This window comes from Ctenocephalides felis, unplaced genomic scaffold (genome assembly GCF_003426905.1).
Source record: "Ctenocephalides felis isolate EL2017-DRISC unplaced genomic scaffold, ASM342690v1 CF-g0.4_SCAFFOLD_00845, whole genome shotgun sequence".
Lineage (NCBI taxonomy): Eukaryota > Metazoa > Arthropoda > Insecta > Siphonaptera > Pulicidae > Ctenocephalides > Ctenocephalides felis.
The window spans coordinates 94,196,835-94,257,529 of NW_020536999.1; the positions used below are offsets into that span (position 1 = coordinate 94,196,835).

General features: G+C 29.0%; 2 protein-coding genes across 2 annotated transcripts; one reads left to right on the forward strand and one right to left on the reverse strand.

Annotated features, from left to right (window-relative positions):
• The first annotated feature begins 18,416 nt into the window (after window positions 1-18,416).
• On the forward strand, window positions 18,417-30,018 carry LOC113363113 (probable inactive tRNA-specific adenosine deaminase-like protein 3). The gene is made up of 5 exons (XM_026605595.1): window positions 18,417-18,527; window positions 19,533-19,660; window positions 22,198-22,974; window positions 26,000-26,158; window positions 29,783-30,018. The coding sequence occupies exons 2-5, from the start codon at window positions 19,609-19,611 to the stop codon at window positions 30,016-30,018; spliced, it is 1,224 nt and encodes a 407-aa protein (XP_026461380.1). The 5' UTR covers window positions 18,417-18,527; window positions 19,533-19,608.
• An 11,640-nt stretch (window positions 30,019-41,658) lies between these two features.
• On the reverse strand, window positions 41,659-43,381 carry LOC113363114 (ankyrin-1-like). Its single transcript, XM_026605596.1, has 2 exons — window positions 42,913-43,381; window positions 41,659-42,662 (listed from the first exon to the last, which is right to left on the reverse strand). Exons 1-2 carry the CDS (start codon window positions 43,379-43,381, stop codon window positions 41,659-41,661), a joined length of 1,473 nt encoding a protein of 490 aa, XP_026461381.1.
• Between the last annotated feature and the right edge of the window lie 17,314 nt (window positions 43,382-60,695).

A 60,695-nucleotide genomic window follows, 5' to 3' on the forward strand; every position in this document is an offset into this window, starting at 1 on the left:
AACATTTTTGATATATATTTTCAAGTCAGAATCGACATCGCTGCTACCCGATGTAAGGTTGTCCAGAGCGGGGTTTGATATATATATATATAATATATAATATATATATTTATATATATACATAATCGTTTATTGAAGGGTGCGAAAATGTTTTTGGCAGGAAATTGCTTGTGCGAAAAAGACAGATATGGACACTTCTCATTTATGTGTGTGTGTGCGTGTGTCTATATATACCATCTGTGTGTATGTATATAATGTACATGTGTGTGTGAAAAGGGCGCCAAAAGGCATTCTTATAGCAATTTCCTCTTTAGAGGAAAATTCCATAATAGTAGATAGAGGGAAAAAGACAAACGATTCAAATTATTACATATGTATGTATGTATGTAGTATATAAGGTGTGTACATATTTATGCACATGTGCATATACTTTTATCACTTACACACTATTATGCATAAACACAATTCATTAACACGTGCACGCACTTACACACATTTTATACATAATCGTACCCAATGATACACAATTATCTACAGTTATGCACACTAACATACTTTTACACACATTCATATTCATTTATACATACTTAAGCACATTTACACAAAATTTGTACATACACAAACACACTCATACACAAATTTACGGGTACATTTATATTTACCTAAACGCACTAAAAGTGTGCATGAAAATGTGCACAGAAAGTGTACAAAATGTGTAAAGGTGCGAAAAATAAGAACGCGTAAATGTGTATCAGTATATATAAGATAGTGTAAGAGTGTAAAAATGTGTTTATAAATGTGTGAATATGTATAAACGTGTATGTGTCTATAACTCTAGTAGTACACTTATATTATATAGACACATGCTCTTTAATAAATATTTACACATTTATAAACACATTTTTCCAACCTTTACACTCTCTTATATACACTAATACACATTTACACATTTATACAAATGTATGTACACTTACACATTATATACACATTTTTTGCATTATTTGCTTTTTCATTCACACTTACACACAATTTTATTTAAACACACTTACAGTCATTTATACATAATTGAACACATTCTTCACCGATATAAGCTTACGTAAACACATTTCTACACTATTTTTCACATTTAGATACTCTTATGAACACTTAAACACATTTATACACTATTTTTCACATTTAGACACTCTTATGCACACTTAAACACGTTTATTTGCACTTATACACTTATCCGCACTTACAACACACTTACAGTATCTCACAGTAAGTGTGTTGTAAACACACAATTGAACATATGTATATATAATCTTTACAAATATAAGCATACTTTTATATACTATTTTTCACATCTATTCATATTTATACACACTTTAGCACACTAATGCAATTTAAACACGCTTATTCGTACTTATACACATTTATGCACACTTATATACATTTATGCACACTTATAGACTCTTATACACACTTATATACATGTATATACATTTATAACCCCTACACACTTTTATACACATTTTAAAAAGACTTACACGCACTTACACACACTTATACACATTTATACACACTTCTGCACACTTATACACACTTCACAGACACTTTTGCACACACTTCTGCACACACTTTCAGACACTTTCACACACTTTTACACACTTTTACACACTTCTACATGCTCATACACACTTCTACCCACTTCTACACACTCCTACACACTTATACACGCTCATACACAACTTGTAAACTTATACACACTTCAACACATTTTAAACACACTTATACACACTTCTACACATGTATACACACGTATACACATGTATACACACGTATACACATGTATACACACGTATACACATGTATGCACACGTATACACATGTATACACACTTTTACACATGTATACACACTTTTACACAAATATACATACTTACACACAATCGTACACACTCATATACACTTTTACATTTCTACACACTTATAAACACATCTACACGTTTTATACACATTTTATACACATTTATACGCATTTATGCATACTTAAACACATTTATTTACTTATATACATTGTATACCACTTCAATTAAACTATTTCTCATAGGCCTATAATATTTTAAGGTGTTTGTTTTTACTATCAGTTCTATCACCATGCAAAGTTTCATTAATATCCTAGGAGAGTAAATCTGAGGTTCTCTTTGTAAGTCTGGAATACGTAAAAGTATTTGAAAAATCACACATTCTTGTTTTAATTTTGATGCCAAACGATTCAGATTGACTTGGAACGTCAAGAAACATAAAATTTTTGCTTACAATATGTTAAAAAAACTATACTGACAAGCAAACCCGATTAACGGAATATCATTGCAAAAATTAACAAGATTTTGAGAAACAATAGATTTAATTCCCAAATCCCTGACGATGACACAAGGATTGAAATCGAAACGTGTTCTACACGAAAATAAACCTTCGGATTACAATCGAAATTAAAAAATCAATTTTTTTAACACCCAAAAGGCAATAATCTGTAATATTTTCAATCCTGAAGATGACCAAAAGGATTTTGTACGTAACGTCGCGCGCAAAAATTAAAAAATCAATTTTTAAACCCAAGTTGACTTAAGATTAAACAAACAACAAAATTAAATAAAAATTACAAATAAAATTGGCAAACAAAAATTATCCCTGAAGATTACCAGAGGCTTAAAATCGAAACGTTTGCGGAGTAGATTCTTTTTACTTGGAATTGACTTTTTTTAATTGTTTGTTTTTAAAAAGTGTAAATTTTAAATTTTTGCTAACCAGATTAAGGCGGGAGTTAATTTTTTAATCCTGACAGGATTAGTGCAGGTTCAGGTATAAAAATATAGGATTGGCTAAATGGGATTTGGCGGATTTTTTTGACTTTTCTTGCGGATTTAGAAGTAAGTGCGTAATCCGGATCGAAACGTGTGTGGTGTGAGAGATTTAAAGGGGAGATTTTGTACGTCCTGAAAGAGTTTATAAGTGTGTTGAATTGTGTAGAAATGTAAAATTGTGTATGAGTGTGTATGATTGTGTATAAGTGTGTATAAATGTGTATAAAACGTGTAGAGGTGTTTATAAGTGTATGGAAGTATGTAGAAATGTAAAAGTGTGTATAAAAGTGTATAATTGTGTATAAAATGTGTATAAAACGTGTAGAGGTGTTTATAAGTGTGTGGAAGTGTGTAGAAATGTAAAAGTGTGTATAAATGTGTATAATTGTGTATAAGTGTGTATAAAATATGTATAAAACGTGTAGAGGTGTTTATAAGTGTGCAGAAGTGTGTAAAAATGTAAAAGTGTGTATGAGTGTGTACGATTGTGTATAAGTGTTTTTAAAATAATGTGTATAATTGTGTATAAGTGTGTATAAAATATGTATAAAACGTGTAGAGGTGTTTATAAGTGTGCAGAAGTGTGTAAAAATGTAAAAGTGTGTATAAGTGTGTACGATTGTGTATAAGTGTTCTTAAAATAATGTGTTTAAGTGTTTATAAATGTACATAAGTGTGTATAAGTGTGTATATAAATGAGTATAAGTACGAATAAGCGTGTTCAAATGTGCATAAGTGTGCTTAAGTGTGCATAAATGTGTATAAATGTGAAAAAATTAATTCAAGTTTTGAAGAATAGATTCCCAGAAGAGTAAATATAAATTTTTCCTGGTTAGATATTTTGTCTGGGTATATCGGACTTGAAGAAAATTTTACCAACTAAAACCGCTCAGCTTTTTGCTTGCCCTTTGTTACCATGGAGACCGTTGTTAAGACTCACTTCATGGGGGAGGATCTAGAATGCGATTTTTCTGTCTACTCATTATTATTTTTTACTTCGTTTCTGTATTAAGTTTGTCCTTTTGTCGACGTTTTTTTACAAAAAAACGGCTGAACTGATTTCATTAGTTCAATTGCCAGAAACTTGATGAGGGCTCGCTTGGATCAGTTTTGCGAGACGATCAGCCGAGCCGTTTCTTTATAATCACAAAAAATGTGCAAAATCTATAGTACACAAATATTCCTGTACCAATTTAAAAATTTTAATTTGTTTTGAAAATCAGTTTGTTGGTCAGTACAGTTTTATTTCCGACGTTTCGATTGGCGACCCTTTGGTAATAACCAGTGATTTTTTTCTATTTTTTTTTTTGACATATCTATCTGTTATCCTCGTCGTCACTATAACCGGATTGAAGTCGTTTTAGTGTCAAAAATCATTTATAATCTCGATAAGAATCAACATTCGAACAAATTCGAAGAATTAATTCAACACAGTAGTAACAAACGCTCATCGATCGCGGCGCATCGTTCGGATTCTTTTCGGAAAAAAACAAAAAAAAAAACTATAATCAGAAATAAATACAAGGAGCTTATTAAAATGTGACTTTTGGGAAAACAGGGCCGCACTTGGGAAGAAGATCCACACTTTATTTGAGAGGTGTAATTGAAAATTGACACAACTTACACAGTTGTAGTAAAATTAAAAAAGTAGTAAATTTAAAATTTATTTTTATAATAAAATTAATATATGTGATATTTATTTGATGAATATGACATAGAAACGCCTGTTATCCAATAAAACTGTCTAAAAAAAATTACTGCCCTAATATTGTGTCGCTGAAGATAGCACAAGTACAGTGTCTCGGTATGTGCTTGGTTATTTACAGTTTTTTGTTAATATTTCCAAAATTAGCCATTTTTAAGCAAAATTGCATTTTATCAACTTCAAAGATTATAAAATTTTGCATCAATATCATCAAAAAAATAAACTTTGCTATCATAGTTTAAGAGATATATACTTTTAAAGTTGAAACTTGTACGCATTTTGATGTCAGCATTAACTGCAAGTATTTAATGCATTTTATGTACAGTTTCAAACAAAACAATTATTTTATATCATTTTTTATCCTGAATACGTCCCTGTATATACATATATATACATAACACGAATTCGTTTAAAATAAAATAAAAAAATCGTAAATGTTTTTCAAACCGTTTTTTATCGACAAATCCGATCTTTTTTAACGATTTAACTTTTGTTGACTAATTAATTATATAGATATTTTATTTAATGATTTTCTGAGTTGAAACTCTTTATATATATATATATATATATATATGTGTGTGTGTATGCATACATAAAACCCCGTTAAGACGATTTTTTGTATTAAAAGCGCATCTTATGCAAGAAAGTATATTATTCGAGATAGGGACACTACTGTTTCAAAATAAAGGGGCCCTCATAAAGTGACGTATTATGCGAGAAGTCGTATTAAGAATGATTGTATTAACGGAGTTTTGATGTATATATATATAAAGGTTTTGTACCAGAATAAATTATAAAAAATTGGAAAATGCTTTGAATTTGTTGGAAAATATTAAATTTCTATCGCACTAACATTTTCCAATTGACTAATTTTTCCCAAACGTTTCGATTCTAAATTTAACTATTATAAAGATTTATTTGAAAGTTAGTAAGGTTGCTATAATTTTGTGAAATATAGTTTATAGTAATAAAAATAAGTTGTTGAGAATATATTTAATCTAATAGTAATTTTAAGAGAACCTATAAATTTGAGTAAATGATGCACTTTTTAATTATTCAAAGAAAACCTATAAAGTTTAGAGAAAAATTGTATAAAGCAAACTTGTAGCTAAGGAAATTTTATACAAATTTGTTTGTTTCCATTATTAGTCTTATCTTAATCTTAAGTTTAAGTGAATACACTATTGCTCTCAAATTTTAGGAGGTAGGTGACAAACCGGCATTGTGTTCACTGTGAAATTGTGCAAAAAAAGTAAAAAAGAAGTTATTTGTTCCCTAAAATTCAATTGGAAACTATCAAATCAATCACGTGTAATGTGCAAATTTTTATTCAATCTCAATAGCAGGCAATTTTTTCTTCGTCTTTTAATCACCAAACAAAATGTTACATAAAATGAAACCATCTGGTGGTGAAACGGAGTTTGCCCAGTTTGCTAGTTCTTTATAAAAAAAGACTATTGAGTGCAGCAAAAAATTGTCTAGGGCTAAATTATAGGTAATAAAATTCTACACAAATTTGTTAAGAACTTCATTACCTAAATATATTTTTTTACTAGTTACAAGTCTATGAGTTTTAGTAAATGAAGCAAAAGCTTACAGACTTGATGCAGTTGCAACACTTCTTGATCATTTCTAAAACAAACTATAAAGTCTAGATAAAAGTTGTATTAAGTAAAGTTATAGCTAATAAAATTCTATACAAATTTGTTGAGAACTCTATTAATGTAATATTATTATTACAAGTTACAAACCCATCAGTTTTAGTAATTCAAGCAAAAGCTTCCAAACTTGATGTGCTTGCAACACTTCTTGATCATTTCTAAAACAAACTACAAAGTTTAGATAAAAGTTGTATTAAGTAAAGTTATTGTTAATAAAATTCTACAGTTGGGAACATCATTAATCTAACTTAATTGGTTTGGGAGATAAAGGCATTTAAAGTTTAAACTTGTACGCATTTCGAAATGCGTATAGGTTACTATCAACTCATGCCTTTATGCGGCTGTACATGCTTGTTCTGTTATTTTTTCATGTCATTATAGATTCTATACTAGTATATAAACGTATATATATATATATATATATATATATATATAAATGAGCTACCGTTTTCTGACTAATTAAGTAATGTTCCAAAACCGATTTTAAAACCGGTTCAAAGAGAATAATAATAACGAGAAAAGATTTTCGAAACAGATACAACGATCACATTCGAAGATTTGTTTTACACAACGAATCGATTTTTTTCTGGCATTTGAACGTTTCGGATAATTGGTTGTTTGATCTTTCAGTTCGTGGAATTAAAAAACAATACTGTCCAGAGAAAAATTTTGTAAATTGGTTTGGAAACTAGCTGTAAGTGGAATTCTGTCTTAAGGCAATTAAGGCATCGTGCCTTAAGGCAAATTGCTGAAACTTCCCGTACCAAAAATTATTATTTTTTTAAAAACGATTGACATTTTTAAAAAAAATTTACTTCGAAAAAATAAGATTTTTGAGAAACTATAAATTAAACAAAAAATTACTTTTTTTTGAAAAAAAATTTTTTTCAAAAAAAAAACTAATTTTTTTTTTCTCATTTTTTTGGAAAAAATAATGTTTTCTTTATTTTGGCATATTTTGGAAGATCTTTTTTCAAAGCAATCGTACTGCTTTAACTGCATAGAGACAAAATGTCAAAACGCGTAAGCGCCGCGTCGCCGTTTAACGAATAAATATTGGTACGGAACCCATAGGAATGCAAACAAAATTTATACTTATTGTTAAAATCTCTATAAAATATCTGATAATTTGATGTGCATATGTCTAATGATCATTTTTGACCGCCAAATGGCATTTTTTTTTACTTTTTTCGTTAGATCTCCGAAACCGCTAGACCTGCCCTCATGAAAATTTGATCAATTCTTCATCTTATCAATACAAGTCAAATGTTTTTTGAATTATTAAAATCGGACGCTCCGTTCTCTTAAAAACTGAGTTACCGTTTTCGGCACTTTTTGCCCCGTATCTTTGGAACGGCTGGACCTGCCTTCGCTAAAAACTAATCAGCACGTCTCCATATCAATACGAATCGAATGCTTTTTGATTTATTCAAATCGGTTGATCCGTGTTTCCGAAATCGTCGACGAAAATTTGTATCCGCACATACATACACACACGCTCATACATACATACATACACACACACACACACACACACACACATACATCCATTTTTTCTAAGGTATGCCAAAATGTTAAGAAACCGCTGAAACGTAAAGATATATAAAAATTTTCATTTTCGATTTTTTTGCGATTACTATAACTTACCCTACGGAAAGTTAATAATTATTGATGATATAATCGTCAGAAAATTTAGAATCAATAAATTCTTACTAAATTCTCACGCCTGAAATAGAGCATTTTTATAAACTATGCTAAAATCTAACGTAATTGTAAACTACATTAAATAAAATTATAGCTGATAGCATTTACTATAAGTGTTTTCTTTGGTTTTATTTATTGGCTTCTAAATTACAACTAGCCACTTACAGTCTAATATAAATCATTACTACTCTAAATAATATAAAATGTATACTTATAATCTTTTCTACACATTGTTCTATAACTTAATTTTACATAAATGTTTTATATACAAAAATTGTACCAAATTAGTAGCATAAAAACTGTTACTATTAATTGTTGATGCATTTTATATATCTAAAATTTGAAAAGAAAAATTATATGGGTAACTTTTGTAGAATTTCATAGATTAAAAATTTTGCTTCAGGTAGATTTTTAGTTTTAGTAAAAATGAATGAAAACTGACATAAGTTTATTGGAGCAACCTAACGTTTTAATAATTTATTTATTATATATATTCAAATGCACATGTATATGTTTGTGTGTCTATATACCTATATGTATATATCTATATATTTTTTTACAAAACCCGTCTCGGATTCTCTCGGTCCGAGCTAATTGGTCCAATAAATATAACATCGAAAACTCGCCTTATTACGCTGTGACACTTGATAAAGATTTTGAAATAAATTCTGTAAAAAAAATCAAATAAAACCAAAAAAAATCGTATATATCGATGAAGTCGACCGACGACGGCTCGACTACCAGTTTCCAATAAGATCTTCTTATCTGACAAAGAAACAGGCGCGGAATCGCGGGGTAAAAAGGTAACTTGTACGCACTTTTGAAGTAGGGGGCAGTCCCCAAGTGGCGGACACCTAAGGTTATTTATAAATAAATCAAAAAATATTCACAAAATGTTTATTAAATTATGACTTATGTTAGATAATAAAGTTAGAAATCAAACTAAATTAACAAAAAACGCAACATTGGCTAAAAAATAATTTTTACTATCAATCAGACTTTGGTAACAAGAAATATGGTTTTACAAAGTGGCACCTAGTACCGGACATTTTGAAATTACCAGCATTGAACACATAGGTAGCCATCCCCACACTCTGTAGTGTCTGCACATGTGTGTTTGACAAATATTCTTAGATATAGCAAAAAAAATCACTATTTATCCACCCTTTTGGCTGGGCAACACCGACGCTCTCAGCTGGAGCATTCATCATAAGATTTTCATTCTTTGACTAAGAAATACGAAAAATGGGGGTATATAGTGACTGTTAGGACTCATACAGAACAAAATTAAATAATCAAAATAAATTACGTCAACTCTCACAAGAAATATCAATATGTTTACTGTCCGGCACTAAGGGACGGCTTAGTGTCTGGTGCTAAGAGACAGACATTTTCGTTCATTTGATGGCACCTACTAAAATTGGTTAAAATATCTAATGATATTCTACCATTTTACGGATGACAATCAAGTATTACTTTTATTTTTAAAGATAAATGCATAAATACACTAGAATTACTTCCATTGATATTTAGGTGTCGCCGTGATTTTGCGCCTAAAACAGGAAAGGGTTGCTCTCGCCGTGACCGTGTGCGTCACAGACGAGGCTTGGCGCGTGATCCTGTACCTGTGTACTTCCAGTGCCCCTTTCACTGGTATTTTGAAATGACAAGATTTATACTTTGCTTAAATAATACGTGTTAAATAGAGTGTCCGGTGCTTGCTGCCGTCCGGCGTTACGGGACTTTCCCCTAGTTTTGGAATTTGTACAAAATTGAAAGTACTATTACTCATATTACAAGAAATTTTACAAGAATTTTTTTCTAACTAAAATCACAAACAAAATTGTTAAATCTTTACTATCTGAGCATGGTATATTTTGCTAGTTTTTTAACTATTGCGTCTAAACTATAACATTTAGTTATGAACCATCTTTACACAATTTGCTCAAAATTAAATTTTCGATGACTTTTTTAAATACCACAATTTTATACGACTGCAAATTCTTAACAAAAAAATAAAGTTTCAGTGAATATTTATTTTTTTACTTTTGTAATTCGGTCCTGCTTTTTTAAAGAATGGTATGTTGTCTTGCAGCTTGTTAGCTACTGTATATTCTCAACACTGATTACTTTTATATATATATTCAAATTATATATATATATATATATATATATATATATATATATAAACTAAATATATATATATTATATATATATAAACATATACAGGTGCATTTTAATTGAAATCACCTTTATTGAGCGATCTTTATTGGCGAATTTCTTGATAAAATTTATTATAAACATTAATAAATATATATACATATATTTATGCATATACATATGTCTATTTATATAAATGTGTATATAAATATATCATTTCCCAAAACATGTGTTTTTTAACTCAACCATAATATATAAGCTCATTCATTTACTTTTTTCTATTTTTTTTTTTTGAAGACTTCTAAGTGATATATTTTTAAACCGACTAGGCGCCTCTTAAAACGCATTTAGTATGTAATAAACGTTTTAAAAAACGCTTTTAAACATATAAAACACTTTTAAAAAAAAATAAAAAAATAGCTGACAAGTGTTTTGGTTTATTTCGAGTGGGTTCCGTACCGTGATAACGATAATGGATAGGATAAAGAGCAAGGGTGTTTTGAAGGTGTTGTTTTTTTATGAAATGATGAATATTTTTCGAAATGTTTGATGTTTTTGAGTTTTTTTTGGGTTTGTTTTAAATATTAGACATTTGGACGTTATTTTGTCTAGGATACTATATATGTGGTGCATTTGGAGTCGAAGTTATACAGAACTAAAAAGTGATTATATTTTTGTCTGTTTTTGGGTGTCATTTTAGTACAAAATGGTTTGTATTTTCTTAAACAATAAATTGATACTTAAAATCAGAAAACTAATTTGTAGTTAATTTTGTAAAATTAATTTAGTGTTCCACAAACAAAAATAGTTTTAGTGTACCTATATAAAAATAATTTTTGAGTCTCTTAAAATAATAAATAGATTGGCAAAATTAAAAAAATAAATTGTAGCTAAGATTCCAGACTCAATTTCATTTTAATATATAATATTTTTTTTTTGAATTACTTAAAATCTTGTATACGTCTATACTTGTATGATCTTAGGACACTTTTGCATCTAATCTACAATCTTATCACAAGTGCGTCTTTTTGATAACACATACGTGAAGTTAGATTTTATAAGTGAAACTCCTACTAGCCCAAGAAAAGCATAGCTATTTGACAGTTTGTTACTACCAGTTCATACGAATATAGGCCCGTAACATACCAATTTTAAACGAGAATTTGCAATTATGCAAAATCTTCTGAGGAACTCATGCTTTTTGGCATAACTATGTTGTGAAAACTCATAAAGCAAGAATGTTGATGTTTAAGAAATAAATATATCTAAAAGTCTTAATTTTATTTTTTATTTCATATTTTTCAAATCGGTTATTTCATTTGTGAGATATTCACCTTTTGGCAAATTTTGGTATTGAATGAGGGAATTGCACGTTTGTAACTTTTTGTATATCGCTTACTCCAAAACTAACAAATCTAGAACTGTATAATCTTAAAACAAAATAAAGCTAAAACTGTAATTTTTTTAGCTACATCAAATTTTCTTAAATATCTTCATCCATTCAAGAGATACACCTTCTTCAATCTCAGCCAAGTTCCTTATAAGGTAACTACACGTTCGTTAGTTGTATTTTTCTCATATCGTTTACTCCCAAATTGGAACTGCTAGGACTATACTATCTTCAGGCAAAACTAAGATAAAACCATAAGTTTTCATCTTAGATCAATATTTCCTAAATATCTTCATCCATTCAGGAGATGCAACATCTTCAATCTCAGCTGAGTTCTTTATAAGGTAACTACATGTTCGTTAGTTTTTTCTTTCATATCGTTTACTTCCAAATTAGTGCAGCTAGGACTATATTATCTCTAGACAAAACTAAGATACAAATATAGGTTTTCAATTACATCAATATTTTCTAAATATATTTATCCATTCAGGAGATACACTATCTTCAATCTCAGCCAAGTTCTTTATAAGGTAATTACACGTTCGTAAGTTTTTTTTTGCTCATATCATTTATTCCCAAATTGGTACAGATAAAGCTGTATTATCTGCAGATAAAACTATAAGTTTTCATAGTGCATCAGAAGTTTCCAAATATCTATCTCCATTCAGAAGATGCATTATCTTCAATCTCAGTTAAGTTCTTTAGAAGGTAAATACACGTTTGTTAGTTTTTTTTTGCATATCGTTTACTTCTAAATTGGTACAGCTAAGACTATATTATCTTTAGGCAAAACTAAGATAAAACCCCTTATTTTTATTTGGCATCCAAATTTTTCGAATATTTCCTTACTTCCCTGCAGAAGACACACTACCCTCAATCCCAGCCGAGTTCTTTATAAGGTAATTACACGTTCGTAAGTTTTTTTCTCATATTGTTTACTCCGAAATTAATACAGATAAAACTGTATTATCTTCAGAAAAAAACTAAGATAAAACTATGAGTTTTCATTTGGCATCACAATTTCCGAAATATCTTCATCCATTCAGGAGATGCACCATCTTCAATCACAGCCAAGTTTTTTATTAGGTAACTACACGTTCGACAGATTTTTCTTTGCATATTGTTAACTTCCAAATTTGTACAGATAAAACTATATTATCTTCAGACAAAACTAAGATAAAACTAAAAGTGTTTATCGTGCATCAAAATTCTCTAAATATCTTCATCCATTCAGGAGTCCACCATCTTCAATCTCAGCCAAGTTTTTTATAAGGTAACTACACGTTCGTTAATTATTTTTTATATCATTTACTCCTAAATTGGAATAGCTAGTACTATATTATCTTTAGGCAAAACAAAGCTATAACTCTATATTTTCATCTTGTATCAAAATTTCCTAAATATCTTCATCCATTCAGGAGATGCACTGTCTTCAATCTGAGAGGAGTTTTTTATAAGGTAACAAAACGTTTGTTAGATTTTTTTGCATATCGGTTACTTCCAAATTAGTACACCTAGGACTATATTATTTACAGTCAAAACAAAGTTTGAACTCTATATATTCATTTTGCATCAGAATTTTCTAAACATCTTTACCCATTCACAAGATACACAATCTTCAACCTCAGCAGAGTTCTGTATAAGGTAAATACACGTTTGTTAGTTAGTTTTTCGTTTGCATATTGTTTACTTGCAAATTAGTACAGATAAAACAATATTATCTCTAGATAAAACAAAGCTAAAACTCTATATTTTCATTTTCCATTAGAATTTTCCAAATATCTTCATCGATTCAGGAGTTGCACCATCTTCAATCCCAGCCAAGTTCTTTACGATCATCATCGTGTTGATTTTAATGGCCTATCAGAGCCTTCAGAGAAATACGAAATGGCAAAATGGAAATAAATAAATAAATAAATAAAACGAATAATGACTTGTAATGATCCTTCTTAACTTCTTCTTAACACAAGATGAAAAAATCGAAAGAGCTGAAGAAGTATTGGAAAATCCTTTGCGAAATTTATTGCTGACAAGATTTTATTTTCGAACACAGGGATAAAAGAATATATATATATATATATATATATATATATATATATATATATATATATATATATATATATATATATTGTAGAGTTTCGAACAAGAATCCAAAAATAATACAAAATAAAAACAAGAAAAGTTTTTAAAAAAACAATTTCTTTATTTAATTATTTGTTTATTGTCGACGTTTCGGAACTAGGTACGTTCCATCTTCAGGACATCTGTCAAGAAACATGATCTTGATGAGATTTTAGCAAACAATATGTTTAGGAAAAGAAAATAGATTTTTCTTAAATAATGAATTAAATTGTAAAAAATATAATAATGTACAGAAATATGATAATATTTCTTCTCTTTCTCTTAAAAAAGACAAATTTTTTAGTAATTTTGATTTACAAAATCTAATTATTCGGCGGAAAATTAACTCACAAAATCATTTTTGTTAAAAAAGCTTGTTTAGTGAAAAAGTGCTAACAAATATTCAAACATACAGGTAATTAATTCAACTTTGTCATTAACCTTTTCTTAAAAAATTTCCATAACTTTCAAAAAAAATTTCTATTATGTTTAATATCCTGTTCTGATAATCCACTCATTTATTTTTATCATTTTTATTTTGAACATATTATCATATTTCTGTACATTATTATATTTTTTACAATTTAATTCATTATTTAAGAAAAATCTATTTTCTTTTCCTAAACATATTGTTTGCTAAAATCTCATCAAGATCATGTTTCTTGACAGATGTCCTGAAGATGGAACGTACCTAGTTCCGAAACGTCGACAATAAACAAATAATTAAATAAAGAAATTGTTTTTTTTAAAAACTTTTCTTGTTTTTATTTTGTATTATTTTTGGATTCTTGTTCGAAACTCTACAAAATATACACAAATCCAAGACTCTACCATTCAATATATATATATATATATATATATACACTAGGGTGATCTTTAATATGGACATTTGCGAATTTTCTTGCTCCCAAGGGCTCAAATGGTTCCAAATTGATAAAAAACAATTCTCTGAAAGTTTCAGCTTTTAATATTAACTTTTAGATAATGCGCAATTCGATCAAACTTTGTATGGAAATAGCATGGAAAAAATTTTGAAAATTAAAGAAAAATTTTTTAGGTATAACTTAGCGACAAATGAATTAAAAGTGAAAATTCGTGACATTTTTTATTGAAAATTCGACCCTCTGCACATTTTTTGAAAATTTTTTTATGCTATTTCCATCAATTTGGAATCATTTGAGCCCTTGGGAGCAAGGAAATTCGAAAATGTCCATATTAAGGACCACCCTAATATATACTCGTACATATACATATACATAGACTACTCAATTCATCCATTTCAGTTTTGTCTTCTCATAATAAGATCACATTGATGTGTATAAATGTATCCATTTCAGTCTCGTTTTCCTTTTATCACTTTTGGTTTCTAAGGAAAAAAGCTGGTTGGTATTGATGTATAATTATTGACCCCTACCGTCAAAGGATCAGGGGTTCCAAAAAATAAACGTTTCGAACTTTATTTGGATGCCCGAGAACAATTTTATCAATTTCCTAAGGTGCTAAATTTGCATCTATATTAACAAAGAGTCAGTACTTTGCGGCGCGAGTTAACGGCATGAAATCTTATGTTTCAACGCATATATATATATATATATATATATATATATATGGAAATTGTAATAAATACTTAATAGCTAGGTGTAAGTGGCTTATTGCCTTAAGGCAAGTTGCATAAAAGTTAAGTAAAAAGACATGATTAATAAAAAATGATATTCAGATATTTAAATAAAAAATGTAAGCTTCATGGATTTTCTTTTACTAATCAAAGCTACTACAAATTCAAATATCGTATATATGTATATATATATATATATATATATATATATTTAATTCGAACCTGTCCTGGTGTTATTTAGTATTAAAAGCACCTTTAGGAACCTCCAGGCACCTTTAAGCACCTTTAAAGTTTTCGACTTCGTCACTTAATTAAATCTGTCAGGTTGAAATTTTATTGACTTGAGTTATTGCCAAATAAATTTATTTAAATATATAAGTATATATATATATATGTATATATATATTTATACGTACACATAAAGCTTTTCTATAAATTAATTTCTAAATTACCATATTAAACCAGGATTATCCTAACTTAAACCTGGATGTCCAAAACATGACCCAGTATTATATTTTTCTTCGAAAAGCTCCAGTTTTTGATGTTGAAAGTTTTTAACAAAATCACCCACCTCAGATCCACTTGACCAGCGGTTTCCAACCTGTGGGGCGCGTACATATCTTTCCAGAATACTATTCTCGAAAATAGCACAACATTTTTAAAATGACAATAAAAAATAAACAAAAAATAATTAGTTTTTATGAACTTCCCGTAAGGTAAGTTATAGTAATCGCAAAAAAATCGAGAATGAAAATTTTTATATGTCTTTAAGTTTTAAAGGTTTCTGAACATTTGGGCATACCTTAGAAAAAGTGGATGAATGTGTATGTGTGTGCGGATACAAATTTTCGTCGACGGTTTCGGGAACACGGATCAACCGATTTGAATAATTCAAAAAACATTCGATTCGCATTGATAAGGAGACCTGCTGATTAGTTTTTGGCAAAGGCAGGTCTAGCTGTTCCAAAGATACGGGGCAAAAAGTCCAAAAAACGGTAACATAGTTTTTAAGAGAACGGAGCGTCCGATTTTGATAATTCAAAAAACATTTTACTTATATTGACAAGATGAAAAACTGATTAAATTTTTATGAAGGCAGGTTTAGCGGATCTAGTGAAAAAAGTAAAAAAATGCCATTTGGCGGTCAAAAATGATCATTAGACACATGCACATCAAATTATCAGATATTTTATAGAGATTTTAACAATAAGTATAAATTTTGTTTACATTCCTATGGGTTCCGTACCAATGCTTATCCGTTAGGCAGGTCCAGCGGTTATGGACTCTCAATAAAAATGTAAAAAAATTCGTTTTTTCATATTTATTGGACATATGTAGATCAAATAATCAGATATTTTATAGAGTACAAAGATTTTTAGTTACGGTACGGGAAGTTCCAGCAATTTCGCTTAAAGCACGATGCCATGCACCCCACTAGTTTTTATATAAATATTGCATATTAATTTGTAGTCTGATAATATCAGTTGAGTATTTATAATTATAATTAAGAGGAGCGCAACAATTTGTTTCATTAGAGCAGGGAAGCACGGTGCAAAAAAGGTTGAAAACCACTGATATAATTAGTGATGTTATATTTTGAATTTTGGCGCCGATAAATTTGAATTCAAAACCTTGTTCTCAACACTTGCGCTATCTAACAAGAATTCTAGGAACCTTTTCAACATTTGGTTCGAGTTTTAGATAAAAAAGGTTTATATACTAATAACACGTGTTACAAATTTATGACAGTTCTCCATTTTAATTTTAATTTAAAGTTTTGCTAATAATTATTTTATTTATTAACAATATGTGGTTTTAAACGTTTAAATAATTGTGTGCAGGTTTTATAAATATTCTGCATGTAATTATAAATATTAATAGTAAGTTTAAATTGGTTTATTGCAATTATTTATTAAATAATATAATATTTTGTGTAACCTAACCTACAAATTGTTTGCACCTTTATAATTATTATAATATTAATACTTGTTTAAATAATTAGATATATATATATATATATATATATATATATATATATTAATGTATGTTATATTTAAAATATTGAAAAAGTTCAATTGTAACTTTTTGTATGGTTAGGTTAGGTTAGTCCATCTAACCTACTAATTGTTTGCACAATTTAGAATAAGTTCATAATCTATCGTTATTTGATTAAATTTATATATAAATATGTTTATATATATATATATATATATATATAATATTAAATGTTTAATATGAACAATACAACACTCAGATTTTTAACACACACTTTATTTGGTAATTACAGACGTTTCGAGACCATGGTATGCCTCATTTTCAGTGTAATTTCAAAAACAGTTACTTATATACTACACATTCTTTAATATTTTATTTAAATTACATTTAATTTTTGAAAATACAAAAAACACCAACTATCACTTACAGAGCTTGACACAGTACTAAAACATGTGAATAGATACAGAAATATTTTAAACAAATCTTAAGTATCGAGATGAAGAGACACGATGGGTATTATTATAATATAAACAAATGGAGTGCGCAATTGCTTACTAAAATCAACAAATGTGAAAACAGATTAATTTATTGAAGAGAATAAGATAAATGAAAAAAAATATTTTACATGACTCTTATATAAACATCATTAATAATTTATAATTTTTTTCATTTTCTTATTGTCTTCAATAAATTAATATATTTTCACATTTGTTGATTTTAGTATGTGATTGTGCACTCCATTTGTTTACATTATAATAATACCCGTCTCTTCGATACTTAAAATTTGTTTAAAATGTTTCTGTATCTATTCACATGTTTTAGTACTGTGTCAAGCTCTGTAAGAGATAGTTGGTGTTTTTTGTATTTTCAAAAATTAGATATAATTGAAATAAAGTATTAAAGAATGTGTAAATATATAAGTAACTGTTTTGAAATTACACTGAAGTTGAGGCATACCATGGTCTCGAAATGTCTGTAATGTCTGTAATAAAGTGTGTGTTAAAAATCTGAGTGTTGTATTGTTCACATATATATATATATATATATATATATATATATATATATATATATATATATATTTATTTATTTATTTATTACACTGTTGTCTATATTATTCTTATTTCTTTAGGTTTATCAAGATTCCCTCAATGCATTTACTTCAACAATTTAGTTCCTGAAAGTATATCGATGAAAATGTTTAATACAAATTGATTACCTAAGATTGAGAAAAAAAAATTATAAATAAATAATGACTTCTGTACAATCTCATGAGCTTGTTGGGGAAACAAGTTGTTTTTTAGTAAACTTTTAGTCAGACAGATAGATAGATGGTGAGTTTAGGTGCTTTTATCAATATTTGTGTTACTCTAATTTTTTTACAATAATAGTAGTAAGTTGTAATCTGCCTGGCAAAGCACCTCAAATCAATGATTCCTTTTCCTTGTCATGCCATAGCACAAAAGTTTGCACTAATATTAAAATAATTAACTCTCAACATAAGCTTCATTCTGCTTAGCTATTACATGGTTCTTTGCAAAAATACTTAAGCTTTCTCTGCATTTCTGTGAAACAAAATCCACATTCTTTCTCCTATTTACATAAAAGGAAAGAATTGAATTAAAATACTTCTTAAGGAAAACCTATAATGCTAACCTATGCATACTTAGTCAGATTAGAATTAAAAATGTGTTAAATAGTTCTGTCTTCAGTTCTGTGTTAAATAGCTTCAGGAAACATTCTTTTAAAATAGTTCAATCTGTCTTTACGGAGATGAAAACATCTTGCAAATTATAGTCTTCCAACAACCATCAAGAGTCTTGTAACCATCTTTTAAAAATTAATTAGTCATTTTATGACCGTTGATATGCATCTGAATCACTCATATAATTTATGAATTATGAGGATGTAAGTACTAATGTACAAATTAAAGTATAAATTTTACAACATTCGGTGGCAATTATTGTGAAAACTTTTAATTTAATTATAAATATATATGCAGTTAGTATTTGTATAAATAAATATGATTCATAAGCCCATAAACTTTCATAAAATAAAATAATCTAAATTAATCAGGGCATTAAAATTCTATTTTTTACCATTGGATTTTAGTTTAATTATTTGCATTGAATGATGTTCTTATAATATTTGATAGTTTCTTGATTATATTTTATTATTATTCCTATTGCCATCTGCATTAAATAAATAAATAAGTTATCATCATTTTTTTTCTGAAATGTATAAATTTTCTTTATTTTTCTAAGATATTATTTATTTATATATATATATATATATATATATATATATATATATCATTCATTTGTGGTTTTTAATTTCAGATTCCTTTGATGCTTTAGCTATCGATGTATTTAGTTTCTAATCATTTCATCAAAAGTCGGTAGAATTATTGTAAGGATGTCATACAAGCATAAACAAATAATGAGTACCGAGGATATTAAACAAGAAGGTAATTATATTAATAATATAATAATATAATATTAATTAATAATAACTAATTAATAATTAGTATTCTTTTTGGAAGACAATATCGAATATAAGAAATTGCTGTTTATAACTTTTCAATTTTAGTATTGGTTATCCTAGTAATTATATTGAAGTAAAATATACAAAAACTATAGTATTGTAAAACAATCCTAGTTGCACCAAGGATTTTCTTTTTCAATTTACAAAACTACTAAGTATGTTGTGCATGGAAGAAATTTTTAATATCAGATAGTATTAGAAAATTTTTAATATATTTGTTCAAACACTTCTTGGTTTTAGTATTTGTTGTCAAAGTAGGTATATAACAGCATAAGATACTAAAATCACAGCATTATTGTGTGAATATTTCAATCAAAATAAAATATTTCAATTTAACATGAGATCGTCATCCACATACACAAATAGACAATTTTTCTAATTTGCTGTTATAATTTTATTGCACGCCTAAAATTTTTGATATTTGTTAGAACACTTATTGATTATTGTAATAGACATATTACAGTATATTACATTGAATTTGCAATATTCTAGAATGCAAAGAAATATATTTAATAATATTTTAAAACCTTGCTCCTACAACTTTGAGTCTGCATATAAATAAGTGATATGATGCTACTTTTTTGTACAATTTTACATATCTCACATATTTATGATATTGATTTTAGTATTTGTTGTTATAATATACATATTGAATTATAACATACTCCAATTTCAACATTGATGAACAAACCTTGTGTACTGAGGGTAATATCTATTTAATCTTTTAATATATGAAAATTGAGGTACTTTTTAAGACAATTTTAAATATCCCTTGACTTCCTTGGAAAACTATCGAGTTTTAGTATTTGTTGTTAGACTAAATGTATTGAAGTGCAATATATCTATAGATAAATCAATTTATAAATTGCAGCATTTCACCACAAATTTTCACATTTCTATCATATACTTTTTGTCACTAACTTTGTAATCAAGCATAATTGTCACTAACTTTATAATCAAGCAAAATAATAATCTTTGTTCAGAAAATTGTTAATATCTAATAATTTTATTAGATCACTTATCGATTTTAATATTTGTTGTTCTTATAGACATATTTAAGTATAACATATCTAAATTACAATATTCTACATTTACTTCTTGTATTTAAAAAAAAAACACTATCTTTAAGCACAAGCAAAAAACTAGTATTATGTTGTTTATTTAGAAAATATTAATATCTCAGTTTTTTAGAGAAAATTTATCGATCTTAGTATTTGTTATTTTTACTATTTAATATACACCTAAGTCTGTTTTTACACGGAGATTGGTTCCAGAAGAATCCGTGTAAAAAAAAAAAACGTGTTAAAAAAGACATTGATCTTATACAAAAATGGGTGATTTGTTCCTAATCTCTAAAACCTATTAAAATTGGTGAAAAACAAGAATTTTTAAGAACAAGAATTAAATTAGTGCTATTCACTTTTGCTTTAACCAGTAAAAATTATTTGTACACGCTAAAGGGGAATTCACTTAAATCTTTAAGCTAGTGTTCGCAAACTATCGATACTATCGATGGTTTCAGACTTTTTTCTTTCATAAATACTTTTTTGTGATATTAACATACTTCGCAAAAATTTAATTTGACAAAAAAAATTTAGGTACATAAAATTTCAAATCGTGCTAAATGGTATAAATTCGTGTAAAAAAATTAAAAATATTCAATTTTCAAACCGTGTTATATCAAAACCGTGTACAAAAAGACCGTGTAAAAACAGACTTAGGTGTACATATTAAAATACATATCCAAATTGCAACATTCTACAAAATATGTTTACATTTAAATTGAATATTCTAATTTTATTTACAATTTTAATATATAATTTGTTGCAAAACTGATCTTTATCCAGAAACTTATGAATATCTCAAATTTTTGTTAGAACACTTATCAATTTTAGTATTTGTTGTTATAATAGTCTTGTTGAATTAAAACATATTTTCATTTCAGTATTCTATTATAAATCTTTATATTTAAAGAAGAGAATCCAAAAGATTTTCAATGCTGCTGATTTGATATTAATATTATTTGATGTTCTTAACCAGAAAATTGTCGATATCTTGAATTTTTGTAAGAAAACTCATCAATTTTAATATTTGTTGTTATAATAGACATATTAAAATATAACATATTCAAATTACAACATTCTAAAACAACTCTTAGTAATTTTATAAAATATTTTATTTGGACATGAGATTAACATTATTCTTCTATATCTTTGAATGGATGTTCTTCCTTCAGAAAATTATTAATATTTTTATATTTCTCCAAACAAAAAATATCAATTTTAATATTTGTTATTAAAATAGACATTTTAAAGTATAACATATACAAATTAAAATATTCAACAACAATGCTTTGTATTTTAAAAAAATCTTCACACCATCACTAATTTTATATGCTATTTAATTTTTGATTTCCATACAAATTGACTACCCCTTGCCAATACATATTTTTTCTTCTAGTGATGGAGCCTCCTGACAAAAAACCAAAACTTTCCCTGACCCTGGCAGTATCCTCAATCCTGGCTGACGAATACACAAACTCACCAGCTCTTGTAGAAGTTTTAATTGGCCGAATAAATGACAAAAAACAAATATCTCGTTATATAAAAGACTTAAATGAAAAGCTTCCTTTGACATCTCTGCAGCATCTCAAAAGATGTCACAAACAGAAGATAGTTATCCAGAAATGTTCTGAGATGAATGATGTGCCAGTGTTGAAGTATTTGAAGGATTTGGGAATTGATGTTAAGGACTTGGATGGTGTTTTTGAGAAAAGAAGAGTTCCTGCATCCAGTGTCAAGCTGAAATGGCAGTTTGATGAAATGAATCAAGTCTGGCCTTTAAATTTTCATCCTGATAAAACCATGGAACAAATGTACAACAACCAAATGTTTACTGACCAAGAGTTGCAAAGACACCAGGAGTATCTGCAACTGGCTTTGAGGCTAAGCCAGGAAAACATTACCAAAATCCTGCAAGACAAATATATCACCACCAGTCCTCAATCCAAGGCAGCACCAAGTATATTCCAGAAGTACCAGAAAAATCCAGAAACTTGCCAGGAGACTTTTACCAATCGTGGTGCACTTGCAGTTGATCCTGCCATCGATTCCATTGTTGCTGTTGGATATGATTTGAGGCAATTGCATCCTGCACAGCATTGTTGTCTGGTTCTGGTTGATAATGTTGCCAAGGGACAGAATGGAGGTGCTTGGAGTGGTGGGATGTTTGAAACAGGTGAATAGATGATAATTGATTTATTTTCATTCTTGTTTAATATTTTATTGAAAAACCCCTACATGTTATAAAAACGCCAACTAAATTTTATGAAGTAAAACATCTTTAGACTTGTGTGCTAAAATATTACTTAACACATTTCAATATTTTTTCTTTCAATAAAATTTAACATTATAATATTTATTCCAATAAAAATTTGGTAATTTTTTGATCATATGTATTTATTTACATAATAATTTTTCTATGCCTCAAAAGCAACAAAATATACAACTAACAATTGTATTATAATTTGAAGGAAAACTTCATTAGACTTAAATTCAAAATAAACTAAGTGCAAGTGGCATTTTGTCCTAAAGGTTTTATATTTACTTAATTTATTAATATATGTTGTCTTTACAACCACAAGTTAATTTGTCAAGATCAATTTAAATATCTCTAAATTTTGTAAAAAATACTTATCAATTTTAGTTTTTGTTATCATAGTAGACAAAATAAAGTATAACATGTTAAATTTGCAGCATCCTAAAAGCATCAAAACAATTTTAATATTTTTTTTAAACCTTCATGTTTTCAATGTCTCATACTACGATTTGATGCACTTTTACCACAAAATTGTAAATATATTGTATTTTTATCAGAAAAATTATCAGTTTTAGTATTTGTTATTATAGTACACATATTGAAGTATGATATACAAAAATTGCAACATTCTAGAGCTAAAAATGGTGAAAATATAATATTTTTTAAAAACTTTGTATCTTTACTTCCATAATTGAAGGTTTAAAAAAATATTAAAATTGTTTCGATGCTTTTAGAAAGCTGCAAATTTAACATGTTATACTTCAATATGTTTACTAGGACAACAAATACTAAAATTGATAAGTTCTTCACAAATATTACAGATATTTAAAATGTTAACAAAGATATCCTAAATATCCTAGATAGAAAATAGATATCATCTCTTCTTACACTAGATTTGTAGTACTTTTGCCACAAAATTGTAAATATATTGAATATTTCATAGAAAAGTTATCAGTTTTAGTATTTGTTATTATTATAATACACATATTGAAGTATAATATAAAAATTGCAACATTCCAGAGCTAAAATTGGTAAAAATATAATATTTTTTGGAAACTTTGTTCCTTTAGTTTGATAAATTTATTTTCATCTCGGATTTTTAGGTAAATTTAGTTAAAAATTTAAATATTTAAAATATTTGTGAGAAAACTCATCATGTTTAGTATTTGTAACTATAGTTACTGTATATAGTAAACATATTCAAATATAACATATTCAAGTATAACATATTCAAATTACAGTACATTTTGTTATAATATTAAATATCTGAAATATTTTTGAGAAAACTTATCAATTTTAGTATTGGTAATTATAGCAGACATACTAAAGTATAACATACTTAAATTACAGTATCATATGACATATAATTGGCATCTTCATTCTTTACTTTGATATATCTATTTTCTAACTATGATCTTTAATAAAATTTTGCTATAATTGTAAATATCTGTAATATTTGTGAGAAAACTCATCATGTTTAGAATTTGCAACAACAGTAGACATGTTTAAATATAGCATACTTTAATTATAGTATTCTGGAGCAAGTAGAACTATTATAATACTTTTTTGAAACATTGTAACTCTACATTTGTAAATATATTTTACATCTAGGATGTTTAGGTACTTTTTGGTTATAATACTAAATATCTGAAATATTTTTGAGAATACTTATCAAATTTAGTATTGGTAACTATAGCAGACATACTAAAGTATAACATACTTAAATTACAGTATCATATGACATATAATTGGCATCTTCATCCTTTCCTTTGATATATTTATTTTCTAACTAGGATCTAATAAAATTTTGTTAAAATTTTAAATATTTGAAATATTTGTGAGAAAACTCATTGTGTTTAGTATTTGTAACTATAGTAGACATATTTAAGTATAACATATTAAAATTACAGTATTCTGGAGCAAGTACAACTATTTTAATATTTTTTTAAAATGTTGTCTTATTTTGAATAATTAATACTATATCTAGCATCTTTGTAGGCAAAGTTTGTTATAATACTAAATATCTGAAATATTTTTGAGAAAACTTATCAATTTTAGTATTGGTAACTATAGCAGACATACTAAAGAATAATATACTTAAAAAATTACAGTATCATATGATAAATAATTGGCATCTTCATCCTCTCCTTTGATATATCTATTTTATAACTAGGATCCTTAATAAAGTTTTGTTAAAATTTTAAATATTTGAAATATTTGTAAAAAAAAAACTCATCATAGTATTTGTAATAACAGTAGACATATTCAAGTATAACATATTCAAATTACATTATTCTGAAACTAGTAGAACTATTATAATACTTTTTTAAAGCATTGTAACTTTACATTTGTAAATCTATTTTATATTTAAGATTTTTAGGTACTTTTTGGTTATAATACTAAATATCTGAAATATTTTTGAGAATACTTATCAAATTTAGTATTGGTAACTATAGCAGACATACTAAAGTATAACATACTTAAATTACAGTATCATATGATATATTTATTTATTTATTTATTCAATGCCCAAGGCAATATAATTGGCATTTTTAACTATTCTTCTTTGTAATCTAATGAATAATGAATTTTCAATTCAATTTCAACAAATCAATTTAAATGCAGTAAGTTTTACATTGAATTGGGATTTCCAATTTGATGACCATCCAGAAATGTGAAAGGCTAAATTGTGTTTAGATTTGGGCATAGATAGTTTTACACACCTTTACACCTTCCAGTCACCTAGTAGTTCACTAGGACTTCCAGTCACTTAGTTATTGTCTATACTAAAATTTTATAAAAATAATTCATATAGCAAAACTATTTTTGCAGCTCAGCCAGTATATATATATATATATATATATATATATATATATATATATAATATATATTTATTTCATTTTAGTATATAATATTTATTTATTTAATTGTTTATTTATTTCAGATCCTACCGCCGATTTAAAGTCTGAATCAATTAAAGAAGACATGGACGATGACCTCAACACAAAAGGAGTGTCTGATTGTTTTAAAAAATTAATATTAACTGATGACTGCCAATTCAAAATTGGTTCTAGGCCTGTTATTGTACCAAACCAAAACTCAGGTAAATATATGCATTAACTAAATGTTACCAGTCCTTTAATTATTGAAGTCAAATTTTAACAAGGTGTTGTAATTGCCTTGAGAGTGTTGTAGATTATTTTGGAAGTATTGTTAATTGTAAGAATTTGTTGTATTTTCTGTCTGAGAGTGTTGTAGATTGTATGAGAGTATTGTGGGTTGACTGGGGGTGTTGTAGATTGTGTGAAAGTGGTGTAGGTTGTCTGAGAATATTGTGGATTACTTGAGAGTATTGTCGATTATCTGAAAGCATTGTAGATTGTTTGAGAGTGTTGTAGAAAACTCAGGTAAATGTATTAATGTTGCATTAACTAAATGTTTCCAGTGCTTATATGATTGAAGTGAAACTTCTAATTTGAATCCATACAAGGTGTTGTAATTGTCTTTGAGAGTGTTGTAGATTGTCTAAGAGTGTTTTGGAGTGATATGTTTGACTTGTAGTTTGTCTGAGAGTGTTGGTGAGTGTTTGAGAGTATTGTAGATTGTTTGAGAGTCTCAGGTAAATACATGCATTAACCAAATGTTACCGGTTTTTTCATTATTGTAGTGAAACTTCTAATGTTAATTTCAACAAGGTGTTGTAAATTCTTGAAAATGTTGTAGATTGTCTAGGAGGGTTTTGGAGTGATATATTTGTCTTGCAGGTTGTCTGAGAATGTCATCGAGTGACTGGGAATGTTGATGGGTGTATGAGGGTATAGTAGATTGTTTGAGAGTGTTGTAGATTACATAAGAGAGTTGTTGTCTGGCTGAGAGTTTTGTAGATTGTGTGAAAGTGTTGTGATTGTACGAGAGTGTCATTGAGTGTTTGAGAGTGTTGATGGGTGTATGAGATAATAGTCAATTATTTGAGAGTGTTGCAGATGGTCTGAGTGTTGCAGATTACCTGAGAGTGTTGTTGTCGGTCTGAATGTGTTGTTGTCAGTCTGAATGTGTTGTAGATTATCTGATGGTGTAGCTGTGTTTCTGAGCGTGTTGTAGATTGTCTAAGGGTATGTTGGGTGTCTGAGTGTGTTGTAAATAGTCTAAGGATATGTTGGGTGTCTGAGAACATTGTAAATTGTGTGAGAGTGTTGTAGATTGTCTACGAGTGTTGTAGATTTACTCAGAGTATTTTTGGGTGTCCGAGAATGTTGTAGATTGTCCTACAGTGTTGTAAATTATCTGATAGTGTCATCGAGTGCCTGATAGTTGAGTGCTTGAAATTGTTATTATAGATTGTCTGAGAGTATTGTGGGTATGTAAGAGTATTGTAAATTATCTGAAAGTGCTGTAGATCATGTCAGAGTATTTTTGGGTGCCTCAGAGTGTTGTAGGTTGTCTGACAGTGTTGTAGATAACCTTATAGTGTTGTTGTTTGTCTGAGTGTGTTTTATATTGTCTGAAATTGTTGTAGGTGGTCTGAGAATGTTGTGGATTATCTAAGAATATTTTCAGAATAACTCAGATTATTGTATATTGTCTGAGAGTTGTAAATTGTTCTAAAGTATCGTAGGTTGTCTGAAAGATTATCTGGCAGTGCTGTTGTGTATCTGAGTGTATCGTAGATTATCTAAGTGTGTTGTAGATGGTCTGAAAGATTGTTATTTCTCATTTTCTAAGAGTATGGTTGTGTGTTTGTGTGAATTGTAGCTTATTTAAGAGTGTTGTAGGTCTGAATGTGTTGTTGTCAGTCTGAATGTGTTGTAGATTATCTGATGGTTGTGATAAGTAACAATGTTGTTGATTATCTCAGAATGTTGTGGATTTCTGAAACTGTTTTATGTTGTCTGAGAGTCTTGTGGATCATCTCAGAGTAATTGTATATTAACTCAGAGTAATTGTATATTAACTCAGAGTGTTGTATATTGTCTGAGAGTGTTGAACATTGTCTGAAAATATTGTAGTTTGTCTGAGAGATTATCTGACAGTGATTATCTTAGAATGTTGTAGATTATCTTATAGTGTTGTTGGCTGTTGGTGTGTTATAGATGGTCTGAAAGTATTATAGATTATCTGAGAGTATTTTTGTGTATGTGTGAGTGTGATGTAGATTATATAGGAGTGTTGGAGATTCTAGTGTTCTCAGAGTGTTGTGGATTATATGAAACTGTTGTAGTTTGTTTGAGAGTGTTGTAGATTGTCTAAGAGTATTGTAGATTGTCTGAGGGTGGTATAGATTATTTCTGAGTATTGTTGAATGTCTGAGAGTTGTGGATTATCTAAGAGTATTGTGGACTATCTAATAGTTGTAGATTAACTCAGAGTGTTGCATATTGTAGGATTGTTTGAGAGTGTTGAAGGATTGTCTAATTGTCTTGTAGATTGTAAATGTTGTAGGTTGTCTGAGAGATCATTTAAGAGTGTTGTTAGGTGTCTGAGTGTGCTGTAGGTTATCTAACAGTGTTGTGGATTATCTCAGAGTATTGTGGATCGACTGAAACTATTGTAGTTTGTTCAAGAGTATTGTGGACTTTTTAAGAGTATTGTAGATTAATACGAGTATTGTAGATTATAATGTCAAAGAGTGTTGTAGGATGTCCAAAAATGTTGTAGGTTGTCTGAGAGATCATCTGACAGTGATGTTGTGGGTCTGAGTGTTTTAGATTATCTAAGTCTGTTGTAGATTATTTCAGAGTATTGGAGGGTTTCTGAGAGTGTTGTAGATGGTCTGAAAGTGTTGTGGATTATCTGAAAGTGTCGTTGGATGTCTAAAATTGTTATAGGTTGTCTGAGAGTGTTTCGGATTATCAAAGAGCATTATAGATTACCTCAGAGTGTTTTATATTGTCTGAGAATGTTTTATATTATCTGAGAATGTTTTATATTATCTGTTATGCCCGCTTCACACCCCTATATCGAATACTCTATTAGTATACACACCACTAGCTAGGACAGGCGAAGGGTATTGGAGATACCCGAAGATATCCAAAGGAGATCACCCTAAGATGCACATGCAAGATTCAGTCTCTTCTTGGCAACTAGCGGCGATACAAAACTACTAAATTCAATTAATTTCATAATTATACAAACTACATCTAATATTCATCAAAAGTTGTTCTCTTAGTGTTAATAAATTATTTATAAGTCAAAAGGACTTTCTTGAGTTTGAATTTATAATTATATATCCTCGAAATAATCTCCGCTGAAGGCAACAACAATCTGTAGTATCATTTGATATCAGTTGATCATTGTTAAAGCAGTGAAATATACGAAGCACAACATATCTGAGAGAGTTTTATATTGTCTGAGGTTGTTGTAGATTGTCGTAGAGTGTTGTCCAAAAGTTTTGTAGGTTGTCTGATAGTTTATCTGATAGTGATGCTGTGTATCCGAGTATCTAAGAGTGATTTAGATCATCTAAGAGGGTTGTAGATTATATCATAGTGTTTTGGGTGTCTAAGAGTGTTGTTAATTATCTGGGAGTGTCCTAGCTTGTCCGAGAGAATTATAGGTTGCTTGAGAGTATTATAGATTATTTGATAGTGCTGTTGGCTGTCTGAAAATATTGTAGACTCTCTGATTGTGAGAGTGTTGCATGTTCTCTGAAAATTTTGTCATTTATCAGAAAATGTTGTAGACTAGGCTCCATGCACTATTATAATAGTGAATTTACTTTCCTTTCCAGATCAATCAACCAATTCTGAACAAAAATCAGGACCATACCTGTGTACAGGCTACGATGTTTATTTAACACACGAGCCTTGTTGTTTTTGTGCAATGGCTCTGACTCACAGTCGTGTGTCAAGAGTGTTTTATTTATTTGACAATTTGGAAAATGGTGCTTTGAGGAGTAGGATGAAACTGCATACTGTTAAAGATTTGAATCATAGATTTGAGGCTTATAAATGTGATTTAAGGTAATATTTTTTTTTATAAATCTATATCTATTGTTTCTTTCCAGTTCTAAAATACTTTACTCTGTATTTCTTTAATAAATCTTTTACAAACTCTACTGTTCTCTCTTAAATTTAAGAATTCTTATCATTATATATTCTTGAAAACTTTGTATGTTGATATGATGGATATTATTTCTTGTTGTAATTGACTTCTGTCAATTGTTTAATATGTATACATATATATGTATATATATATATATATATATATATATATATATATATATTTCTTTCCTTTTCATTTTCAATACTAAAATATTATGTACATTTTATAAATAATAAATATAAATAAAAATAATATATATATATATATATTAGGGTTGTCCTCAATATGGACATTATTGAATCTCTTTGCTCAAAAGCTTCCAAATTAATAATAAAAAATCTGTGAAAGATTTAACTCTTAATATTAACTTGAAGGTAGTCCACATATTTATATTAATAGCTAAAACTTTCAGATTTTTTTTTTAATGAGTTTGGAAGTGTTTGAGCTCCTGGGATTGAAGAAAATCCAAAAGATATTTATGTGGTATTTATCTTGGCTCGACGAGGGTATAGATGGCATAGCTGTTTTTGATCAAAGAATGTTATATTGAAATCTTCATAGATATTTTCTTATTGAATTAAAACTTCTTTATGCGCGACAAGTGGTAGTTCTACGATATGAAACTAGTAATAGGACGGAAGTTAGTTACGCCTGATTTCCGTAAATGCTGATTCGTCATTGGTTGATGACGTCATTTCAATAGAGTTGACGCGATTGGTCGTTTAATGTTTCAAGAGAAGTAAATTGATATTTTTTATGAAATTAATGGCAAATAATAGTCCAGTCATTTAAGCTTAAGCTACATTTAGGCTGAAGCTACATTATGGTAGGGTGTACCTACTATATGTAGATTTTGAGACAACTTTTAGGGTGTCAATATACAAGTATTTACAGACTTACAGCTGGGTATCTCAAATTCCGAGGTGAACTTACTATAATAAGTGGACTATAAATGAAAAACCAATCGAAGAAAAATTGACAACTGAACAGTCAGATAAAATTAAAACAAAAAATTCAATTAAACTATTAAATATCATTTGAGGCTTTTTACAATAAGAAACTATAATTCAACTATTAACTTCCCGTAGGGTAAGTTATTGTAATGGGCCGAAAATCGGAATTGAAAATTTTTACATTTCTCGACGTTTTGAAGGTTTCTGAACGTTTTGGCATACCTCAGAAAAAATGGATGTGTGTGTGTGTGTATGTATGTATGGATACAAATTTCCAGTCACGTTTTAGGGCGCACGGATCGACCGATTTGAATGGTTCAAAAAACATTCGATTCCTATTGATAGGGAAAAGAGCTGATTAGTTTTTGGCAAAGGCAGGTCCAGCCATTTCGAAGATACGGAGCAAAGAGTGCAGAAAATAGAAATCGAATTTTTGAGAAAACGGAGTATCCGATTTGAATGAACTAAAAAACATTCAATTAGTAATGATTGGGAGAAGTGTTTATTAGTTTTTGGCAAAGGCAGGCCCAGCCATTTCGAAGATACGGAGCTAAATATGTAAAAAATGGCAGTTTTTGAGAGAACTAAGCGTCCGATTTAAATGATTCAAAGAACTTTCTGCTTGTCTTAACAAAATAATTGATTTTGAAAAAAAAAATTGTTCCAACTTTTTTTTTTTTTTAGTTTTTTGTGTATCGAAAATATTGCAGATTTTATTTTTAATTCTGACTATAGTTCTAATATACTTTACAAATAATTTCAACTTTGCAATTCAGTTTATATAATTCTTATAAATATTAGACAATGTTACAATATTTATAATAATCTATTTGAAAACATTCAGTATTCCTCGAACATTTCGTTACGGTACGGAAAGTTCCAGCAATTTGCCTTAAGGCACGATGCCATAATTGCCTCAAGACAGAATTCCACTTACAGCTAGTTTATTACCATATTTATCAGTGTTTCTATGGAACAAATTGTTCAATTATAAAATAAATAAATAACGATCGTTATTTGATTTACTACGAAAAACTAATCAGCACGTCTCTCCTAAAATCGGAATCGAATAGCTTTTGAATCATTCAAATCGGTTGATCCATGCTCCCGAAAACGTCGAGAATCCGGCAATTCTTACATACATAAACACACACATATAGATCCATTTTGTCTATAAAACTAAAACCTAAAGATATAAAAAAAACACATTTTCTATTTCAAATTTTACTGAATTGGTTCTTTTATCTGCTGAAGTATGGCATATAGATAGCATCATCATTTAAGGAAGCTTTTGGAACTTTTCAAATTATGTACTAATAGTACCTTAAGGCAAATTGTTGGAACTTTCCGTACCGTAAATCAATTTTTTAAAAAATCTTTTCTTTTTAATTTGAAAACTGAAAATAATCGATTTTTGAGAAATTTGAAATGTTTTTAAAAAAATAGATTTTCTAGTTTCTCTCTCGTTTCTCGTTTTCTAGTTTAAAAAAGTAGATTGTCTACTATGATAAGAAATACTAAAACTGATGAGTTTTTACAACTATTTGAGATTTAAAATATATTGTAAACTAGCTGTAAGTGGAATTCTGTCTTGAGGCAATTATGGCATCGTGCCTTAAGGCAAATTGCTGGAACTTCCCATGTCCGTAACGAAATGTTCGAGGAATACTGAATGTTTTCGAATAGATTATTATAAATATTGTAACATTGTCTAATATTTATAAGAATTATATAAACTGAATTGCAAAATTGAAATTATTTGTAAAGTATATTAGAACTATAGTCAGAATCAAAAATAAAATCTGAATTATTTTTGATATACAAAAAATTAAAAAAAAAAAAAAAGTTGGAACAAAATTTTTGTTTCAAAATTATTTTGTTAAAACAAGCAGAAAGTTCTTTGAATCATCTAAATCGGACGCTTAGTTCTCTCAAAAACTGCCATTTTTTACATATTTAGCTCCGTATCTTCGAAATGGCTGGGCCTGCTTTTGCCAAAAACTAATAAACACTTCTCCCAATCATTACTAATTGAATGTTTTTTAGATCATTCAAATCGGATACTCCGTTCTCTCAAAAATTCGATTTCTATTTTCTGCACTCTTTGCTCCGTATCTCCGAAACGGCTGGACCTGCCTTTGCCAAAAACTAATCAGCTCTTTTCCCTATCAATAGGAATCGAATGTTTTTTGAACTATTCAAATCGGTTGATCCGTGAGCCCTAAAACGTGACTGGAAATTTGTATCCATACATACATACACACACACACACACACACATCCATTTTTTCTGAGGTATGTCAAAACGTTCAGAAACCTTCAGAACGTCGACAAATGTAGAAATTTTCAATTCCGATTTTCGGCCCATTACAATAACTTACCCTACGGGAAGTTAATAAATGCATATTGTAAATAAACCATATATAGAAGGGATGAGTTAATACAGTAAAGTTTAAATTTTTCAATAAGTATTGTTTTCGTTGTTTTACAAAATTACAATTTTGATGTTTTATATTGTTGACGTTGAATATTGTAGAGAGTGTATTTAAAACGAAACGAACGAAATTTATATACTACGACTACTAAAAATCGAATACTAAAATCGATATGCTTGCTCTAAAATATTTGAGATTCATAGTTTTATGATAAAACTACCTTAAATTGTCTATAAAAAAAATCGCATAATTAAAGGACTAATTAAAATACTTTTGTCAATTCTAGAATTTTGTAATTTTGATATATTATACTTGATCGATATGTTTTCTAACAAATGTTCGAGATATTTATAATTAGTATATGAGTTAGAATAAAAGTATATTTAATCGGTGAATTATATGTTATAAAATATTATAAAAAAAGATAGGGTTCATCTAGATTATTGCAATTTAAATATGCTGCACTTTAATATGTCTACTATGACGACAAATACTAACATCGATGTGTTTGCTAACAAATATTGAAGATATTTTCAGTTTGATGTTAAAAGTGCTTAAGTAGTACCTATTACCTAGATATCTCGGTATAACTAGATTTTTCCCCAAATTGCTCCAATTTTTTCATTTCCATTCTTGTCTAAACCCTCAGTGTTTTTCTAGTTTTCTATTTTCATATTATTTTCTTGCGACGTCGTTGCGACATCTGTCGAGTGATATATTTAACGCTTGAAACCATTAAAGTCAATTAACAAACTAATTAGATTACTCGTTTGTGATTTATTTGCAATTCGCAAAAGTGCGAATATGCGCTTTAAAAGATTTATTATATTTATTTTAATATATATATATATATATATATATATAATAAAGGTTTGACTAGTGCATTTTGCCTATTGGCAAGTTGCACAATGATAATTCAATCCAGAAATATATAAGACTGTTTTGGGTTTCTCCTTTTTATTTAAGATGGTACTTTTCTCGTTTTATATTTAATATCTCGAATTTTTGTTAGAAAACGTATCGATTTTAGTATTTTTTGTCATAGTAGACATATTAAAGTACATCATGTCCAAATTATAACATTCTAAAACCAACATAAGTATTTTTTTTAAATTAAAACTCAACATTTAACAATGATTCATCAAATTTCCTAATATCTCTTTTTCCATGAAAAATTATTATAATGAATTTATTACGTGTTCAGAGAACATGGTTTTGAATTGTTTGGTAAATTTTGAATTATAAATATGTTGGCCTATTCTCTTATAAATATATTGGAAGCTTTTTCCACCTTAACGTATCGATTTTAATATTTGCTGTCATAATACATTGTATCTAGATTGTAACATTCTAAAACCAACAAAAGTATTTCTTAAAATTACAACTTTTTCACTTTAGTTTAAGTATTTCTATTCAACAAAGTGGCTTTCGTGTACTTTTATCGTATGATAATAAATATCTCGAACATTTGTTAGAAAACGTATCGGTTTTAGTATTTGTTGTCATAGTAGAGATATTAAAGTACATCATATCCAAATTATAACATTCTACAAAAGAAAAAAATATTTTTCAAAAATTAAACATGATTCATCAAATTTCCTAATATCTGTTTTTTGATAAAGAATTATTATAATGAATTTATTTACGTGTTCAGAGAACATGGTTTTGAATTGTTTGGGGAATTTTGGATTATAAATATGTTGGCTTATTCTTTTATAAATATATTGGAAGCTTTTTCCACCGTAACGTATCGATTTTAGTATTTGCTGTCATAGTAGACATATTAAAGTAAATCATATTCAAAGTTTAACAATCTAAAATTAACAAAATAATTTTTAAACCATTACAACTTTTCCACTTTTTTGAGTATTTTTATCTAGCAAACTGGCATTTGTGTACCTTTTTGATAGGATTATAAATATCTCGAATATTTGCTAGAAAATTTTTGGATTTTAGTATTTGTTGTCATAGTAGACATAATTAAGTATAACATACTAGAATAACAATATTCTAAAACGAGCAAAACTATTTTAAAACTTTTTTCAACTTCTATATCAAACTGCATCGTCTATGTAAATCTAGGGTTCTTTGTTTAGAAAATTGTGAATACCTCAAAGTTTTGTTAGAAGATTTATCAATTTTATTATTTGTTGTTATAATAGACATATTCAAGTAGAACATATCCAAATTATAGCATTTTACTAAAAATAATAATTATATTAACAAAATTCTTAGAAAAACACTTATTATTTATACGTAGTTGTTCCAAAAGAAGTAATTATTACCCTTATTGTTACATAGTTTATTCTGGAATACTGTAATTTGTATATGTTATTTAAAATATGTTTGCTATTATAACACATACTAAAATCGATACGTTTTCTAGCAAATTTTTGAGTTATTTATAAATATATAAAAAAAAATCTCTCATAAACTAAAGTGGAAAGTTGTAATTTTTTTTAAAATACTTTTATTTGTCCTATAATATTGTAATTTGGTTATGTGGTATTTCAATATGCCTACTATTACAACAAATACTAAAATTGATGAGTTTTCTTGAAAAATTTCAAGATATTTGCTTCTTTATAAAAAAGTATTTCCATGCCCAGGAATATATTTTAAGTAGAAATTCATAATAACTTATGAATTTGATTTAGAATGTTTTAGGTTCAGTATGCTATAGTATAATATATCTTCTATAACAATAAGTACTAAAATCGATGAGTTTTCTTGAAAAATTTCAAGATATTTGCTTCTTTGGAAAAAAGTTACTTCCATGTCTAGGAATGTATTTTAAGTAAAACTTAGAAATTCAACACTATACGTTACAATTTATCAACGTGTTCAGAGAGCATGGTTTTGAATAGTTTGGGAAATTTCGAATTATAAGTATATTTGATTTAGAACGATTTAAGTATAATATGCCTACTATGACAAAAATTCCTTGTTTTATCATAAACCAATGAGTTAGTAACTAATACCTTACTTCTTAATCAGTACCTCATTTACCTGGGAAAACCAATAGGAAAAGGTAAATTTTACCCTCAGTGCCCAAGGCATTATTCAAGAGTGTTGTAAGTTGAATATGTTGTACTTAAATATTTCTTTGTTATGAAGTTCTTATGAATTTTTGATTTATTAACAAATTTCTTAAACAAGTACTTGATTTTTCACACTAAACATGGAAGAGCAAAGTAAAAATTGCCATCAGTGCACAAAATTTCTTCTACCTACTTTAATTTGTCTACTTTAACAACAAATACTAAAACTAGCAACTTCAATACTAAAATAATAAAATAACAAAAAAATATTATTTATTCTCTACTATTTCTTAACAAATTGTTCGATTTTAGTACGACTTTTTAGTCTTGTAATTTTCCAATATGATTTATTACTAATTTGTTTAATTTTAGTTTGACTTTTTGTGTCTCTATGTATATTTGCAAACCCTAGTATAGATTTTATATTTAGACGTCCGTCTGTCTATATGTCTGTTTAAGACGTGTGTAAAAGGCCATTAGATACATTAAGTTTGTAATTAACTAGAATCCAACTCGAATCTTATTAACGCTAGCTAAATCAAAGACTGCGAACAAATTCAACACTATTCAGACTTACTAACTTAGTAAACAAGGTATATATATATATATATATATATATATATATATATATATATATATTATATATATATATACGATATATATGTTTCGTATATTGTTTGCTTTACCTAATTAATTGTTTGGACTGCTATTAGATTTATATTGGGGAAAATAGCCAAAATTTAAAAAAAATCGACTTCAACAACGTAACAATTCTAAAAATGCCAAACAATTCAAAACTATGTTTACGGAACACATTCACACAATAAAACATAACAAGATTGTTCGAACCTGGGCTTTATTACATTCTTTAATTTATTCAAAAGGCGTTTTGCTGAAGGTTGTTTTATTTGTATAGTAATAATAGTACTAGTTTCGTATTAAAGTATTAGTAGTACTAGTTTTGTATTAATTGTACACTTGAGGGATGTCATCTTTTAGCTAAATTATAATAATTTTATAAAAACATTGAATAGTATACAGCAACTAATAGATAAATTATACACACTTGGCAAAAAACTTCCAATTATATAAGATTTAAAAAATGTGATGTAAGAGTATTTTCTGTTTTTGAATAATAAATTATCAAGTCGATCATGGTATAGTAGAATTTAGTAGCTATAAAATAAGGATATAATTTACCAGAGTGTCAAAACATAAAAAATAATAATGAAAAAAAGGTTATAAAAATATGAAATTAAAAATAATGTAGACAATAAACCCTTAAATATCAAGTATTACATCAAATTTGTGATTGTTAATTAAATTTTCATAACTATCGAATAATAATGGTGATGAACGACGTTTGATAACGCACGAAGAATTTGAAAAAAAGAACCGTGATTCATCATATTTCCTAATATCTGTTTTTTCATAAAGAATTATTATAATAAATTTAGTTACGTGTTCAGAGAACATGGTTTTGAATTGTTTAGGAAATTTTAGATTACAAATATGTTGGCCTAATCTCTTATAAATATATTGGAAGCTTTTTCCACCGTAACGTATCGATTTTAGTATTTGCTGTCGTAGTAAACATATTAAAGTACATTGTATCCAAACAAAATTTCTATCCAACAAAGTGGCTTTAGTGTACTTTTTTCATATGAAAGTAAAAATCTGTAATATTTGTTAGGAAACGTATCGATTTTAGTATTTGTTGTCATAGTAGACATATTAAAGTACATCATATCCAAATTATAACATCCTAAAACAAACAAAAATATTTTTAAAAAATTACAACTTTTCCACTTTAGTTTATGAGTATTTTTATCCAACAAAATCGTTCTCGTTCTCTAACAAATATCTCGAATATTTGTTAGAAAACGTATCGATTTTAGTATTTGTAGTCATAGTAGACAAATTTAAGTACAACATGTCTAAATTATAATATTCTAAAATTAACAAAAGTATTTTTAAAAAATTGAACATGATTTATCAAATTTCCTAATATCTGTTTTTTATAACGAATTCTTATAATGAATTTATTTATGTATAAAGATAACATGGTTTTGAATTGTTTGGGAAATTTTGGATTATAAATATGTTGGCCTATTATCTTGTAAATATATAGGAAGCTTTTTCCACCGTAACGTATTGATTTTAGTATTTTCTGTCATAGTAGATAAATTTAAGTACAACATATCTAAATTATAACATTCTAAAATTAACAAAAATATTTTTTTAAAATTACAACTTTTCCACTTTAGTTTAACCAACAATGTGGCTTTTATGTACTTCTTTCTCAATATTATAAATACCTTGAATATTTGTTAGAAAACGTATCGATTTTAGTATTTGTAGTCATAGTCGACATATTAAAGTACACCGTATCCAAATTATAACATTTACAACAGAAAAAACATGATTCATCAAATTTCCTAATATCTTTTTTTTCATAAAGAATTATTATAATAAATTTAATTACGTGTTCAGAGAACATGGTTTTGAATTATTTGGGAAATTTTGGATTATAAATATGTTGGCCTATTCTCTTATAAATATATTGGAAGCTTTTTCCACCGTAACGTATCGATTTTAGTATTTGCTTTCATAGTAAACATATTGAAGTACATCGTATCTAAATTATAATATTCTAAAATTAACAAAAATGTTTTTAAAAAGTTACAACTTTTCCACTTTAGTTTAAGCATTTTTATCTAACAAAGTGGCTTTTATGTACTTTTTTCTTAATATTATAAATATCTCGAATATTTCTTAGAAAACGTATCGATTTTAGAATTTGCTGTCATAGTAGATATATTAAAGTACACCATATTCAAATTATAACATTTTACCACAGAAAAAAATGGTTTTTGAAAAATTTAACATGATTTATCAAATTTCATAATATGTGTTTCTTTATAAAGAATTATAATGAATTTATTTACGTATTCAGAAAACATGGTTTTGAATTGTTTGGGAAATTTTGGATTATAAATATGTTGGCAAATTCTCATATAAATATATTGGATGCTTTCATTACTTTGAAAATGGAGCCTGTAATTTTTTCATTGAATGTTTGAGGATTAGCCACATCTATATTAAAAAAAGAAAAATGTGAACAACCAAGACATACTTAAAAAAAATAGACGTGCAAGGTGAGGAAAAATATTGTACAAGGAGATTATATTTATGTATATATATACATGTATATATCTACATACACATATGTATACATGTATATATGTATGTATATATAAGTAAATATAATGTATAATTTATAATGCGTATAATGTTCATGAAATATGATCTTTTGTGGTAAATTTTATTCATTAGACTTTCGTTACTATATAACACGTCGAGTGTGACGGTTTTTGCGGTCATGTTTATATATACATAAAACTTTATATATAAATATACATATATACATATATATGTATATATATATATGTACAGGGTTGGCGTATGTATAAATGTAAACTTAACTGTTGGTTTGCTTTACAAAGTATTTAAACTTTTATATATACTTTGGGGATAAATTTTTATTTTTGTACTTTAAGAAAATTTTATTTTATACAAAAGTTTGAAATGGAATGCTGAAATTTGGTTATGTCGTACTTTAATATGTACATTATGACATCAAATACTAAAATCGATAATTTTTCTTACATAAATATGAGATGTTCACAATTTTCTTACAACATCACATTTTTCATTAGTTGTATAAGTCTAACTAAATATTTCTCTCAGTGTGCAAGACTTGTCCAGCAATTCTCTAATTTAGATATGGTATACTTAAATATGTCTTTTATCCATGCAAATACTAAAACCAATAACTAATCAATAGTTTTTGATATTTTTCAAAATTTTCTATTACCAAGCCCTGGTGGTCTGAATAATTTTGAGTGATGCAACTCTCGTATAATAAATCAGACGACTAAAAACCTCAATATTGCTAAATGCTAATTTATTAACATCGAAGAAGAGATAAGTAATAAATTAATAATTTACTTTACTCTACTTTGAAAAATGTGCAAAGACCATCGATGTGTATGGTTAACGCATAAAACGATGCAAAATACCATTATTTTATTATGCAGCTTAAGAGGGAATAAAAATAGATAGGTGGTACAAAAATCGAGGGAATTGGACGAGGAAGTAGAAGGTTTCGAGCGTGATGCTATAGTAGTATAGTATATGATTGTGTATAAATGGTTTTGAGTGTGTAGAGTGTACATAAATGTGTAAATGTATGTTTCAACGAGAAAATGTGTATAAGTTTGTACAAATGTGTGTTTATCTGTGTTTAAGTGCAGAATTAAATTTGGAATGAAAATGGCGGTCGACGCTAAAGTAACGGATGCTTTAGTAAAATTAATGGCTTTGCTGCATTTGTACTAACAATGATACAAATGTATACATACATACATACATATATACATACATACATAAATACATACATACATACATACATACATAACCCACTAAAGAAGAGTCAAATTGGGACACAAAACTTATGGAACAGTATTAAAAAAACACTAATTCAACCTGCATAAGTTTGTTTTCTAATTGTTATTCGATGTTGTTTTACTTTTCAAAAGTTCAACGATTTCTGTATGTCTTTTTTTGGTGGCAAGGTCCATTGGCGTCTCATTGGCGTAATTCACTATGCTAGGATTTGCACCTTTGTCAATCAATAGTTGGACGATACTTTTGTGACCAGAATTGGCTGCTGCAAAATTAATGGCTTTGCTGCATTTGTACTAACAATGATACAAATGTATACATACATACATACATAACCCACTAAAGAAGAGTCAAATTGGGACACAAAACGTATGGAACAGTATTAAAAAAAAACACTAATTCAACCTGCATAAATTTATTGTTTCTAATTGTTATTCGATGTTGTTTTACTTTTCAAAAGTTCAACGATTTCTTTATGTCCTTTTTTGGCGGCAAAGTACATTGGCGTCTTATTGTCCTCATTTACTATGCTAGGATTTGCACCATTGTCAATCAATAGTTGGACGATGTTTTTGTGACCAAAATTGGCTGCCGAGTACATTGGAGTACAACAAAATTTACCATCAACATTGACATTGGCGCCTTTACTAACTAAATACTGTACTACCTATAAGTGACCATTTTGAGCTGCTAAGTGCAAGGGTTTCCAACTTTGTCTGTGAATATCATGTATCCATGTGCCATTATTAAGCAAAAACTTGACAACATTCAAGTGTCCATTATTGGCTGCAAAGTGCAATGGCGTCCATTTTGTTGTAGTATAAGCATTTACATTGGCTTTCTTAGTCTTCAGAAACTGAACAACATCCAAGTGACCATTTTGAGCTGCTAAGTGCAATGGAGTACTTCTTGTCCTAGTAAGACTAGTAAGATCGACATCGGCACCTTTTGTAACTAAAATCTGGACAAAATTCAAGTAACCCTTATGGGCTGCCAAGTGCAATGGAGTCCAATTATTGTCAGTAACAACATCGATATTGGCGCCGTTACTAATTAGAAACTGTGCAATGTTGAAGTGACCATTTGCTACTGCAATGTGCAATGGTGTATACAAATTTTTAGTGACAGCATGGATATCGGCGCCTTTAGTTGCCAGATACTGGACAACCTTCAAGTGACCATTCTGAGATGCCATTTGTAATGGAGTACAATTGCTTGCAACTGCATTTACATTAGCGCCTTTGCAAATAAGAAGCTGCACCACCTCTAAGTGACCATTTTCAGATGCAATGTGCAAGGGAGTTTTGGTGATAGAATTGACACCGGCACCTTTTGTAATCAAAGTCTGGACAACATTCAAGTAACCATTATTGACTGCTATGTGCAATGGTGTCCAATTGTCTTTATCAATAGCATTGACATTGGCGCCTTTACTAATTAGAAACTGGACTACATCCAAGTGATTATACAAAGTTGCAATGTGCAAAGGCGTTTGTCCTTTATCAGCCTTAGCTTCAATATTTGCACCTTTGTCAGTCAATAGTTGAACCACATCTTTAAATCCATTTGCAGCCGCGCAATAGAGTGGCGTCAACTTGTTCTTATTTTCGGCATTTACCTCTGCTCCCAGACCTATCAAAGATTGAACCCTTGCTACATGTCCATTGTATGCTGCGATGTGCAAAAAAGACCAATTATGGTTGACAATGCAATTTATTTTATCATTCCTGTCTGACAAAGGCCTAAATACTGTCTTGTTTTTATTTTTAGCTGCGTTATATGTTTTATTGTCTTCAGCTCTTATTATTTTTTGAACATCACTTTGATCTAGAAAAAAAACTACTGTTATTTTATGTTTGTTCAAACATTTGTTCTCATTCTTGTTCTTTTTATTAAAAAAAATAGCAAAAAAAATTTTTACATGTTACTTTTTGAGAAGGTCCCAGTTGGTTCAATTTATCCATCTTCTGTTCAATCTGGTGGTTGCCCAGGTGGGCCTCCCTTTGATTTGCCATTCTCCTGACGATATCCAGAAATGTTTTACCTTCCTTGTTGACGACATCACTGATCGCTCCGTTTTTCAGGAGCAAATGTATCAGTCGATCGGAGTTCTTCTTGGCGCTAATGTGCAGGGCAGTGTCACCATCGTCATTCTGCGCGTTTATATTTGTTTGCCACCTTTCCAATAACAATTCTCGGACAATATCAAAACTGTCTTCTTCTACGGCACAATGCAGGAGTGTGTTATTTTTATTGGTTTTATCTGTAATGGTCTTAGGATGGACACGACAGTAGGCGAGCAGACGTTCAAATTTCGGTAAATGGTTGTCCTTGATGGCCTGGAAGATTTGCTCATTTAGTGCTTCCTGGGTTGGCAGAGTACTTGTCATTGTGAAAAACTTGCATTTACTTGGATGTACTAACTGATAATTGTGAATGAAAAATTTTTGCACTGTTTACCAACTAGTGTTTTCCATTTGACATTGAACAATGTGACAAGTGCAATACATTTACATATATCAATTGCATTTATCTTTATCTTATCAATTGCAAGTTATGGATTGATGAAAGTAAGGAAGTCAGTGCTTGCCAAGGTATGCAGTGGTAGCCAAAGCCTGTTCTTGTCAATTGCGACTAAATATCTTTAACCAAAGGAACCTAGTAAAGTTTATTTTGTATGTTTTATATATATATATATATATATATATATATATATACATGCAAAATATTTAGAGTGCATCTCGTTAAGTGTCCAGACGATCCGTGACAATAATGACTCAATGTCACTTTGTCACTTGTCACATTAGATACATATATACATGTATGTGCATATATATTTATATATATATATATATATATATATATATACATATGTAAAATCAAGTGTATATATTTAAGTCTCTTTAATTAAAACGAGAAACGGTCGCTATCACTTTTAAAAATCTTTTTTACAAAAAGGATTTTTCAATTAGCACTCATTTTTAGTTCTCAGAAAAAAATTATATATATTTATATATCATATATATTTATATATCATATATGTATATAAATATATATATATATACACATGTATATATATACAAATCTTTAGTTCAAAAAACGATTTTTTGTTTTTGCTCAAATATTTCTATACTTTCTTTATTAAATAACAAAGTGCTGATGAATATGTTTAAATATTATCGAAGCGTATATGTTATACATACCATCATATAATCATTAATATACCATTATGCGTTCCATGACGTAACGGATAAGCGCACTGCCTTGTGTGGATGTTCGAACCCCCGCTCTGGATAACCTGATATCATGCAGAAATGATATCAATTTTTGCTTGAAAGTGTAGATCAAAAATATGTTTCCAATTGAAAATGAGTCCATTTTTGGCACTATGATGTGAAACGGCAATGAGAAATCTCTCTCCACAGCAATTACATAGCATTTTGACAGTTTTCACTACCAATTTATATGAAAAAAGGGCCGTAACATGGCGTTGCCATAACAACGCTATGTTATGGTCTATTTTATCGGAGAATTAGTTCCTAAAATTTACTTCACTGATCTACTTCGTAAATAAGTGAACTCAAACTTTAAAAATCTAGCAACAAAATACATATTAGTTCTACAACTCGGGAGTCAAAAGGGTTAAATTTATAAATATTTCCAACTATCCAATAGTCTACACCTAAAAATCAACACTTTCCACATCAGTTAAAAATATAATTTATTTAAAATATTTCTATTTAAATAATGACGTCGACGTGTGTGTTGTTGTTGGTAATTCCTCGTCGTGTGCCCTGTAATCGTATATGTCCCTATATGAGGCCGAAAGTCTGTAATTTAAAATTTGCCGCCGTTGCCGAGAAACAAAAAGGCCGATTATGTAACGTATGTCATTGTTAAGAAAAACACCACATCTCCAAAGATATATTATATATGTATATACAAAGAGGATAAATTGTGGAGTTGTCCTCCACGATTATGTCTTTGTTAAAATAATCATCGGGTTGTTATTTGAATATTTAAAATTCGCCGAAGAACAGAGAGGGACTTCGGGGAGGGGGGTGATAATGAAATAACTAGTGGTGCATGGCATAGTGCTTTAATGCAAATTGCTGGAACTTCCCTTACTGAAAACTAAATTTTTGAAGAAAAACTTTGAAAAAAATTGATTTTTGAAAATTTTGAAATTTTTGGAAAAATTGGATTTCTTTATATTTTGATTGTTTTTGAAAAATGTTGAACTTTTTTGGCCTTCCAAAGGTCTACTAAATTACCAAAATTTGCAAATCGTACTAATTCTTACTCTTTTGCCTTTTGCTTGTTTTGGTTTATCTTAATGACTATCGTGCGGTTTTTGTGATACTATCAACAGCTCAAAACCAACCTCTAAATAGCACGATATTGTGTCAATTTTTAGATAGTAATATTTTTCGTATACATAGATACTACGTTTTTTAAAAATACATTTATGATGTTCAGACAAAATTTACAATATACTTGAGACTTAGATTAAAATAACTAAGACTTAGACTGTGGTTTAATTGAGACTGGTGACGAACTCATTTTTGCTCTTTTGTAGTGGACACAGTATTGTTAATGGAGTACCAACCATGGTACCTTTGGTGTTGCAAGATGTTGATTTATTATATGAATATGGGAGATACCATATTCACGTCAAATAAAAAATGTCACTAAAATTTGCTATCTACTCCAACTCGTCTTCCTTGACTTGACAACCTCTTGCTCCTCTCGGTCTGCCTTAATAATAGTGATGTGGTCTTTTTGATACTAAACTAATTATTAACGAGAATCACTAAAACACCTATCATAGCATTCTGGACGATATTGACATACGATATGTATCAGATAATTGGACCATAGTCCAGTCATTATAGTAAGTTCGCCTCGGAATTCGAGATACCTAGGTGCAAGCTTGTAAATACTTGTATTTTGCACCCTAAAAGTTGTCTCAAAACCTACATATGTTGCGTACACCCTACCATATGTATCTCAAATTCCGAGATTCTTGTCTAATTTAAGCTTAAAGAATTGGACTACCAAAGATCTACTAGTTTATCAATCTTTATACTAAATCTTGCTCGTCTTTTTCTCCTCATTTTGAACGACGTTGGCTGAAGATACCTGTCTGTTAATTAGACCAACTATCTACCAAATTATCAAAAATTGCAAATCACACTAAATCCCACTAATTCCATCTCTCCTTCCTCTATCCTGACAACCTCTTACTCTTCTAGGTCTACCTTAATAATAACTAATTGTCACCAAGAATTACTATAACACCTATCATAGCATTCTGTACGACATTGGCATAAGATGTGTATCAGTTAATTAGACCAACTATCTACCAAATTACCAAAAATTGCAAATCATACTACATCACACTAAATCCTTCTGTTCTTTCTCCAATTAGACAACCTCTTGCTCGTTTCAGTGTATCAAAATAATAATGACTTGGTCTTGTCAATAATGTCAATGTCTTAAAAGTAACCTACAAATAGAACGTGGAGTAAATCATATCATCGAAAATTGCTATTGCATTTGTTATAATATTTTTGACATTGGCTGAAGATGTGTATCTGTTAATTACACCAACTATCTACCAAATTACCAAAAATTGCAAATCATACTAAATACCACTAACTCCATATCCTCTTCCTCTATCTTGACAAACCTCTTGCTCATCTCGGTCTACCTTAATAATATTGGTATAGTCTTCTTGATACTAAACTGTCACCGAAAATTGTTCATAACATTTTGAACGACATTGGCTGAAGATGCCTATCAGTTAATTAGACTAACTATCTACCAAATTACCAAAAATTGCAAATCATACAAAATCTCACTAATTCCATCTGCTCTTCTTCTATCTTGACGACCTCTTGCTCATCGCGGTCTACCTTAATAATAATAATGTGGTCTTGTCGGTACTGTCAATGGCTTAAGAGTAACCTACAAATAGAACATGGAGTAAAACATATCATCGAAAAATGCTGTTGCATTTGTCATAATATTTTCGACATTGGCTGAAGATGCCCATCAGTTAATTAGACCAACTATCTACCAAATTACCAAAAATTGCAAATCCTACCAAATCCCACTAATTCTTTCTCTTCTTCCTCTATCTTGACAACCTCTTGCTCTTCTCGGTCTACCTTAATAATAACTAATTGTCACCGAGAATTGATATTACACTTAAGATAAAATTTTGAACGACATTGAAGATGTGTATCAGTTAATTAGACCAAGAAATCTACTGGTTTTTCTCTATCTTGACAACCCTTTGCTTATCTTGGTCTACCTTAATAATAACTAATTGTCACCGAGAATTGCTATTACACTCATCCTAACATTTTGAACGACATTAGCTGAAGATGCCTATCTGTTAATTAGACCAACTATCTACCAAATTACCAAAAATTGCAAATCATACTAAATCCCACTAATTCCATCTCCTCTTCCTCTATCTTGACAACCTCTTGCTCATCTCGGTCTACCTTAATAATATTGGTGTGGTCTTTTTGATGCGTGTGGCATCTCTCGTATGTATCACTACTAACGTACGTCCGAGACACTTAAAGTGTGCCCCGCTTAATATACGGTTGCCGCTTCAAAGGAAGCCGACAAAAGGTACGAATTAAGGTTACACCTTCGTTATTGTGGATGGCAAATTACCCAAATACATCACTAATACTAATCGAATGGTTTAGAAGTTATAAGGGATACGGGAGATGAATGGATGAGTGAGTGGCACAGATTTTGATGTACACCGATGGACCATTATAATATCAGACAATTTTTTTAGGGATATTAAATAAATTTTGCAAGTACATCATTCATATTAATCGAATGCTTTTAAAGTTATTCAAGTCATGTGCAAGCGCTATGATGAGGCAAAGTGAGGCAATGCATTTAGAATATTTTACATTTTGATTGAGATTTTAGGGTATACAAAGTTGTTGCAGGGTAAAGATTGTTACTAGTAAAAATTGTAGAGCATTCATTTTTATATACATTTTTCGAAAACGTTATTCATATTTTTCGAATGGTTTATAAGTCACAATAAGAATAATGTATCGAGTCGTCACTAATGTATTCTTCATGTGTTGAAACTATTTTTTATTTTTTAGTATACCAAGTTACTGTAGGGCTTTATAATATTAAACAGTGTTGTAGATTATTTAATTTTGTAGAGTTTTTCTAAAAACACGAGTCATAATAATCGAATGATTCAAAAGTTACAAGAGTTATAATAAACTAGCAAGCCGGGCGAACTCCGTTTCACCACCAGATGATTTCATTTTATGTAACATTTTGTTTGGTGATTAAAAGATGAAGAAAAAAATTGCCTGCTGTTGAAATAGAATAAAAATTTGCACAATACACGTGATTGATTTGATGGTTTCCAATTGAAATCTTAGGAAACGAATAACTTTTTTTTTACTTCTTTGCACAATTTCACAATGAACACAATGCCGGTTTGTCACATGAAATTAACTGAGCAGAGAACAATGAGTAGCTGTCAAAAAAATGAGTAGCAGTCAAACAAAAAATATTATTTTGTAGTACATGCTAAGTATCAGGGATGACGCTGTATGTGAAAAAAAGTGTTTTCCGCTTTTCTGTTGAAATCTGTCTTCAATTTTCTTTGCTATAAACTTCACGGAGTCCGAGACCTTTCCATCGAATGCAAAATCGTCGAAATCGGTTCGTGCGTTCTGGAGTTACATCGTCAGGAAGAAAAAACTGACTGAATTTTTATATAATAGATAAATGCACAATGTATTTCTATTAGGTTTTGTTTATTATATTTTTGTTTATTCTAAACATATCTAGATCGTCGCCCAATTATGAGCACTTATATTATATGAGATCTATAAAATACGATGAACAATGAAATTTACAGTATTTATTATTAATCATTGATCAATTTTGTTTGATTATGCTCAATTACGGTACGGGAAGTTCCAGCAATTTTTCTCAAGGCACAATACCATGCACCACTAGTTTTATTTTCTATTTCCCTTTTCCAATTGGATTCCGTATAAGATTGTATCAGATTCTCATAAGATCTTGATAAGAAATACATCACACAAAGAGGCCGTCGAGTGAGCAGGACAAACGATTATTGAGTAGAGTGAGAGAGAAGGACAAAAGATGACTTTATTGAGGAGGACTCACTACTAATTTGCACGTGATAATATATATACATGTACGAATATTATTTAATGCTTTTAAATGTTTGTGCATTTATTTATTATATCTCTTGTAACTTTTAAATAATTTGTCTGATATAAATGTTATATTTGGGTGGAATTTGTATGAAATTAAATTGTATACATTATTGTCTAATAGCAATGGGCTCTACATCAACTCGGTATACTTTAAAATCGCATTTGATGATATACTGAGGCGTTCACATAAGTTTGTGTATTCATTTATTATAACTGTTGTAACTCTTAAACCATTCGATTAATATGAATCATGTATGAGGGAATACTATACAGAATTTATATTTTTTCAAATATAATTTCCTTGAGCAATTCGGTATACTCTAAAGTCAATGGCACAAAACTCCATATACCAATGCTGTACCCAAAATGCAATTTTTCCACTAAATCTTCAAAAATCTTTTTAAATTGTTCAACAACATTATATAAACTTTTAGGCACACCCTTGACGCGTGGTCTTGCCGTACTGGATAGGTAGGCCCGTGGAAGACCGGTGGTCTAGGCTAGTAGTGTTTAAATATTTGATCGAATTATGTATCTGTAATTTGTTTTAGTGTTTAAACACACTATAACAACTCGATATACTTTATCCCTTTCTACTCGGATGCCGCCGCTCCGACGGCAAAATATATATAAATCTCGCAATTCGCGAGTGGAAAGGGTATATTTTTTAAATTTACTATCAAGCCCAGATATATACTTATAACTGATTCGTGTGTCTCTCTGATGTAACTTCTAAACAATTATCTCTCTTGTAACTTTTAAACCATTCGATTGATATCAATGATGCATAAAACAAATTTGTTCAAAATTAAATAATCTACAACATTGTCTATTACCATTAATTCCTTCTGAATCATACCATCTTCCATCAACATTCATAACATACCAACACACAATCGTCAAAAAAACTAAAATCATCAGTTGCAAAATTCTAAAACTACAACTATGTTCATTAACGTACCAACACAAAAAACTTAAAAATTAAAAATCCGCGTTACACCTTTTCGCTCTCTCTCTCTCTTGTTCGTTCGCTCTTTTTTTATTTCTCTCGTCGTGTTGGTAATTGTAATATATCCACCACCCAAGAAGCGGCTTCCTTTGATCTTTTACAGATATATACATGTATATATACATATATACATATATATGTATATATACATGAATATGTATGTATATGTTTATGTATATGTATACATATTACCAACACAACGACAGAAGAATGAACGAACGACAACAACAGTATTTGAACTGAACAATCAATTCGGAGGTGTGTTAGATACCAGTGGCGTATGCAATATAAACTGGGTGTAAGTGGCATTTTGTCTTAAGTTAATAATAATTCGGTAACCTATTCACCTGTCTACCTACTAATAAATATATTTGTTTGTGAATTAATAATAATGATGAATTGAATAGCGAATTACTATTTACCCTTTCAAAATCCGAATTTTGCAATTTTGTGCACGTTTTGCCCGGTACCTCTAAAACTGCTAGTCCTGCCTTTGCCAAAAACTAATAGACACGTCTCTCGGTCTATAGGAATCGAATGTTTCATTGAGTCATGTATTAAATCATTCAAACTTGTAATGAATGGGTACAGTACAAAGTTAGTTATAAATCTCCATGACTCTTATTATTAAATTTTGAGTATATTTTCTCTATATTAATCGAATTGCGTTTAAAAATGACAAAAATTGTAATATTTGAATCCACAATAATAATCAAACGTCAAAAGTAAACAAAGTACTTTAAAAGTTATCGTTACACAAAGTTAAGTACTTTAATTATGTTAGCTGTGATTGGTTGGTACTGTTGTACTGTTGTACTGTAAGAATGTTGGTATGAATGATAGTATGGAATTATATAAGATTGCTATGGAGACAAGAGTAGTTTTTGTACAATGTTATAGTTCTAGACTTTACGTGTACATAGAGTATTACTGTAATTAGTGTTAAAAGACGAATTTTTTTCATAATAATCAAATCACGTTTAAAAGTGACAAGAATTTTAATAAATAAATGCACAATAACAATAAGTTAGTAGACAAAGTACTCTAAAAGATGTCGTTGCACAAAGTTAAGTACTTTAATTATGTTAGCTATGAATGGTTGGTACTGTTGTACTGTATGAATGTTGGTATGAATGATAGTACAGATCTATATAAAATTGTTATGGAGGGTTGATAATGACAAGAGTAGTTATAGTTGGCGACTATACGGGTACATAGAGTATTAGTGTAATTAGTGTTAATAGATGAATAAGATGATCAGTGTTTTTAAATACAGGTTAGACTTGACAAACATAATATACATTTCATGTCGTTTTTCAATGCGATTTTAAAGTATACAGAGTTGCTTTAGGTCAGCATAATATTAGACAATATTGAAGATTATTTAATTTAAAACAAATTTCCCAAACACATCGTTCATATTAATTAGACAATATTAATGAGTGGTTTAAAAGTTACAAGAGTTGCAATAAATTATTTTTTCTTTGACCTACGCCACTGGGCATATCCCGCCATAGCAATCACTAATTTGCCATTAAGGGAATTCTTTTTCCGAAACGTTAAGTACGTGCAACGCCTCAGATTTCTTCTCTCCTTTTCTCTCTACTCTTTTTATCTCTCTCTATTCGACTATACGCGATTTCTATCAATCTTTTTACTCTCGTCATGTGTTAGGACACGTCCACACATCGAGATAATAAATAGATGATAAATATTTAATTTATCATTATTATCATGCTTAGAGACGTGGATCAGAGACATGGACTCTAAGATTTCAAGTAACTCTGACGTACAAACTAGTGTAGTAACTAGTAACTTCTTCAAAAATAGAACTCAACTGACGATACAACGGAATCAACTGTTCTTTAATATGTAATGTAATGGGTAGTATCACTCGATTCAAGAGTAACTCCAACTCGATTCAAGAGTAACGTGAAAATAGCCACAAAATGAGACATTTTTAATTAAAAACCTATATTTAATCTACATTTTTAAGTGAAAATGTACATCGCTACTGTACGATATCATACTGTCACATGAGGCAGTGCCTTTAACCGTTATACCATGTCACACTCATGTCATATAATGATATAAGTTGAATAATAGAAAGCGAAAGAAATAGAGCAAGAAAATCGTTTTTTACGATATCAATAACAGGAAATAAAAGAGAAAGGCAGCAGAGAGTAAAACTAGAAAGACAGATGATTTATTGCGATATCAATATCCGGAAGTAAAAAAGAAATAGAAAGCAGATTTTATTTGCGATGTCAACACAGGCAAGAAAAGAGAAAGGCAGGTGGCTTTTATTCGTCGTGTCAATAGCAGAGAGTGAAAATGAAAGGAATAACAGATAGCAAATCTTATTTGTTAAGCCAATACAAAGAGTAAAAAAGAAAGACGGAAGATATCATTACTATGTCAATAACAGGAAGTAAATGAGGAACAAATAGCAAATCATATTTGAATAAAAAGAGACAGTCATATCAGTAGCAGGAAGTAAAAAAGAGAGATATAGCAGACCTTATTTTATATGCTTATAAAAGAGAATAAAAAAAGAAAGACGAAAGACTTATATAACAGGAAGTAAAAGAGATAGCAGATCGTATTTGAATAGTCAATAAGAAAGAGGGTAAAAAAGAAAGACGGATGATGATTCTATTACGATATCAATAACAGGAAGTAAAAGAGAAAGAGATAGCACATCGTATTTGCATAGTCAATAACAGAAAGAGAGTAAAAAAGAAAGACGGAAGACTATTGGGATGTCGATAACAGGAAGTAAAAAAAAGAGACAGCAGTCTAATTTGCGATATTATTAAAAGGAAAGAAAGGGGAAAGAGATAGCTGATATTTTTGAAATATCAATAATTAGAAGTAAAAAGAAAGACATTGGACATCTTTTGTGCAATTTAAATTTTTCTAGTGTGACCCTACCCTAACAGTCATCTCTTCAACTTCTTATATGTTTCTTCGAGTGAGCCTCTTCGGCGTGCTAATTAGCCGATAGTTATAATTAAAAAGCCATCGAACACATCGAAGCCGAGATGAGGATTGAATTGAAAAGTTAAGAAGTTAAAATGTTAAAAAGTCGAAAAGTTTCCACACAAAAGCCGTAAAATAATAAATGAATACGATTCATTGGCTACCTTCCGCTAATTGATGTGAAATTTATGTACGGACTGACACGATAAACGATTTACTTGGAAAAAAAATTAGGTGTGTGTATTTATTGTATCTCTTGTAACTTGGGAAGTAATCGATTGATATGAATGATGTGTTTGGAAAATTTGTATAAAATTAAATTATCTGTAATATTGTCTAATATTATAAGAACCTACAGCTACTCGGTGTATTTTAAAATCGTCTTAGAACATACAAAATTTGTTCAAGTGCTCTATAATGCATCACCATCATATATCTCTTGTAACTTTTAAACCATTCGATTAATATGAATGATGTGAAAAAGAAATTTGTTCAAAATTAAATTATCTACAAGTCTTTCTGAGATTATAAGATCCTAGAGCAACTTGATATACTCTAAAAGTACTTTTAGTAGAGTAAAAGGTTTCTGAACACTTTGTTTATTTTTGTTGAACAATTTAAAGAGTTATTGAAGATTTACTGGAAAAACTACATTTTGACTAGAACATTTGGTATATAGAATATTATGTCGTTTTTCAATGCGATTTTAGAGTATACAGAGTTTATTTAGGATCTTGTATTACATGAAAAAGTTGTATATTTGATTTAATTTTGTACAAATTCGTCAAACCCATCATTCATATTAATCGAATGGTTTGAAAGTTACAAGAGTTATAATAAATGCGCTGAGAAAGCTCATTGAATTTTATTAATCACAGTTCATAATTCTTTGCATTATCCTTTATATTTTTTTAAGCAATTAGGTAAATCCCTAGACATCTTAAATTGTAAAAATTCTCCAATAAATTTTAACTTGTCACAATATTTTTATAAAGACTTAAAACATTTTTTTCAAATACAAAAAAATCTAAAGAAATATTTTGCTAAATAGCTTTTTAAGTGAAAAGCTTTTCGGGCAAAGTGTGCGGTTTATGATGGATAAATTATATATATGTATATATATATATATATATATATATATACATTATATAGGTATAGTACATAAAAAGATGCCGACAAAGGGCACACATAATGGCCTTTATATTATATATATATATATATATATATATATATATATATATATATATATATAAATGCGAGTAATATAATATAATAGCACTCTAAATATATATAATTAGAAAATCTTATATTTTATTGTTGCACCTCCCTTATTCTATCAAAAGTTGTTAAAAAAAATTATACACGCACAATAAAAGGTTCCGTACTAACCGCAAATTGATAAGACGCGTGTATTTTCGATTATTTTATGAAAAATTACTAGTTTTAGTATTTTTTGTCCAAAAACAAGATTTTTGGTACAATTGTATCTTATATATTTTTTAATACTAGGGGGCGTCTATTAATCACGTGAGATTTTTAGGGGGAGGGGGGGTTTGACTAAAAATCACGAAACATCACTTGGGGGAGGGAGGGGTATAGTAAGATGTCAAGTGTATTTATTTTTTAACAGAAAACTAACTTTTTTAAAAATACACATGATGTTTGGTGAGGGAGGGGGGGTAATTTTGAATATCACCATGTATCACCAAGGGGGGGGTTTAAAAATCCTTAAAAACTAGCTCACGTAATTAATAGATGCCCCCTAGTAGACACTGTATAAATTTTATTTGTGCATTTGCATACTATATCTCTTGTAAAGCATTCGATTATTATGAATGATGTATTTGAAATATTTGTTCAAAATTAAATAATCAACAATACTGTCTAATATTATAAGACCATAAAGCAGCTCAGTATACTCTAAAATCGGGATTGAACCTAAAGTATAAATTTATGTAGAGTTCAGCACTTTAACTAATCATAAATTTACCTGTGTATTTGTTTATTATAGTTTTTGTAACTTTCAAACCATTCGATTAATATGAATGGTGTATTTAAAATATTTGTTCAAAATTAAATAATCTACAATTTTGTCTAATATTACAATACTCTAAAGCAGCTCGGTATACTCTAAAATCGCCATTAAATATAAAATATATATTTATATAGAGTACAGCACTTCAATAATAAATTGACTGGTGCATTTATTTATTATTGCTCTTGTAACTTTTAAAGCATTCGATTAATATGAATGGTGTATTAGACGTATTTTTTCAAAATTAAATAATCTACAATACTGTCTAACACTGTAAAGCCCTACAGCAACTCGGTATACCCAAAAATGGAAAATATACTTCAAACCCTTTCAATCGTCAACTGATTTACTTGTGCATATACTTATTTCTCTTATAACTTTAAAACCATTCGATTAATATAAACGATGTATTTGGCAAATTTGTTCAAAATTAAATAACTAACAACTTTTTCTAACAACAAATGACCTAAAGCAACTCGGTATACTCTATTTATAAATTATAGAATTTATTAATCAGCAATTACTTCATTTCTCTAATGAATAATGAAGGTTCATTTCTAAATGCTAATTACAATGACAAACCGATCATGTCATATTTGGAGTATGACTTCAATTACATTATTGTTTTTAAATATTATACATATTTTCAATGCTCTTATAAATATATAATTTATAATTTATCATTATATAAATGTGTATAATGGTCGGCACTGATAAATGTGTGCATCACGAGTATTACCATATTACTAATAAACATTATTCAAAATTGTTATATGATGTATTTATTTTTACTTAAATTTCATCTTGTACAGTAGCAAATAAGTTTTACTTCAATCGCGTGTGAACCTTACGCGCACTCTTTTTTTCGACCAAGAGTGTGTTTTCCCTGGGCCCTTTCTATTAATCCGGCTCTGTATTTTCTACGTGTGTCGTCGGCATCGAGTTTTTCTCAAAAAGCGACTTTTTCCTGCGCCGCATTTATTTTATTTCATTTTATTTGTCGCCGTCGTCTTTGTTTTTTGCAAAAAAAACGAACGATTTTAATTCGCCATCGGTAAGCCACAAAGAACACAAGAAGACCAAGAAGTTGAAGCAAAAAAAGTGTCCGTGATTTTCTTTCAAAAGGCGACAACATCCGCAAAAACAAAAACAAAATTGTTATTTCATATTTCGCGAAATTCGCGAGCGGAAAGGGTAAAGGACTCACTCCAAGATAAAAGGGATTGGGAAAAAAGGAAGATGTTAGTAGGCTTTTTTCTCGTTTGGTGCATTATTGCTTTATACAATGTGTGCTGTACTATAAATAGTTTAATTTAAGGATATTAACCCTTTCCATTCGCGATTTCCGAGATTTATATGAATTTTGCTACCGGAGCGGCAGCATCCGAGTGGAAAGGGTTAAAAAACAATTCAAGTGGTATAGTATGGTTAGTTATTGTAATCGTCCAAAAATCGAAATTGTAAATTTCTGCATATCTTCACGTTTAGGTTTTTGAACATTTTGGCATACCTTAGAAAAAATGTGTGTGTGTGCGTGTGTGTGTTCGTGTGTGTGTTCGTGTGTGTTTGTGTGTGTTTTGTGTGTGTGTATCTCCATGTATGTTTGGATACAATTTTTCGTCCACGTTTTCGGGCGCACGCATCAACCGATTTGAGTGGTTCAAAAAACATTCGATTCCTATTCATAAGGAGATGTGCTGATTAGTTTTTGGCAAAGGCAGGTCCAGCCGTTTTGGAGATACGGAGCAAAGAGTGCTGAGAATAGAAACCGTGTTTTTGAGAGAACGGAGCATCCGACCTGAATGGTTAAAAAAATATTCAGTTCGTAAGGATGAGGAGAATTGGTGATTAGATTTTGGCAAAGGCAGGTCTAGGCATTTTGGAGATACGGAGCTAAATTTGCAAAAATGGCAGTTTTTGAGAGAACTAAGCATCCGATTTTTTTTACCAAATTGATGGGTACTTCAATTGCTGAATATGTAAATGCTAAATTGCTGATGGCCCAAATTGCAGATCGTCTAAATTGCTTAAAATTATACTTTTCATTATCCTTTTCTTCTTCATAGTAAACTATTCTTCAAATTTATCTGAAATTTGCAACCAAAAGAAACAAAATTTTAATTTACATTTCCAACATTTACCCAAACGAAGCTTTAGAAGTTTCACTTCAATAAATTATATCCTAATCTTACCATAAAATTTAAAAAAATGTACTGTGTAAAAATATTTATGAACATATTAACAATTATTACTGAATTTCAGAAAAATGACATTGTTTTTAACTTCCCGTAGGGCAAGTTATAGTAATCGCAAAAAAATCGAAAATGAAAATTTTTGCATTTCTCGACGTTTCAAAGGTTTCTGAATATTTTGGCATACCTTAGAAAAAATGGATGTATGTGTGTGTGTGTGTGTGTGTGTGTGTGTGTGCGTGTGTGTATGTATGTGCGGATACAAATTTTCGTCGACGATTTCGGGAACACCGATCAACCGATTTGAATAATTCAAAAAACATTCGATTCGTATTGATAAGGAGACGTGCTGATTAGTTTTTGGCGAAGGCAGGTCTAGCCGTTCCGAAGATACGGGGCAAAAAGTGCCGAAAACGGTAACTCAGTTTTTAAGAGAACGGAGCATCCAATTTGAATAATTCAAAAAACATTTTACTTGTATTGATAAGATGAAGAATCGATAAAATTTTCATGAAGGTAGGTCTAGCGGTTTCGGAGATATGGAGGAAAAAGAAAAAAAAATGAGCCATTTGGCGGTCAAAAATGATCATTAGACATATGCACATCAAATTATCAAATATTTTATAGAGATTTTAACAATAAGTATATTTTTGGTTTACATTCCTATGGGTTCCGTACCAATGTTTACGCGTTAGACGTCGACGCGGCGCTTACGCAGTTTGATATTTCGTCTTTATGCAGTTAAAGCAGTACGATTGCTTTGAAAAAAAGTTTAGATCTTTCAAAATATGTCAAAATAAAGAAAACATTTTTTTTCAAAAAAAAAATTAAAAAAAAATTTTTTTCAAAAAAAAAGTAATTTTTTGTCTAATTGTTTGTCAAAAATCTTATTTTTTCGATGTAATTTCGAAAAATGTTAATCGTTTTTAAAAAAATAATAATTTTTGTTACGGGAAGTTACAGCAATTTGCCTTAAGGCACGATGCCTTAATTGCCTTAAGACAGAATTCCACTTACAGCTAGTTGTATTTTAAATTTATTTAAAAGCTGTTAAATTTAACTAATAAACTAGTTGGGTGTATGGCATCGTGCCTTAAGGCAAATTGCTAGAACTTCCCGTACCGTAACGAAATGTTCGAGGAATACTGAATGTTTTGAAATAGATTATTATAAATATTGTAACGTTGTCTAATATGTATAAAATTTATATAAACCGAATTGCAAAGTTGAAATTATTTGTTTAAAGTATATTAGAACTTTAGTCAGAATCAAAAATAAAATCTGAAAAAAAATTGAAAAAAAAAGTTGAAACAAATTTTTTTTTTCCAAAATCAATTATTTTGTTAAGACAAGCAGAAAGTTTTCTGAATCATTTAAATCGGACGCTTAGTTCTCTCAAAAACTGCCATTTTTGCACATTTAGCTCCGTATCTTCAGATTGGCGGGACCTGTCTTTGCCAAAAACTAATCACCTCTTCTCCCAATCATTATAAATTGAATGTTTTTTAGATCATTCAAATCCGATACTCCGTTCTCTCAAAAACTCGATTTGTATTTTCTGCACTCTTTGCTCTTTATCTCCGTAACTGCTCGACCTGCCATTGCCAAAAACTAATCAGCTCATCTCCCTATAAATAGAAATCGAATGTTTTTTGAACTATTCAAGTCGGTTGATCCGTGCGCCCGAAAACGTGTCTGGAAATTTGTAACCATTCATACATACACACACACATCCATTTTTTCTGATGTATGCCAAAATGTTCAGAAACCTTAAAAACGTCGAGAAATGTAAAAATTTTCAATTTCGATTTTCGGCCCATTACAATAACTTACCATACGGGAAGTTAATTATACTGTCCTCTGCTATACTATACTATTACATATTTATAAGTTCACCAAAATGTGCAACTAAAAATCGTTGTAATCAAGTTTTTAATCCACATTTTCATCATTTACCCAAACGGACCTTAAGAAGTTTCACTTCAACCAATTATATTCTCACGTCACATTGTAATTTGTCGTTAAGAAACTGTTAAAAGCCTATTATACTTATTCAAAACACGCTTTTAATATTCTTAAAACTTCGATGGTGGCATAACTTCACATTTGTACAAGTGTGTAAGTACACTACACACAGGGTTTTACATGTTTGTTAAAGAAAAAGATATTAAATAATTGTTATAAATAATAATAAACAAGATACAGTAATAATGTGAACGCTGAATGTTTATTGAAATTATTAAATTTACTTCAACGTACTTAAAACATTGTTAAGTATAATGATTAATTAAATAAAGAAATGCAGTAAATAATTTTAAGGTTAAGTGCCTCAAAGCTTATGTCATAAACTCGGAATAGTTCTTAATAAAAACAATATAATAATATGATAATAATGATAAATAATATTTTATCAATAGAATAAGTAAATAGTAAATTAATTTATTCAATTTTTTGGTCAAACTAAAGACTTAGACATTATTATAAAGACATAATTAGACATTATTATAAAGACAAGACCCATCAAATAAAATTGCAGGAAAAAAACTACATTAACTTTTCGAAATTAACTTATTGAAGAAAATATTGTTGACAAGTAGGTAGGACTCAATACCTCGACCGATTCACTGCAAATGCTTGGGAACCCACGGTGATCCATCAACACTACAAATATATATTTCGCATTATTTCAGCATTGTATTAATTAAACTGTTTGCAAAATAAACATTTTTTCGCTATGTGATAACTTTATTTTTTTAATCATAAAATTACAATTATTATATAATAAAATGTAATTAATATATAGATAATAGTTATACATAATCAATATACATATATAAATATGTATTTTTCATTATTTCAGCTTGTATTAATTACATTGTTTTACAAAACAATTTTTTTAGTAAGCATTAAATTTGATAATACAACAATTTATTGACTTATAATTTTTCTTTTTGCTAAACATAACAATTTTACAACTATTCATAATACTCCGAATTGTATTTTTATAACAATAAGGTTATGATACTTACTTTATTCTTCTAACCGCTGCGATCCACTTTTCCCGTTGATTTTCTTTCCACTTAGCTGTAGAAAATGTATAGAATTTGCAGTCACTTTTTCTGCTGGTATTTCTACAGCCCACTACAGAACAGCTATGGTGGCTCATTTTTAATTATCTTATTTAAATTTGAAATAAATAAATATTTTATGTGTTTTTTTGTTAAAATTTTGTTT

Excerpts from the sequence above, each read along its gene's own strand:
- LOC113363113 (XM_026605595.1), top strand. The coding sequence starts at position 19,609 with ATGTCATACAAGCATAAACAAATAATGAGTACCGAGGATATTAAACAA. Across the intron at positions 19,661-22,197 it reads CGAGGATATTAAACAAGAAG|TGATGGAGCCTCCTGACAAA; the intron begins GTAATTATATTA and ends TTTTTCTTCTAG. Across the intron at positions 26,159-29,782 it reads TGTACCAAACCAAAACTCAG|ATCAATCAACCAATTCTGAA; the intron begins GTAAATATATGC and ends TTTCCTTTCCAG.
- LOC113363114 (XM_026605596.1), bottom strand. The coding sequence starts at position 43,381 with ATGACAAGTACTCTGCCAACCCAGGAAGCACTAAATGAGCAAATCTTC. Across the intron at positions 42,663-42,912 it reads ACCTTCTCAAAAAGTAACAT|CATACAATGGACATGTAGCA; the intron begins GTAAAAATTTTT and ends TGCACATCGCAG.